Source organism: Misgurnus anguillicaudatus, unplaced genomic scaffold (genome assembly GCF_027580225.2).
Source record: "Misgurnus anguillicaudatus unplaced genomic scaffold, ASM2758022v2 HiC_scaffold_29, whole genome shotgun sequence".
NCBI classification, from domain to species: domain Eukaryota; kingdom Metazoa; phylum Chordata; class Actinopteri; order Cypriniformes; family Cobitidae; genus Misgurnus; species Misgurnus anguillicaudatus.
Window position 1 is genome coordinate 10,487,970 of NW_027395279.1, and position 72,089 is coordinate 10,560,058.

Consider the following 72,089-nt stretch of genomic DNA (forward strand, 5'->3'; position numbering starts at 1 on the left):
CACAATACCACGATAGCAGGTAGTTAAAGTATTTTATTATGTAAGATAATTGTTCCCTATTTTTTGTGTGCTTGTCAATGTAGATTGCAAAATCAAAAGGAAGGTGGATGTAAACGTTACAGCCTACAACAGGCTGTCCTGTCCGCTCGTTGCACTTGTGGTCTGCTGCTTTTGGTGCTGTTAAAATATTTCAGTTAAAATCATTCTGACTATTCCTCAGAAATGACAAACATGTTAACCAAAGTCAAAATGCCAAATGTATAGTGCTCATATAGAGACCATCAAACCGTCAAATCATACCAGTTTATTTGTGAAAGCTATTAAAATGTTATCTTGATGTTATTTTAATTATTGTTTATTTAATTTTTCGCATTGTATCAGGATCAGCGTTTAGCCAGGGGCGGATCTACGGGTGGATTGACAGCTTGCCCACCCAATCAGATTAATGGAAATACATTGTTTTTTTCATTCAAACCGTAACTCTTCAACCATTTGAACTATCAAAAAATTTGAATTGCTCCTAAAGAAGACAAATTGCGCTTTTTGGCAATATATGTTTTATTACAATAATTTCTTGCTTTCCGTCCACCAATCGCTGCTGTTATAGAGCAGAAGAGGCGGGTTTGAAGAGAGTGTGGTAGGTTAGATTGCACTGAGTAGCAGATTCCTGTGAATGCGTGGATCACTGCGGTAAAGAAAAGACTCCTAAATAAAAACGGTGTACACCAGCAACACTAAAGTTAACTCGCTCTTGGTGGCTCGGGACTCGACGGCCCGACTGGACGGTTAAGTTGATTTTCAATAAAGCAGTGTTGAATTTTTTGCTTCTGGGTCCTCTATGTTTCAGAACCAGTGCTTAGGTAAGCCACGGGCGGTTAGCTAAATAAATGCTTAATGCTTAAATAGTTCAACGTAAATCGTTGTAATATGCTTATGACTTGCGAATGTAATGCTTATTTAACTTAAATAAACCAGGCTTAATGACATATGCAGCCTGCATATCCGACCTCTGGAGGATGCAACCTTCTGTTTGAGAGACCGCCGATCGTAATACAGTTAGATTGAATAACATAATTCCATCTTAAAATGTACAAAACTGACAGAAAAAAACAGTCATTTTATCCTCCCAATTAACGCAAGTTAAAAAAAATTATGTGAATTTTTCTGGCCCGCAGATATATGGATGCCCACACATCAAAAACACTTTCTGCCTCCGCCACTGGGTAACTTATATCTGCAGCAAACTTAGATGCGTATCTACTCATAAACTAATATAGTTCATGATTTGTTATGGTATGATTAGGTCATGACTTTACTTGAGGGGGCACATCATTACTAACTCATCGTTAACTACTAATAAACTAACATAAATTCATGATTTGTTATAATATGATTAGGTCATGACTTTACTTGAGGGGGCACATCATTAGTAACTCATCGTTAACTACTCATAAACTAACATAAATTCATGATTTGTTATTGTATGATTGGGTCATGACTTTACTTGAGGGGGCACATCATTACTAACTCATCGTTAACTACTCATAAACTAACATAAATTCATGATTTGTTAATGTATGATTAGGTCATGACTTTACTTAAGGGGGTACATCATTACTAACTTATCATAATCTAACATAAATTAATGACTTATTATAGTGTAGGAGTTTTCCTGGAGGGGGGTACACTGTTAAAAAGTTATCAATTACACATTCTATACAAATTCAGCTCATCAAAATCCTAATTTTTGGTGGTTTTAAAGGAGAGGAGCAAATGTGAAAATTGGTCAGACATTTGTAAGGGGTAATAATGGCTTAAAAGAAGAACAAGACAGATACTGTATGTGCATTTTGATAATAAGACGAGCCAGTTCACACAATAACCATCGTCTGTAGGCTAACACTGATTTAAATTTAGAAAGAATAGCGTCTGTCACTCTTAATGGCAGCAGTGGAACTAATTTTAATTATTAATGCATAATTGTACATTTAATGATTAAGGTTAACGGTAAATGTTGCAAGAAATCCAGTGTCATTCAATATTTTTAGCTCAGCTGCAGGAGCAAATGTATAAATAGTTTTGCATTACAAACCTAAACATTTTGCATAAACAAAAGTTATTTTGTTCTTCTAGAGAGCATGTTTGATATGGGGTTAAATATTTATAATCGAAACATTTCTTAAAATAAAGTGTTGTTAAATGATCAGAAAGCCTGTGATGAGAATAAGTACTGTATGTTGGATATCATGTGATGAGAATAGTGAGAGACTATGGTTAACAAGAAGATAAACATACAGGTTCAGCATGACACATTGACTAAAAAGGAAGGAAAAGGTTTTTGAGGTGTATTTTTTTCTTTCAAAAAATACCTTTTAGTCATTTTAACATCTGTTTTAAACCTAGTTATTCGAAAGTATTATATGGGCTTAGAATTGTTTCATTATTCTGAATAAATATACTATGATCCACAAATAAATATAAAGAGTTTCACAAATAATTTTTAAATCAACAAATACACAATAAGCAAACCGTAAATATATGTTACAGATTTCACAAAAAGAAATGATATTCACAAATAAATAAAATGGTATTTGCAAATAAATTTTTTTTTTTACAAATATTTATTTAATTGTATTTATTTGTGAATGGCTTCCTGCTCATTTGTGAATCACGTTCTGTGCACTTGTGAATCACTGCACGCATTTGTGGGTTGCGTTCTGTGCATTTGTGGATTTGAAACATTTCTAACGTCAAGACGTGCACAAGAATCCACAAATAGGTGGACTCCGCCCACCGTCTACTCCAACCAATCGGACAACGATCTCGTGGCGCTGACCAATCGTGGCACGGTCTACCTCCAACCAATCACGTTCTGATTTACTCGCTCTTCACACTCCATCACAGTAGGTGGCGGTATGCACCCATCAAGTTGGATCGCAACCCGCCATAAAACCTAAAGAAGAAGAAGAACTCCGATTCCTCACCATAGATACATATCTCACATGCACGATTACCATGGCGGATCGGGAGGACACCCGACAGGTGAGTGGTGTTAATCGTTGAACACATAATCAGATCAGCGTATAAAATACAACATTACTGGTTGTGATATTAAAAGCATATCTCGAAAAGATAAATATGCTGTGCCTCAAGATATGCGAACTGTTTAATATAATGTAGAATCGCCCCAACAACAGACATCAAAAACGACAACATTCACTTAACAGCAGATTTTGTCCTGGAATCAATTCTATAGTGGTATTTGAGAAGTAAATATTTTACTGTATCTTATTTTTCTATAAAGAACCAAAATTATAACTTGCTTTTCTTTGCTGTGGTTGGCAACACTATGTGTGATGTATACATCAACGTGTCGTCCTAATTAATAAGACAATTATAAAAGCATTGAGTAAAAAAAAACTCAAGAATCTCTTAACATAAGTTATTATATTTTTAAAATATGTCTAATTTCATATCTTTGTGTGTATGCTAATTTTGTTATGTTTACCAGTTGTTCATATTTTGTCATTTAATAACTGTCATGTGTTTGTGTGAATGCACTGTAGGACTCTGTGAGACAACAAGTTCTTCAAAGACTACTTTCTAGAGTGACTTATGCCTTGGAACATCCACCTCTGGACGTTGAATATTTGCAATTTGTTTGTCGTCAAGAAATGACTTTGATTACTGCCATGTCAGCAAACATTGGAATTTCAGAGGACTTGGTCAGAGGTTTGATGGACTTGGATTCTCTTATTCAGCAGCACAAAGAATCCCAGCAGATGGCAACTGTGGTGGAGATTGAAAGACCAGAAGGATGTGGACGTCCAAGAATGCACATATCAGAGGACAAATTAATGTACTTTATGAAGCTTGGATTGTCACAGCAAAGCATTAGTAAAATTTTAGGTGTGTCTCGTACAACTCTCTATCGTCGGATGAGAGAATGTAACATCTCAGTTTCATCCCTCTACAGTAATTGCACTGATGAAGAGCTTGATTTCCTGGTATCTGAAATCAAAAGTACTATGCCAAACATAGGGTACAGGGTTGTCAGGGGGGCCCTCTTTGCCAAAGGCTACAGAGTGCAGTGGGACAGAATATACGCCTCCATGCGTCGTGTTGATGGTCTTGGTGTTCTCTCACGAATGTCCCAACTTGGTTGTGTTGCCCGGAGAACTTATTCTGTTCCATATCCCAAGTATCTTTATCATATTGATACAAACCATAAGCTCATAAGGTAATGTTAGCTTTAACTCCGAATTTAATTTTCATGTAAAATTCTAATTGTTTTGTAATATGCTCTAATTTGTTCTCCCTTAATTAGATACAACATGGTTGTCTCTGGGGGTGTGGATGGATATTCAAGAAAGGTAAGACATCCAAACTGCAGAGTAAATGTGTTTTATAAAATTTGTGCTAGGAGCACTGTCAGAAAAAATGTTACAAAAGCTGTCACTGGGGTGGTACTCTTTAATAATAATAATATACTATTTATGTACATATATACAATTGGTACAAATGAAACGTTACACACTCTCATCCGACAATAGAGAGTTGCACGAGACACACCGAAAATTTTACTAATGCTTTCCTGAGATAATCCAAGCTTCATAAAGTAGATTAACGTGTCCTCTGAAATGTGCATTCTTGGACATCCACATCCTTCTGGTCTTTCAACCTCCACCACAGTTGCCATCTGCTGGGATTCTTTGTGCTGCTGAATAAGAGAATCCAAGTCCATCAAACCTTTAAACAAGTCCTCTGAAATTCCAATGTTTGCTGACATGGTAGTAATCAAAGTCATTTCTTGGACTCTTTAGGTGCAAAGGTGTACTTTTTAAAACAGTACCCCCCCCCCCATGACAGCTTTTGTACCTTTTCTGACTGTAAAAATAACGTATCTTGGAATTTTTCAGATCATGTTTTTACGGATAGCAGACAACAATCGCTCTGAAACAATGCTTCGGTTTTTCAAAGAGGCAGTTGAAGAGTTTGGTTTTCCCCTGAGGTAAGGTTTTATATAATCAACAAATTTCACAGGCAGTTTCCCGGAAAGGGTTTAGGTTAATCAAGGACTAGGCCTTAATATTAGGACATTTAAGTAGTTTTTACAAACAAACCTTACAAAAAACAATACTGGTGTGCATCATGAGACAAAACTATGGCACTTATATATAAGTGCAAGATGTTTTCAAATTAAGGCAGCTGAAACATGCATATTTGTCTGGGATTAGGATAAACCCTGTCTGGGAAACTGCCCCTAAATTTTATACATAATCTACCATTTTGCCTCTTCAAACCAGTAAGGTTTTTGATGCTTATAACAAACACAAATCATAATATAAAGAGCTTGAGGAATGTCACTATTGTGTGTTGGAGAATAGATGGTAGGGCCAGAGTATGAGTTTTTTTGGCATCAAGATTCATACAGTTTCTTTTATTATTCACAGAGTACGAGGAGATCACGGGGGAGAAAATGTAGGAGTGGCGCGACTGATGTTTACAACACGGGGAACAGAGAATGCCAGCTTCATTGCTGGAAAGAGTGTGCACAATCAGAGGTAAATTAATCATTGCTACTCACCATACAGTTCCTAGGCACTACAATTTCACCTATTTTAGAGATTCTGAATATGTTATGTCAGTAATTTATTATTTGTATACTGTGTTTTACCAGGGTTGAGCGCCTTTGGCGGGATGTTCGAATGTGTGCCACTGGAGTGTATTATGACATTCTACATCATCTTGAGGACTGTGGATATCTTGATATAAGCAACTACACCCACCTCTTTTGCTGTCATTATGTTTTTTTACCACGCATACAGGCCAGCCTGGATACTTTCAGAGATGCTTGGGATAACCATTCCCTGAGGACAGAGAACAACCTGACCCCAAATCAGCTATGGGAGGTCGGGCAGTATCAGAATCCAATAAGTGATCCTGAGGTAATTAAATGCATTACTACATATTTCTGGTTTTATTTTTTATTTTCCCAACTGTAGTTAGGGGACACCATTCAGTTGTCAATGTAACTAACTAATTGAATTTTTATGGTTTAAGAATGTTAATATTACTAACTTTTGTTCACACATAGACACAGCTTTCAGACTCTGCTGCAGTTGAACAAGAAAGTGGAGACTCTGAAGAGGACCACTTCGGAGTCAATGTGCCTGCAATGCATATGTTGCAACTCACAAATGAGCAAATTGAGCAGCTTACATCACAGATTGACCCACTCCAGGAGTCTAATTTATTTGGAGTAGACATATACCTTCAGACTCTCACATTTGTACAGAATTTGGTTGAAGGTTAGCTAGAACATGTGATATATACATGTATATCAAACACTTGAACAAAACAATGTTTTACTTTATTTGAACAACATTGCAATTAAAGTGCTTATTTTGAATTTTATGTACCTTAAACAGTACAGTAACAGATCGTTTCTGTATGCGTGTTCTTTAAACATTAAAGCTCACTGCATCTATTATTTGAACATGTTAAAGATGTGCAATAAAAGTCAGTGGTTTTGCAACAGCAAGCAATGTGAACTATTTCTTTTGAAATAACACTCAATTATTTAGTAGTATAACATCAGAACCTTTCTAAAAGTTTTAAACCAGTCCAAATCCAGTAGATGATGTGTTTGCACAAGCTTGCAAAGTAGAAGAAAACTCATCCATTGTTAGTATGTCAGCAGGAAGCATTAGGGTCCTGCTGCAGGTGGAGGCCTTGAAGAATCTTCCCTTGCATACTTTAACCTGCAGGCTGTTGGATGGAACCTCCCATCCAGTCCAAAATGACATGAGCTTCTGCAGCTGGTCGAAGGAGGCTGTGTACATAATTACAAAATGCATATAAACACACCTCTGTAACTTAACACATTAAACCATACTGTTGTAAGTTTTAAAGTCATACAATCAACAGTGTTAATTACTTTACAGCACTTAATACAAAAAATATTAACTGACTGTAGCCAACTTGATTTGGAAAGTAATTTAAAAGCTATAAAAAAAATGGAGAAAGGCCCTTTTACCCATTTGAATATATTCACGAAGAAATGCAATTTGACGAGCGACAATCTCAGGACGGAAACCGTCATTGTCGTCATCTTCGTCATCAGAATTGGCAACAGGCCAAGTAATGTGTTGAAGAATGACCTACAAAACAAATGTAACAATTAAACTCACTGCATGAGAGATAGAACCTATGTCTAATCAGGTAAAGTATATACCTCTGAGCCATACTGAACTTCACTTGCCCTTGGGAAGACAGTTTTAATTGCATCTTCTCGCGCTGTAATCAATGACCAAATCTTAGTTTCTTTGATTCCACGTCTCAGCTGCTTTACTTGACATTTAGTCCTATCCAAAACCTACAGGAAAGTACACTTACATATCTCAAATCTTTACACATATCTGGGATTTAGTGAATCTGACTTAGGAACAGCAATGTGTCTAATGTCAATGAACAGTCCAAACAAAAGTAAAAGGTAAGAAATAAAATGGATATTATTAAAAGATTAAGACACTTACAGCATGTTGCAGTAACCTATTGAACAGCCATTTCCGGTGTTGTTCAGAAAACCCAGGAAGGTCCCATGACACAGCGAGTCTGGTGACTTCCTCCTTTTCCTCTTCAGAAAGGTTACGATTACCTTGCAGCTAATAAAAACATCTTACATTTAACAACATTTAGAAAGTGTACAATTATGATTCTTTACTTTTTGTTAATCACAAAACCTCAATATCAGATAATTATCATCTATTCAGTGTACTGTAAATAAGAAAAACAATAATTGAATCTCTTTTTAAAGTCTACACACACACACATATTACAGTAATCAAATAAATGTTAAATTTAGCACATACCAATTGGATAGTACGCCTCTGATCAAAATCTGGACAATCCTCTAGTTTAATCTCTGCAGTCTCAATGGAGCCACCCATCAACACATGAATTATGGCTGAACTAATTCCAGATAGCAAAGGGCCACCGTGAAGAAATGAGTGGCCAATCATGCGCCCAGCAACGACAAATAAGTCACTATCAAGCAGAGTTTGACTGCAGCATGGAACAAGGTGATCTTGTTCACCCTCAAACAGGAGTGTTACATCTGCTATACCTGAAAAAGATTTTAATTGTATTGTGAATTTTTTTACCTTTTATCATAGATTTAGACTTTGAAATTAAAAACAATTCAAATAACATCATGAATACCGAAATTAAGAGAAAACCCAGTCCTCAACTTCTCAATAGCCATACTCAGGAGATGTCTATTGACCCCATCCCCAATGGCAGCATCTCCTATAAAATATATGTTAAGAGAATTTATGCAAGAACATATTACTAAAGAATATATGAAAAAACATTCAAACAAATGTAAAACAGAAAAACCACAGAGAAATGACCAAATCTATGAATCTGCTAATATACCTTGTAATATACACTTTAGTGGAGCAGCCCAGTTGACTCCCTTGGCCTTATAGAAAGATAATATGGCTCTGTCTTGGTCTTCAGGACTCTCTTTCAAATCCAAATAAAAACGCAGTGGCTTTTCATTGCTATGCTGCCTCCGCAAATTCCTGCAGAACACCACAGATGCCATGCATGGATCTAAAATCCTCATCCATTCTGCTAACAAAAAAAAATAATAATAAAATAAAATAATCAGATTAGCAATTCTCTCATGAACATGAATAGCTATGCCCCTTTTCATTTACATGCAAGCATAGAATGATAATTGTCACCCTTTTCAAAGGTTACCTGGCGAACTAGTTCTCGCCTCTTCAGAGTTGTAGCTCTCCAAGGATCCAAATGATGCCACTGCTGATGATGGTCCAGGAAGCTCCTCAGTCTGAGAGGGTCCGCCATTTGTGTCATCTCTTGAACTAATTATTTTTTTCAAAAACAAAGTGACTCTCAGTTATTAAGTTTTTGATTATTCTATGGTTTGGAACAAATGCTAGTATTACAACCTGTCAATGCATAAATTCACATGGGTCTGGAGTAAATCATTCAGAATCGCTGTCTGGCAAATGGGGCAAGTCTAGAAAACAAATGTAACCATTTAGGAAAAGGTAATGCACTCAACATGTTTATCGGGAAATGTAAAATAATAATTACCCCAAGTGACTCTTCAGCATCTGTGACCTGAACATCTTCTTCAGGAAGAGCATCATCTTCAAAAATCTCAGACTCAGATTTCTATTTCATAAATTGGATTCATTATTTATAATGCTTTTTGATTGCATGAAAAAAACAGTAAATGCAAGAACATTTTAAATTCAGTATAAAATAACTTACAGAACATTCCTCTGCGTGTAAGGCCAACATCTGAAGGGGCATTTTTTGGCCACAAGACACACAGTTGGCTTGGGGCATTTTACAGAATTCTGGAGCATCATAGGGCAGAGGATCCGTGGAAAGTGCTTCCTGGATTGGAACCACGTAAAGCACATTTTTTCCATTGTTGGAGGCAGATTTTAGTGCCCGCATTGTGTAGCCCTCCGTATCTGTCAGAATCATGGAGAGTTTTCGGCGTCCGCTTCCACCTTTTTGAACAGGAATATGAATTAAATATGAATAACAGGCAACCAGCATTAAAAGTTGTATTATTCAGAAAATTGTTTCCCAATCCGGTACTTTGTTGCACCACTGCCAGGATGTTAATGTGTTTATTAGAGAGACATCTTAACATTCTGGGAGGCAGCTGATGAACTAAATAAGGTTTATCATAGAAGTAGAGATCTAAAACATCATTGGGAGGGGTGCCACATAGGGCAGGATTGGGAAACACTGATTTAGATAATTATCTTATCTTGTAAATCATTCACAATGTAAATAAAATCAGTACCAGTGGCTTTGTAAAACATCCAGCTTCTCTTCAGACTTTTTAACTTTGGAAACTCATTCTCCAACTGATCAAAAATCTAATAAACAAAATAAATATTGTACAGTTAGTGGTTTTCACCTTTTCTGTAAATGACTAGTGGGTATTAATAAATATTTAGCTTACTCAAAAGATTTGTTCAATTACACTGAATTATTTAATAACAAAACATTACTATTGCTTGTTGAAATGTTCATGTCAGAGGCAAAGTGTGTTTGGAGCACATCATATCCCAAGCTAAATCCAAAACACTGTTCATGTGACATTGCTTTATTAACGATGGATGTATTTTTTTATTAATGTAATGATTAATTGTAATGTCTAGTCTAGATAAGGTTATTTAAAATGTATAGCATAGCCTTATTACAAATCTAAAACGTTTAGACTACTATTAAAATTGTATTCTTATATATGCCATTAGAAACAAAAACTATAGCAAGTGTATGCATCTTTTCTTGCCTACTTAGCAAAATAAAAACACAGATCAACTGTTTAAGATAGGTTACGTCATCTTACCTCATCATGTTTGTCAGAATCTTTAAATGAGACAAGCCTCTTGCCAAGTCCAGCATGTGCCAGCACAAGCTCTTCTGAACCATTTGGTGTGTATTTGGGCATGTTTGAAGCAGCAGGTTCAGATAAAACATAAATTTGTAGTTCCGTTGTTTTGATCCGTGGAACCGTGTGTGTTGGCTGTGAAACAAACCGTCTTTTTCCTTTCCCTCTTGACTGGTCACCATTGGAAGTAAACATTGCAGGAAACTGCCTAAATATATAAGCCAAAACAACAATTAGTAGGTTATAAGTTTGTGAGGGTCGGTGAAAGCTGTTTAGGTGGGAAATGCACTTAATACAAGAAAAGTGTTGTCCTATGTATGGGCCAAACCTTTTCAGAGCCTGATTCACTCTAGCATCTGAAGGGAGGTTGGATAAGGGCAAAGAAACAGAGGGAGAGGGCATATGTGCCTGTGGGGGATTGGATGTGGGGCGGCCCGGAGTTAGATCCCTTGCAATTATCTGCACTAAAGCCCGAGCCGCGCTTTCCACTTGTGCAGAAAGGTCCTGCACAAACAGTCATACAATCTTTATACAGTACTGCACGAACTGTAAGCTACTGTCACAATCAACATTACTTTTACACATTTACGTGAACAACTAGTAGTAATTACCAGGCTTTTAAAAATGTACACACACTGAATATAACAAACACGAACATAGCATCAACCTTGTTTAATTTTGTTTAACCAACAAACTTAGCTTGTCAAAACGATTAACACCACTCACCTGTCGGGTGTCCTCCCGATCCGCCATGGTAATCGTGCATGTGCATGTGAGGAATCGGAGTTCTTCTTCTTCTTTAGGTTTTATGGCGGGTTGCGATCCAACTTGATGGGTGCATACCGCCACCTACTGTGATGGAGTGTGGAGAGCGAGTAAATCAGAACGTGATTGGTTGGAGGTAGACCGTGCCACGATTGGTCAGCGCCACGAGATCGTTGTCCGATTGGTTGGAGTAGACGGTGGGCGGAGTCCACCTATTTGTGGATTCTTGTGCACGTCTTGACGTCAGAAATGTTTCAAATCCACAAATGCACAGAACGCAACCCACAAATGCGTGCAGTGATTCACAAATGCACAGAACGCGATTCACAAATGAGCAGGAAGCCATTCACAAATAAATACAATTAAATATATATTTGTAAAAAAAAATTTTATTTGCAAATACCATTTTATTTATTTGTGAATATCATTTCTTTTTGTGAAATCTGTAACATATATTTACGGTTTGCTTATTGTGTATTTGTTGATTTAAAAATTATTTGTGAAACTCTTTATATTTATTTGTGGATCATAGTATATTTATTCAGAATAATGAAACAATTCTAAGCCCATAGTATTACACTAAAGTATATATATTCCAGTACCTTATTAATAAAAGTTTGCCAGTTACTGCAAGGGTCATCGTAGTTTTCTGGTTATCATGGTTGTGTTAACCCTTTATAACAGATATTTTCTGTGGTGCTTTAAAACATCTATCATTGTGCCCATACCAAAGCAAGCTAATATCACATGCTTAAATCAATGACCGGCGCCTGATTTTTCACCCATCCTCAGTGTTTTGAGAGGCTGATCAGACACCATATAATGTAATGCCTGATTCATAAGATCCTCTACAGTTTACCACAAGATAATGAACAAGCAACAGTTTTTGTTTGTGGTTTGACAGCTTTGTCTTAGGCTGTTAGGGGCTGGACACACCAAAACTTTTAAACGCGGCTGAAAACGCCTTGAGGACGGCGAATACCAGCTGTTTTTCAGCTGAGTGCCAGCTTTCTTCAGCTGAGCGCTTTGGTAGCTGTGATACTTCAGCTGTGAGCCGGTTGGTTGCTGTGGTAATGTCCCGCCCTTCTTCCACTGTAATTGGGCTGCCATGTGAGAACTGACATTGACGAGCGGAGCTTTTCTCCCAAAGTTGAATTTCTTTCAACTCTGGACGCTCAGCGCCGGGCGCGGAAAAAATGGCGAGCGCCGGTTTTCAGCGTGGAAAAAACCCGCTAGCTGCTGGCTTATTTGAAAAACGCAGAGCTTCCATTGGACACAATTGAAAACATGCGCCGCCGCGGGCGTAAAAGCGTTGGTGTGCACGCCCCCTTAGACTGTCAAAAGACGCTTTTTAATCTACAGAACAGTGTTGTAATTACACTAAAACAGCATGTGATTGTTGTTACAATTAACAATGATAAATTATTAAAGATTGATGATAAGAATGCAACACGTAAAAATAACATTTCGTTTAAACCGTTTGCGTGGATGATGCTCATTTTAGGTCAATAGAGAGATGAATGTCTGCCTCTGTCTGTCTGTCTATCTAACTTATCTATCTATTCTTTATTCTCTTTCCGTGTATAATGTTTGCTGTATTATAACTGTCTTTGTAAAGTGTCCTTAAGCAAGGGAAAGGTGCTATAGAAATGAAATGTCACGGATTTGCCAGGTCCTTCCACACACACCCCTCATCATCACAGATCACAATCACCAGAGTACTAATCAGCTGCACCTGTCACCTCTCATCAAGCCTTCCCTTTATATACCACTCACAAACACACAGTCATCGTCCGGTCTCGTCACAAGAACATTACTGTCTATGTGATTACCAGACTATCTAACTTCTATATCTTTACAGAACTTCTCCTGAACATCATCATCGTCATCATCATCATCTTACGGATTATCTCTTCCCCAGTGTGTCTGTGTGTCTGTGATTCCCCTCTGAAGACCAACAACATTCATCTCTACATCTGCATATTCTATTATTCAATAAACTCTGTTACATTTTATATATATCTGTCTCCGTAGTCTTCTGTTAGTGACAGAAGACCGGACCACAACCAACTAACACCATGTCTCAACAGGATACTTTCCAGAACCTGGTGGATACATTACGCAACGAACTACTACAGACACAACAGACCACTGTTACTCCTCAGGCTACCGCTAATACAGTTCCCATGGCCCATCCAAGCCCATATTCTGGTGAAGCGAGTGAGTGCAAAGGATTTTTATTACAATGTGAGCTTATCTTTGAGATGCAACCTAACCGTTTCCCTACAGATAGCAGTAAGATCGCTTTCATCATGTCTCTACTTACCGGAAAAGCGTTACACTGGGCAGTCTCAATCCGAGAACAAAATGGCTCCGTTCTCCAATCCTATCGAGCCTTTAGTGAACACTTTCGGGAAGTCTTTGGATTTCCAGTAGGTGACAACTCCATTTGTGATGAACTGTACAATATAAAACAAGGTAACGATTCGGCAGCAGAGTTTTCATTGCGTTTTCGCACACTAGCGGCAGCTAGTGGTTGGGATGAACGAGCCCTCATCACTACTTTTCGTAATGGATTAAAAGCTAATCTTCGACTACAACTGGCTGCGTTTGATGACAATATTGGTCTTGAACGATTTATTCAAAGAGCGATCAGAACTGAAAATCGCATGCTTGCCTGTAATCCATCTCAATTTGCACTCTACCGCTCACCAGAACCGTCCCCTCCAGGACCAGAACCCATGCAGTTGGATTCCACCCGCATCCCACTGTCAGAGAGACAACGTCGGATTAAAGAGGGGTTATGCTTATACTGTGCCAGTAAAGGACATCTCATCGCTGATTGTCCCATCCGTCCACCCCGGGCGTTGGTGAGTACTGTCCAACCAGAAAAGCATATTTATACACCTCTTACCACAAAGGTGAAATTATCCTACCGTAACGTCTCCATTATAGTATCTGCACTCCTCGATTCAGGGTCGGCCGGGAACTTCATCTCTTCCCAGTTATGTAGACAGTACCACATCAAGAAGGAATCCATCGAGCAAAAGTTAAAGGTGCAGTCAATCACCGGAAAACCCCTCAACCGCTCCGATATCCGTCAACGATCTGGAGAAATCACTCTGACAGTGGGAATCTTACATCAGGAGAGGATAAAATTTCTGGTCCTGGAGAATTCCACCGCGGATGTGATTCTTGGACGCCCATGGTTAATGGAACATCATCCGGAGCTCTCTTGGGACACAGGAGAAATTAAACGCTGGAGCAGTCAATGTTTTCCAAGATGTTTCCCAAATCTTCCAAAACCTCTTCCTCCAAGTGAAAAACTTCAGGTATGCAGCACCTCTATTGAAAGTCCTAACGAAAATGTTTCTGTATCCATCCCTTCAGAATACAAGGAATTTGAAGATGTCTTTTGTCCCAAGAGAACTTCCAAACTACCACCTCACCGGCCATGGGACTGTGCGATTGACCTCCTCCCGGGTGAACCAGTACCAAAAGGTAAAATTTATTCATTATCCATACCAGAACAGGAAGCCATGGAAAAATACATTACAGAGGCCTTAGAACAAGGGTACATACAACCGTCCAATTCCCCTGCTGCTTCTCCATTTTTCTTTGTCACCAAGAAGGACGGCGGTCTCCGACCCTGTATTGATTACCGTGGCCTGAACAACATCACTCGGAAGTTTCGCTACCCTCTTCCTCTCGTCCCTACGGCACTGGAACAGCTCAGAGGCGCAACCATTTTCACCAAACTTGATCTCAGAAGTGCCTACAATCTGATAAGAATCCGAGCCGGTGATGAATGGAAGACCGCTTTTGTGACCCCTACTGGTCACTGGGAATATTTAGTGATGCCATATGGCCTAGTAAACGCTCCTTCAGTATTTCAAGACTTCATGCATACCATTTTCAGAGATATTCTTCATCGGTTCGTGATTGTCTATATCGATGATATTCTTATCTATTCCAGTGACCTCAAAACTCATGTACAACATGTCAAGGAGGTACTACAGAGACTTCGACAACACTCACTCTTCATCAAAGCAGAAAAATGCGAATTCCATCAACCACAGATACGATTCCTGGGATATGATGTCTCATCTAACGGAGTGAGTATGGACGAAGAAAAGGTAGCAGCCATTAAAAACTGGCCTCAACCCAAGACGGTAAAAGAATTGCAAAGATTTCTGGGCTTTGCAAACTTTTACCGGAGATTTATAAAGAACTTCAGCCAGATTGTGACTCCTCTGACATCTGCCTTAAAAGGTAAACCAAAATTTCTGTCTTGGAATGAAGATACTGCTAACGCTTTCCAATTTCTGAAGAAAACCTTTTGTGAAGCACCCGTTCTAGTACACCCAAATCCTAACAAACCTTTCATTGTAGAGGTAGATGCATCCTCAACAGGAGTCGGAGCCGTCTTGTCTCAGCAGCAGGGGAAAACATCTGACGTTCGTCCTTGTGCTTACTATTCTCACAAGTTCAGCCCGGCGGAGAAGAATTATGACATTGGTGATCGGGAACTGTTGGCCATCAAGCTGGCGTTAGAGGAGTGGCGTCATTGGCTGGAAGGTGCACGTCATCCATTTACAGTGCTGACAGATCACAAAAATCTTCAATATCTTCGTGAGGCTAAAAGACTGAATCCAAGACAAGCAAGGTGGGCTCTCTTCTTCACTCGTTTCCATTTCATCATTTCCTATCGTCCAGGAACAAAAAATTGTAAAGCCGATGCTTTGTCAAGGATGTTTATTGCGGATGAAGATCTCTCTCCCCCAGAAACCATTCTTCCTGAGAAAATCTTTGTGTGTCCCATCGATTGGAGCCAGGAAGATGAGATTCCCGAAACCACCAATGTTCCGCCGGGTTGTCCTCCAGGAATAAAGTATGTACCCTTGCAACATCGGACATCTCTCATCACCAAAGCTCACAACTCTGTAGGTACTGGTCATCTGGGCGCCCAACAAACCCTCTCGCTGCTAAAACATCGCTTCTGGTGGTCTAATATGGCAGAAGACATCAGAAGGTTCGTGAGGGGGTGTAAGGAATGTGCTATGGCCAAAACCCCAAGGCATCTACCCCATGGTAAACTACGTCCTCTTCCTGTTCCTCGTCGACCATGGTCACATGTAGGTGTGGATTTCGCCACCAATCTTCCTCCTTCTCAAGGTAACACCTGTATTTTCGTGGTGGTAGATCGATTTTCAAAGATGCTACGACTAATACCTCTCAAGGGTTTACCAACAGCAATGGAATCTGCAGAACTCCTTTTCCAGCATGTGTTCAGATATTTTGGCCTCCCAGAAGACATCGTCTCAGACAGAGGACCTCAATTTATATCTCGAGTCTGGAAAGAATTCTTCAAGCTGTTAGAGGTAACTGTGAGTCTCTCTTCAGGTTATCACCCCCAAACGAATGGTCAAACGGAACGTAAGATCCAAGAAGTGGGTCGCTTCCTCCGAACCTTCTGCCATAACCACCAGGACTCTTGGAGCCAGTTTCTACCCTGGGCCGAGTATGCACAAAATTCCCTACACCAGCATGCTACGGGTCTTACACCATTCCAGTGTGTACTCGGTTACCAACCACCCATGTTCCCCTGGACTGGAGAACCCTGCGACGTACCATCACTGCAGCACTGGTTCCAAGAGAGCGAGAGGGTCTGGGACTCAGCTCATCATCACCTCCAATCCGCCATCCGCCGTCATCAACAGCATGCAGATACCAGAAGGTTCCCTACCCCGAACTTTCAAGTTGGTGATAAGGTTTGGTTATCCACGCAAAACATCCGTCTCAGATTACCTTGCAAAAAGCTGAGTCCCAGGTACATTGGTCCCTTTACCATCATCAAGGAGGTCAATCCGGTAGCCTTTCAACTTCGTCTTCCAGCACATTACCGGATTCACCCCGTATTCCACGTATCACAATTGAAACCATTTTACTCACCTGTCACTTCTGTTCCTCCCACAGGACCTGGTGAAGAAGCCCCCCCTCTTGATGAAGAAGAAACCATCTACACCGTCAGGCAGCTCCTGGACTCCAGACGACGAGGTGGGCGGCTTGAATACCTGGTGGACTGGGAGGGATATGGACCAGAGGAAAGATCCTGGGTTCCTCGTGATGACATTCTTGACCCAGAACTCCTCAGTGATTACCATCAAGCACATCCAGACAAACCTGCTCCCAGACCCAGAGGCCGTCCTCCTCGGCGTCCTAGAGCTCAAGGGTCCTCAGGAGCGGACCCTCAGGGGGGGGGGTACTGTCACGGATTTGCCAGGTCCTTCCACACACACCCCTCATCATCACAGATCACAATCACCAGAGTACTAATCAGCTGCACCTGTCACCTCTCATCAAGCCTTCCCTTTATATACCACTCACAAACACACAGTCATCGTCCGGTCTCGTCACAAGAACATTACTGTCTATGTGATTACCAGACTATCTAACTTCTATATCTTTACAGAACTTCTCCTGAACATCATCATCGTCATCATCATCATCTTACGGATTATCTCTTCCCCAGTGTGTCTGTGTGTCTGTGATTCCCCTCTGAAGACCAACAACATTCATCTCTACATCTGCATATTCTATTATTCAATAAACTCTGTTACATTTTATATATATCTGTCTCCGTAGTCTTCTGTTAGTGACATGAAACATATGATTATCATTATTATTATTATTATTTATATATCTTATAGCATTTGCGGGGCATCTACATTTAGAATGTGAAATTTGAACGTGCAATAGGACATGAATGGCCCTTTATTATAAAACAGATGCAAAATAAAATTGGATTGAAACATTTATCATTTTAGTGTATGAATAGCCTGGGTTTCCCCATGCTGCCTTGCATGCAAATTTAATCACGCTACAAATCTAGCATGGAAACTATGGACCTTTTTTGCCCCTGAAATAGGGGAACCAATCATAGAACGGGGAGGGGCAGCAAGACGATGATGACATCTATGCGACAAACTGAAGCAGTTTTGTTTTTTACAACACGGCAGCAGACGCAAAGTTATTTTTCAATGCAGCCTTAGATAGTTTTTGAAGTAGTTTTGAATGCAAGTTTATTATAAGAAAAGAGCAACTTTTGGTGTTAACCAAGTTTTATATCCAAGAAGGATGTTTGAATATGGCAAGACATGATAACCATGGAGTTTTATAGGACCAACCTGCTAGGCATCGTCGTTGACGAAATACAATTAACTAATAAATGGTAAGTGGTATTTATTAATATCATATTGTCATTATGCCTGTATTGTAGTTGTCACAGTGCCACTAAGTTGTGTTGCTTTTTAATACAATATACAACCATCACTTTAGTTGCATAGCTTTCAGATGTGTGCACACAAACCGAAAAGTCGTTTACGTTTGAATTGATGTCGCTCTACATACGTCATCTGGTATAATTGAAACGATTGGCTATGAGCTCCATTCAGACGCATTTGATAGACATTCGTAGCGCCCAATAAACGGCTCTGGGCATTAAACCACGCCTCAAATACGAAAAAATTAGCATATGGTTCCCAGACCATGTTTCATTCTCTATGAGACTGGTCTGGTGTTAGCCAGGCTAGTGTATGAATCATTTTTGCTGAGAAATGGCTGCCCACCCAAAAGTCATGACTGCCCCCCCCAGTCCAGCAAACCTAGTACCAGGCCTGGCATCCAGTAGGATGTTACTTAGTTTCCTAAAGACAGGTATTTTTAATTTACTTATTACATGATTATATTTATATGATAATGAAGTGAATGACGGCTTGCCACATGATTAGTTATAAAAAATTGGACATATTGAAATATTGATTTGACATATTTTATTAGCTCATATTAGCTTATTAGCTAACAAGTTCAAACATGGCATGAGTGATATATTGAACATACTGTATACAGTAAGTTACACAAACAATGTTAGCAATGCTCTGTTGCAATAAACACCTCTGACCGGTTCTCAAAAACAATGAACAAGTAAAACACTTTACTTATTTTTAAGCAGTTAGAGTCTACACAACTAAACCTAGAACTGAGTTTTATAGGAATTGTGCAATAATGTTAACTATTTTTTTTTCAAACCAGTTCCCACAAGGTAATTGTAAGCCTATGGCCAGCATCGGAGCTACTGTAAAAGTCATATTTTCTGATACAAAACTTTGTTGCACACACTTTGTACTGATCTATGATAGATCCCATGTTCATAACAGCCCCAAAGTAACCACATCACTGTTGTGAGCTAACTGTTAAAATATGCTCATGTAAATTGTGAGAATAAATTTTTAATTCATGGTCAGGATTTCCTGCATGCTATGTGTGGGGCTCAATAAGAAGTGAAAGTTATATTTAATATAAAAAAGAGAAATGAATTAAGATGTAAAAGCTAGTCAGCCACAGCGACAGACATCTGGGATATATCTGGGACTCGGCTGATGCCACTGCACAGTTTAAGTCACTTCTAAATCCAGAGCTCTTCAACACAAACACAGTATTACACCACTCATACTTCTTGATAGCAGTGACTTTAAATGTCTCATATGGGGGAATCAGCACCTCTTTCTCATCAGAATACTCAGAGTAAATTTCCACAGCAGCACCATGACAAGTCTCAATTTCAAAACAAGATTCACTTCCAAATACGACTGCTTCTTCAATCAAAAGAGAGGAGGACGCAAAAAAGCCAAAACGAATCTCTTTGTGCAGAACAGTCTCATTAAATTGAACACTGGTACCACGATAAGTTAATTTACATCCCTCTTGTGTTTTCTTTAAAATCTGTATTGCTTCTGTCAATAAAAAGTGAAGTGAATACCATGCGTATTTCAGGTTTTTGTATTTTAGTTTACCACTTCTAACATCCTGATTGAATCGATTGTATACGCTACGACCAGTGTACACGGAATGGCAATTAAATGGTTTCTATTTAAGTTTTCTTCTGGTTCAGGGATCTTTCCTTTACTGGTCATCCAAGCAGTTCCAAAGCCTGATATGTTAGCAGTGATTTCTTCAGATAGATATTTTGTCTTCACCAGGTCTGCCATCTTCTCTTTACAACCATAATACCGGTCATCAACTGAACTCTCTGACATATTTAATAGATATATTGGTGATTGGGATGTAACAGCCTGTCTGTAATCCTATAGCAATAAAATGAAAATAATAATACATTAATATCTGTCGCTATTATGATGAACGTACAGTAATATATCAATTAACAATTCAGTCTTACCCATCCTAGGACAACTTTACTGGCGACAATGAGAATAAGAGCTCCAGTGGTCAACATCCTGATTTAGTCTGAATTCTTAGATGCACGGCAAATGGAAATAAAGTATGGATATAAGTGAAAAATGTGCAAGACAAAAATTGTGTTAAATAACCATTTTTACATACATAACAATCATACAGTATTTTTTCAACTCAAACATAGCAAGGCATCTTTTGCAAGACAAAAACATTTACAGTAACAAACCTTTTTCAAATGTTGGGACCTTCAGGTGATTTTTGTTCCAGTGTTTGATGAATGGAGAAACAAGTTTCAAAGTATCCAAGTTATGGTTCAGTAAAGAAATTATGGGGAAATGGTTGGAAATAATGTTGAGATCACATCTGCAGAGTGCCAATGAGGAACAGACTAAGAGGGTTTTTTATTTGAAAGTAGAAGGCGGGTCAAAGGTTCCTAAAAAACGGAATACATCTGAATATTAAATGGACTTTCCTTTGGCATTATTAACATCTAAGAATCCTGTCACACAGTTTGTCATGTATGCGATGCACAGATTGATCTGTTTAAGCTTGACACCATAAGTAGCCTACATGTGCTTTTATTATGCCACAGGTGTCAAAGGCTGCATTTACACTTCAAATCTTAATGCACAGATCCGATCTTTTGACCATATCCGATTTTTTGTCCTGCCTGTTTACACACACCTCATATATCCGATGTCCGTGTTTACATTAGGCAGCGCAACGCGGCATTAATTCATTTACTGAGATACAAAAAAAGTCATTTAAGGATTGCTTTTAGCATTAAATGACAATCTTTTGTCAGAAGAGGAGTTTTTACTATTGTATGATGTAAATAAGTCTAAAACCTAGATTTACCATGTAAGCAATACAAATTTCAATACTTAAAAATCGTTACAATCAGCTTAAATTTATTTTGCTATCTAACGTTGATATTACCTTTTTTCCAACTAATGACTGATGTAACAATTTAGAAACAATTATATATCGCTACCATTAACATAATCACACATTTAAAGTAAAGGCCATTGTTGATTAACTTACCTTCGGCCACATGATCATCATCATCATCATTCTCTTTTTCTGTCATCACATCTTGTTCTTCAAAACTGTCGAGAACTTCGGGGGGCCTGCAGCTAGGCTTATCGCCCAAAATTTGTTCCAGCTGGTCGTAAAATGGGCAAGTCAGTCTATCCTGGCCACTTCGATTGTTGTGATCTTTTATTTCTTTATATTTGCCTTTAACACTCTTAATTTTACGCTGGCATTGCAGCCAGGTTCAGTTGTAGCCATTATCATGCATGGCCCTCGATATCTCCTCATATACAACCCGATTTCAGTATGATCCATTCAATTTTGCCTGGGTTGATGCCTCTCCCCACAAACTTATAAGGCGTGAAACCTCCTCCTGGCTCCACTGACTTCCATCCATTACCTCCTGAAATGTTTTCGGAAAACCGCGCGTCTGTCTTCTTCTGTAACTACACACTCTCTTTCTGGTTTTATTGGCGGAGCGCAACCAACTTGTTCAGTTGCATACCGCCACCTACTGTACCGGGGTGTGTAACTCCTCCTTACTTCAGGTGCGAAATGATGACGGTCGTCGCAAAAAGTCGTGCGACACTGACGTCATCATCAAGCTGAATCGGATATGTGTGTTTAGACGCAGTTCGGATGTCTGGATATCGGATATATATCCAATAAAAATCCACATTTGGAAGTGGCTCAGATCGGATATGAAAAAATCGGATCTCTGTAAGTTTTCTGTGTTTACACATGTGCAGCAATATCCGATCTGTGTCAGATGTGAGCACCAAATCCGATTTTTTGTGACAGTGTAAATGCGGCAAAAGAGCACAGACACAAAACTATGCTACTACCTTATTTCATTTCTCATACACCAGATCTAATAATAATTTTCACCACAAAAAAAAAAACATTTTAAATCGCCTTTATTCATTACAGCGAGATGGTCTTCTGCTGGGCCTTAGGCCTGTCGCACCTCCTACGGTGCCTGGAGGACTATGCATGGCAGGGGCGTCCTCTTCCCTGAGGCAGGCCTAAACCTGGCCGCATACCACATGGCTTTGCTGCAGGGTCTTCAGCTGGGGACCACCACTCATTAATGTTTCGCCCCTTGACCCAGATTAAATCTTATTTAAAGTTTCTTTAATAATTGTATTTGGGGTGAAATGCATGCAAATAACTAGGTGATATTGTGTTTTTAAATACGATTTAAAAAGCACCCAAGAGGGCAAACATCGAAACATACAAAAGTCCATTTCAACAATTTACTGTAGTTTTCTTCATTTAATGGTCATATTGTTTAACACCCATAGACAGCTGTAAAGATAACAGTGATCCAAGTACAGCTAAAATAGTGAAAGACTCATTGAAATTAGAAATAAAGTCAAAAGCAATTGTATTTGGTGTGCAACAGTGTAAATAAAAAGGTGATAATGTGTTATAGGCTTAATTTTGAATTGTGCAGAATGGACATGTATATGATTTGTATCAAACATAATTTTATCAGAACTGTATTTTAATAAAACCTTGCTTATTTGTCAACGTAGAGGATGAAACGGGTGCAATGCACAGCTATACATGATGAGGAAGGGAAACTACTTGTGAAATTGGTGTTAAATCGGGCGTTTATTCTGAGAAAACACATGCTGAGTATCATGTGATGAGAAGTTTGCTTTAATAAAGTGATCATTAGAGTTCGCCAAAGACTACAATCATTGGTGAAACAGTCATGCATTTAACTCTTTCACCGCCAGCATTTTTTAAAAAAGTTGCCAGCCAGCGCCAACGTTTTTCATGATTTTCACCAAAGTTTAATGCCTTCCAGAAAATGTTCTTCTTCAGATATATAAACATACAATATACCAAATGAAAGAACAGACCCTCTGCTTTCAAACAAAAAAAACCGTTTCATCCTACCTTGAGTAGTTCTTTTGTAATCAGCTTTTGAATATGGGTAGGTTTCTGCAAAAACACCACATTTTGAGCAAAAAGCAGAGATAATTCCATTTTTGTGACGGACTTTTCATAGAGTTCCCATTCAGAGCGATCTTTAAAACAGACACGGACATGCAGCAGCTTGTCAGAGGGCAATACTTCCGGGTTGTATAAGTTGCGGAAGTGCGCCACCTGGTGGATAAAAGCGGTATTGCGGAAAGACGGAATATCTCGTCATTGGCGGGGAAGCGTTTTCTCTTAATTGACGAGATATCTCGTCAATGGCGGGGAAAGAGTTAATGGTTAACTTGAAATTGACATTGTCCATGTGCATTATTGTTGCATTGCACCTAATACACATAACATTAATTCAAAGTAAATTATTTAAAAGTAATGCATTTCTCCATCCAGTGGTTAGACTACATTAAACAAGGTTAGAACTAGGTGTAGTACATTATTTAACTGGGATAAACTTGGTCACAGTATATCCCTTATGTTTAAAATGGCCCGTATTGATGCATAGTCACGACCCTTACATCAACATCAAGATCAGATTCCAGTGAGTCAACATGAACTGTTGTGTATAAGAAGCTAACACTTTTCAGATCAAGACAGTATGATAATAATCCTTTATTCTTCAGGTTATGTTATTATGTGATATAAATATGACCCGTCAAACAATTAAACATCAAGTCAGCATTCATTCCAACAGTATTACATCATTAATCTGAATAAAGCAGGCGAGAGACAAGCAGAAAATCAACACAATGAAATTAAATTCTTCAGGAAGGAGAACTGATTCCCGTCACACATTTCAACACACTGAAGTTTACTGAAACAGAAGCAGCGTTCAGAAATAAACTTGCTGTTGCATCTGTGCCCTTGTAGGGAAGCCTTGAAAAGTTATATATTAAACTTTATAAATTATATATTAAGTGGGGAACTGACATCATCTTTGATGTGATATTAAGCAGTCAGTCCTATTTCAGTGCACTGATAAAATAAAGGCATAATGCCTATTGCTATATAGAAAATCTTAGAATTATGAGCATTAAATATTATGAAGTATTAGTACATTTATTGATTCAATCTTTTCTCTAAAAAAAAGATGCCACTATAAACTCACATATTGGTTTTTTTCTTCATTTAAATCAAAGTATTAAAAATACTGTACAAGCTTTACATATGATTAATAATTCAATCTAAAAAGTCATTTAAAGTTTTTACGGACAGCCTATAATACATTTAAAATATTAAAAAATTTATTTTTATTCTCGAATACTGATTGTTGCTTGTAGTTGCTGTTTTTATGTTTGATAGTTTTAAATTATAATGTTAGGTTTATTATTTTGGTTTATCTCACCTTTCGCCCTTTCTTTAGTTCTGAGTACACAGTGTCATCACTTTTTTGAAATAAATATAAGGTATAGCGAAACTTCATTAGAAACAAAACCTGACATTCCTAGTTTTTTTTTCTATTATCTACAGAGTGTCTATAACTGTAGGTTGCTATCTGTGAGTGTTAACCAAGAGGACCACCAACTGAAGCAAACTACTTGCTTTATATGTATTTTTGGTTAGGTATGTATCAGGGTCAGAAACCACATTTGTCCCCTGGAATTAATTTTTTGGGGCTATTTATTGTTTTTATATTTTTTCTAACCATATAAATAAAAAATAGGGTAACACTTTATTTTACGGTGTCTTTGTTACACATGTTACATGTAATTATTAAAGTAATAACAGTTAATTATGCATAATTACATGCAACTAACCCTAAACCAAACCCTATTTCCTAACCCCAACCCTACATTAAGTACATGTTGTTGTTGATGATTATTACTTGGTACTTAAATATATAATTACAATGTAACAGTGACGCCTTAAAATAAATAGTTTAATATAAATGGGTGACAATTATTTGTATTCATTCTCATCACAAATGTATTAACAAAGAAACCACTTCTATAACATTTAATAAGTGGATTTATTGTTTGTGGTCATTAAATGACAAATATAAATATTGGTACAAAATCAACCATTTAATGTATGAACGATGGCTAGATATTGAGCTGTTATTAGTATTAGCCAATAATTATATTTACATGCATGTTCAATTCTAAAAAAAACCACGCAATTAAATCTGTGACATCATTTTTATGACACTTTGCCTTTATAAGACACTTATCACTACTTCTGATTTTCTATTCGTTGTTCATCTGAGGATTCAGACTAAATCAGAATGTTGACCACTGCAGCTCTTATTCTCATCGTCACCCAGTGAAAATGCAGGAGGTTATGTTTTAAAAACATAAAAAATAGGGTCCATATGGTAAAAGGAATTGCATGTTCATGCATACCTACAGTAAAGTAAATTAATGTTAAAATTTAATAAAAATATACATAGTATTCATCATGCACATAGTTTCACACACATACAGTAGTCCTTCACTTGGATTCAAAAAACCTGATGTGACCCTGGAATCTAAAGGTTTGCCCACCCGTGCTTCACATCTTTATTCATTTGTCTTTGTGTTGCTTTCTGTATTAACATCTGAGGAATTTATCCTGATGCTTTTGTTAAATCTTCAATCAGGTAAAGTACAATCTGTAACTATTCTTGGTTAAAAATAAACAATTATTGAGATTAGCCTGTATATTCTTTTTATTACATATTAAAGGAATAGTCTACCCATTTTCAATATTAAAATATGTTATTACCTTAACTAAGAATTGTTGATACATCCCTCTGTCATCTGTGTGTGTGCACGTAAGCACTGGAGCGCGCTGCAACGCTACGATAGCATTTAGCTTAGCCCCATTCATTCAGTGGTATCAAACAGAGATAAAGTTAGAAGTGACCAAACACATCAACGTTTTTCCTATTTAAGACGAGTAGTTATACAAGCAAGTTTGGTGGTACAAAATAAAACACAGCGCTTTTCTAAGCGGATTTAAAAGAGTAACTATATTTTATAGCGTAATAGTACTTTTGGGAGTACTTCGACTCGCCTGAAAAGTCTGCTCCCCTTCTCACTCTCATAATGGGAGAGGGAGGGTGTTACTGCGCCGAGTCGAAGTACTCCCAAAAGTGCTATTACGCCATAAAATATAGTTACTCTTTTAAATCCGCTTAGAAAAGCGCTACGTTTTATTTTGTACCACCAAACTTGCTCGTATAACTACTCGTCTTAAATAGGAAAAACGTTGATGTGTTTGGTCACTTCTAACTTTATCTCTAAATGGTACCATTGAATGAATGGGGCTAAGCTAAATGCTATCGTAGCGTCGCAGCGCGCTCCAGTGCTTACGTGCACACACACAGATGACAGAGGGATGATTCAACAGTTCTTAGTTAAGGTAATAACATATTTTAATATTGAAAATGAGTAGACTATTCCTTTAACTTCAGCTCACTTATTATTTACCAATCTACTTTTATTAATGTTTAATAAAATGTTGAATGCTGTACTGTCTTCACAAGTACAGATAAGGGAATGCCTTAATACCAAAGTTTTCATTGGACAATATTGTGAATTTTGCACCAATAATATGCTGTTATACTTCAGATAACTCAATGTACAAACCAGAAATTAAGCTTTGTATTTGCACAGGCCTACTAAAGGGTTAATGGTGCCACATGGTGATCAACAGTAAAAATGACAAATTTTACCTTTTTGCAAAAGGATAAACCACCAACATTTATCAGTCTATATATGGGGAACTCAGATGGAAAAGCCGCTAAATGTTATCTTCTTCAAAAATGAGATACATTTTAGCTGAATGCTCTCAAATGATATGCAAATGCACAAACCCCAAAGTAAACGATGAGGTGAGTTATCATCTCCAACGTAAATCTCTTTTCTTGGACTTAAATAAACACACGAGTTGTAGGAAACAGTTTACTTCCAGTTAACTCCTGTCAGCATTCCATTGTGAGTTAATCTTACAAACATGATAAGGAGCATCACATTTCTGGCTTACGTCAGAGGTTTTCAGGCCAATCACAACGTATAGATTAGCTGGACAATCAGGGACACAGTTTTGTACAAAATCTGTGTTTTTTAAACATAACCCACGCAAACACATTTTATTAAACCAAATACACAAAATAATGTTGTTTTTAGCAAGAAAATTGTTGCACTTTAAATGCACACTATGTAAAAAGTTGCATGTAAAGGGTTAAAAGAGAAATAGAGGTTAATAGAAAAAAATATGAAGAGCTCAGTTTCTTTGTAAATGAGAATTTTTAATCAGACTCTTGATGTTTTCTGCCAACAAAACAGTATTTCTGAATAGCCTGAGGCTGGGATTAAGTGGATTTGAAACGAAAGTATTTGATGAACGTATACGTGCAGAGAGCATTTGGTTAATATTTTTAAAGGAGCATCTGAGCTCAATATTGATAATATTAAGCATAAGTTACTGTATTGCTACCTTCTCTCCTCTAGCCTTTTATTTAATTTAAGCATAAGTCACATCAACAGATCCAGAAATAACATCTGAAAAAAATAATGCAGAAGACAAAAATGAATACTGAATAAAGATACTAAGTGATGTGTATAAGTGTGTTTTCATTTTGTTTTTTATATTTTAGTTTATCTCACCTTGACCTCCTCATTTCTTACACAATGTTCCCACCTTCACTGTTATTTCCTAAAAATGACAAGAATTGGAAAACTTCATTATAAACAACTGAACATTATATATGAACTGTTTATAAATCTATTCAATAAAGCAACAGAAAGCCACATCTGTGATTCAGCATGTTATTGAAGCATTAAATTACTTTAAGCAACCTGTTGATCATGAGGTTTTGTTTTACCTTTCTTTTATTTCTTTCTTTTTCTTTCTTTCTTTCTGAGGTTTCAATTCAATATCGGCATAGGTGTGATCAGCTGCTTCACTTTCATTGTCTACAATGAAGAATAAAAAAATAATTAATAGTCTTCTCCTCTCAGTCTTTAGTTTTACTCTTCTTGTTGTTTCTATCTTTGCTCTTGAGTTTCTTTTTCTTGAAGTTGACCTGTGAATACATGACATCACTGAGGCCGACCTGAGTCACTGAAAAAGGAAAACTATTCGCTCCTTAAAAATTATTTTAATTTTATGAGATGAACAACATTAAATGACATCAATACGTTACCTGCACTTGTGTCTTTATTGTTTGCTGTATTAAGAGAGTCATAAAGATGAGAATCTCCTGTAATGAATAAAATAAGAAATACAGTTTTGAAAGACAATGTGTGAAAGCTTTTTGTCTTGTGAAGCCTTCATAGAAAGTGTTTAAGCATATAAATGCATGTGGTCTTTCCCGTGCCAAACACTCCAGTACCATGCTAAGCTGTTCTGGGTGGTTGCTAGGTTGTTGCTATGAGTGTTTCTAGCATGTTGCTATGCAGTTACTAGGGTGTTCTGGGTGTATGTTTGGATGCCTCAGCTAATATAAAAGCAGATTTCTGGCACTGATTATTAGGGATGTGCCCGAAGCAAAATACGTTATTCGGAAGGGCACGGATGATGGCTTCAAAACAAATAACAAATTCTTCCAAATAACAAAAAATATTTGGCACGTGTTTGCTGGAAAAGCGCTAAATTATAAGCCCACGAATAATATGCGTGTGAAGCAGAGGTGGGAGTAAGTCACACATGTGCAAGTCACAAGTAAGTCTCAAGTCTTAACCTTCAAGTCTCAAGCAAGTCCGAGTCATTTTTTGTGAGAGTCAAATCAAGTCAAGTCAAGCCATTGCTTTATGTCAAGCAATTCAAGTCAAGTCGTAGCTTGAGTCAAGCAAGTCACTGGCAAGTCACACAGATGTTTGATGATTTAAAGCAACACTATGTAGTTTCCATGTAAAAGTGACTTACAGCTCCACCATGTGGTTGAAAAGTGCAACAGTGCCTGGTATCAGACATTCTTCTGCAGGCAGGGGGAGGGGCGGGGCTGTGCTTGTAGCAGCTAGGAGGCTGCTCAGGTTGCAGCAACAGTACAATTTGTCCAGTTAAAAGTTGTTCTATCACTGAAATAATTTTAGAGACATTATTTAAAGGTAAAAAAAACTACATAGTGTTGCTTTAACTAAATGTATATATTAAACAAATATACAGTACACTGTAAAAAATTTCCGGGATTTCACAAGATGTAACTGTGATATTTCACAGTAAATTACATTATTAGCATGTCACAGGCTTTAGCTGTGACATTTCACAATATAGTACAGTATTCAGACTTTTATTGTGAAAATAATGCCATCGGCGAAATCACAGGGAACGGCTGTAAGTTCCGACGCGCGCTATCTTTGGGTTCTCTCATCTCTGCGGTCTCATCCAACGGATTCTGTGGTAAGTGTTAAAATGTCAAATTTTGTCAAATAAATGATTGATTTATTTTCAAAATATATGTCATAGTGCATGGAGTATTATCCAAATGTCGTTATTTGTAGGTTTCGCGTGGGTTGAACCGCTGAATTTAAAAATAAAGCAATGAACAGATGTTGGTAGTGTTACTGTGAGACCTTTTAGGAGCTTTATTAAAAATAAAACATTATTTGTTAACTTGAGCTTTTCTTAGTGCTAAGCTAACAGCTTTCTCTCTTTTTCTTCCTTCACAGCATCTTTCTGCGGTATCCACTGGGGAGTAAAGTTATGAGGTAAACTGTGGCTTATACGAACATTATGGCCGTTATTATCAGATAGAAAAATTATTGATTTATATGCCCGGTTTCAGTGAAACCAGGTCATGGTGTCGTGGATTAGGGCAGACGGTAAATTTCATTTCAAAATATAACTTAACGTTAACATAGAGGTGTGTGAGAGAGATACGGAGCAGCGGTTATCTGCCGCGTTACCTTAAAAATAAACTAAGTGCGTATGTCAATGTTTTAAGACATTTTAAGGGGTGATTCATATCGCGTCTTTTGCGCGCTCAAGTTCGTTATTTCAAATATAGGCGAAGCGACGCATGATAGCAAAAAATATCCGCATGGCTGCTTTATGCCGCCAGCCCCAAGCTGTCGGCTATAGGTGCGTTCCGCTGGCGGGGATGAAACTTTTGCCGCCGAATACGTCACTCTCATTTGTTGCGAGATGCCGCCAGCATGCAGCCGGCGGACCGACTGCTTAATTTATGCAAAAGCGGCTGCCGCGGCGGTTCGCCGTCAGACCTGTTTGCGATTACGCCCTTTATGACGCTTACTGCCGCCAGAGCACCGCCGGTGGTCCGCCGACTCATTGCTATCTGCTCGTTTTTTCCGGCGCGTCCGCACCGCATTGATTTAAAAACATTTCAACTTTTCAGAGTCATCTGTGTTTTTGCAAGTAACTTACACGAACGTTAATGTGATTTCCAGCTGTAGGTAATTCATACGTTTTAATCATTATCTTGTGATGGTGTTTTTATTTATGAGCAGAACTGACTACATGGTGGTGAGATTTCTAACTACACACACAGTTCATTTTAAGGTTGACACCCTAGTTGTCCTGCCCTATAGTTTCACATTTTAACTTATCTGTATATATTGTTCAGTAGTGCTTAGTAACTTTCATGTGTGTGAACCTGCATTAATGTATACAACATGAAAAGTGAAGCCTTCTTCATTGTTTCCAGGTATTTTTTCCACACTTCACAAGGATGGGGACATCACTCAGAAGAGTGAAGTTTCGAGAAGCCCTGGATAACAACTACAATAACATTCTGAAGTTCGTCCAAGGAGTCAACTATCATCAACGGGGTAAAGATGTTTTGTCTAGGCTGCATTCATTCTTCTCTTTCTGATGGCAAACTTCAACGAGCCCAATGATACCATTGTGCTTAATGTTAAAGGAACATGCACACATTTTGGGAATTTAGCTTATTCACCGTATCCCCCAGAGTTAGAGAAGTCCATACATACCTTTCTCTTCTCCGTGCGTGCTGTAACTCTGTCTAACGCAGCCCCCGCTCACTGCATGAAAAGAGCAGTATACGGACAAATACGGGATGGGAAATCCCTGCTAAACTTTAGGTTTGCCAGATTTTTGAGGCAGAGTGCTTGGAAAGGTAATACACCAAAGTAAACTTGTGAAACATCCAGAAACTTTACGTTTGTGGATGTATATAGGAACTGGTGGAAGTTTCCAGGAATCCTTACAGCTGGTTGTGAGGAGAGGTGGGTGTGAGGTGTGAAGGGCTTTTTATATGTTAATGACCCACAGGTAGGGGTGTCTTCTTTGTTTTCAGAGCTGAGTGGGGTGGGGGGTTAACCATGTCTCTTTAAGACAGCACATCCAGTATTGTGGTACATAAAAACTGTTTTCTAAATACGTTTATTATTAATAGAATTTAATTAGTCTATTTAAGAAACTTAGCATCATTCAAAATAACTAAAATTCAATGGACACAATTACAATTTGAATGTGTGACAATTATGTCTCTGACTCAAGAGAAATGCAACAAATGTTATTTCAGAATATATATTTCCAACACTTTGAAAACATGTCTCCAACTGCCCTAGGTCAGAATATTGTGCACGTTTCTCTCAATGCTGCATACATCGTTTAAAAGAAGCCGTTCAAATGACATCATGTAACACATTTTTGCTAGCTAGGATGTTGATAAATTAGTCAGTGAAATGTAAAGCTGCTTGATTTTGCTGATGTCTCATGATTTGAAGTTCACTGTTTCTATTGTTATTATATTCTACCCTGACATTTCATTAAATCTTTTAAAATAGAAACAAAAATATCAATAGACAGGTCCATAATCTAAAAAACAGTCTTTCACATGTGAATGCAAAACATGTTCGGTGATACTGACTGACAAACTTGGGTAAACATATCTGCAGATACCTGTCAGCTACTGTACTTCTAATCCAGAGGTGCCCAAAGTTGGCCCACAATAGATCTTTAATTTGGCCCATCATGCCACGTGAGATAAGGAAAAAGAATAAAAGTCATTGACGCAGATGTTCATATTTTTAATTAAACATTTTCTAAAATGTATCATTTTTTTGTTGTATTTTTACATTACAAAAATGTAAATTAATATTAAATGCAAGGGATTAAAGTGATTTTTTTATGTTTCATGCATACTTGAAGGTGTATAGAATGCACCACAAAACTTAATGAACTCGGGTACTACAGGCTAAAAATGAAGAGGTTTTGGCAGTGGCACACAGAGAAAAGGAACTTTAAAATTGATTGGCAAAATGATTTCTTTTTTTTTTACAAAAGCATTGGAAAATAAAACTGCATTAGTTATGCATAAACAGAGTAATGTTTGCTTATTTATTTTTAAAATATTAGAAAATTATAAATTAGGGGTTATCAGAGCAACTTTAATTTTAATATAACACAACACCATTTACTTTTGGCCCACGGCCCACGGCCCTCAGTCAGGTTTGGCCCTTGTAAGGAAAATGTTCGGGCACCAATCATGTGTAGTCTATCTGAGGAGGTAACTGTTAGCATATGATAATGCATGCTTGTACAAAGTCAGACCACATATTATCATGTTTGTCTTCAATCAATCAATCAATTTAAATAAAAGAGATGGGGACTTTATAATATAATAAGTCCGAACTGTCCATATATCACAGTGATAAAAGACATACATGTATTTTTACTTTAACATGAACTAATGCTGAGTTAAGGCATATACTATCATAAAGTAATGAAGAGTCATCATTAACATGACATGTTTTTCATTGTTAGTTAATGCATTCATTTACAATAAATTAATTTGAGTTCATGTTGTAATTAAGTAAGTTCAGTAAGTTACATGTCTTAACTCAGCATTAGTTTATATTTACTTATATTTAAGTAAGAATTCATTTAGGTATACGTTCAATGTTTCCAATGATGAGCAGTTAATCCACTAAACCCAGAGATAATTCCTGAGGCATGTTTAAAGAGTTTTGTATTTCATCAAGTAAGTCCTGATTCACAAAGATTTTATATTTAAGAAAATCTGAGCATCATTCAAAATAACTGTTAACATGTTTGTCAACTAAACATGTTTTGTCAACGTTTTTAACTTTATAGAAATATTTTTTATTAATGTCCAAGTATAAGAACAATGCATAGTTTGAAAACGCGGATTATATAAAAGTATATAATAAAGTGCGAGCAGAGGATCAATCAAACTTGGGCTGGAATGATTGTAGTGCATCTTGGAACTCGTAGTTTACATCTACAGCAGCATATGCGATAGCAGTGACAACGCCAAAGAAAAGGACTACATTTCCCAGAATGCACCTGCACCCACTCATCTGCCCTCACCCTTCAGGTGCGACTGCTTGACCTATGGGCTTGACGGGAAAATTCAAAATCGCGAACCGTTACAGCCTGGACTACTCGCTGTCTTTGTTTGTTTGTTCATCAACAGTAAGGTAAGTTTGATTTAATAAGTTTGTCTGCATCGCGCTGATCGAATGCCTATTTGTTCATATTATGTTATTTATGATTCGTTTTTGTCTTTATACTAGAACTTTTGAATTTAAAACACAAACAGTAAAACATTAAGGGTATACATGGTACACAGCGGTAAACATGAGGTTAAAAATACGCGAAGTAACATTCAAACCGGGCTGTTAAAAGAATCAATTCGATGTTTAAGTTTTTTAAAAACAAAGCTTTAAAGAAGCCAAGATGAGACGTTCTTTGCTTAAAACAAACAAAACAGTAACTTGTGTGTTGGAAATGTTAGCAGCTAGCAAGTGTGTCTCTGCTATTTTAAATGATACACAGACGATCTTTTGTTGTTTAAAAGCTCATTGCTTTAGTTCGGGTAGATGTTGCTTATTTTTCAAGACGGTTTTAATAGCTTTTTATTGATTTGTAACAAAGCCAGCTTCACTTTGAGAGAACCTACATGCTAATTGTAAAGAAGCTTGGATTCATAATATATTTTAACGTAATATGTTTGCTGTTCTTCATCTTTTTAAATATGAAGTCTATCCATGTTTGTGTTTACAGAGGTCATGTACACTGTGGTCAACTTTGTGGACGCTGAAGAGGTTTCTGGGTAAAGATGATGTAAGTTTTTTCATTCAATTTTAAAAATCAAACAGGTTAAATAGTAAACAGATGTGTTATGATGTATGTGATTTTAATTTTTAATTCTGTGTTTGACAGAGAAATATAATGAAGTAACAGTGGAAGCTAAAACATCAGACTGATCCAGACACTGAAGAAATTGATGTCACTGCAATCTGGCCAAAATGATGTAAGTTTAATAATGAAATTATTAAATCAAAGAGGTTAAATAGTAAATAGATGTGTTATGATGTATGTGATTCTATTTTTATTCTGTGTTTGATAGACAACTATATTGAAGTAGCCTACTGTAATGAAGCTGCAGAACAACACAGAGACTCTGAGGACATCAACACAGAAAATCAAGTTATGAAGACATTATGAAGTTCTTTGATAATATATTGTTGTATCTTTGTACAGTTAAAGTAAACTTTCTAAAATGTACAACTTTGTCATTTGATTTGTCGTGTGTGTGTGTATCTGTATATGTGTATTAGTATTATGCCAAATACTTATGTACTTTTATATTTCCAAAGGGCTCCAAAGAGATGTCTGTCCAGATGAGGGTGCATCAACGTTACCTTTGCTGACAAGTATATGCTTTTAGCAGTTAACTTAACTCAAACCATTTAAGGAAATCGGTTGCCTTAAACTTTTAAGTTTTAAAAAAACATACATTTGAGTAATGTGAACTTAAGTCTTGTGCAATTATGCACTTATATTTAGGTAGTGTGAACTTAAACAAATTGAGTCACATGCAGTTAAGCACTTATATTTAAGTTCACAATACTCAAATCTATGTGTTTTAAAACTTGAATGGTTTAATGCAACCGGTTTTCTTAAATGTGAGAAATTACAGTGTTACAGTGAGAAATGTTTGAATAATTCCAAGACGGAGCTCTGTGATTAATTCTACACTGCAAAAAAATCACTTTCTAACACTTTTTATCTTGTTTTCAGTAGAAAAACTAAAAATTCTTAAATCAAGATGTATTTTCTTAATGAGCAAAATTACCTTAGAAAATATGTCTAGTTTTTAGACAAAAATATACAATTTAAGATAATTTGTGCCTAAACAGGAAAAAATATCTAACAATGGGGTGAGAAAATTGTGTTTTAACTAAGTTTTTAAGGTAAAAGAAAACGTAAGATTTTTTTCTCACACTATTGGAAGATATTTTTGCTTGTTTTAAGCACACATTCACTTAATGTATGTGTATTTTATTTATTTTGTCTAAAACTAGACTTATTTTCTTGGGTCATTTTGTTCCTCAAGAACAAGCATTTTAATTTAAATAATATTTGTACTGAAAACAAGACAAAAATACTAGGTAAGAGTCATTTTTTGCAGTGTAGGACTGATTTCTTAAGAGCAAGATCAATATAGTTGTTGTTCATTTTATTTAGATATTTACTACATTAAAGTGGCAGCTGGTGACTTCTTTTTTTTTGTGAGCACTCGATGCGAAGTTTGTCACAACATGTATATAGCCCGTCATTTGTGTGGTTCCCAATTTCAAAATATGTGTTCTGCGTGTATGTGTTTAGTCAAAACACGTGATGCACATACACGCAGAACACATATTTTGAAATTGCAACCCTCGGATGAGCAGTCACGAGCCGCCACTGCTACATTACATTGTACTGCTTTGAATGTAGTTTTCATTGTTGCTTTTATTTTGTTTTATTTTACTCTAATATTGCTTTCTCTGTCTGTATATTTATGAGTTTAAATAGTGTTGTTTATGTATGCAACTTTTAATATTTGTGTATTATATTATTTTGTGATTGTGACAATTGTGGATTGTTCAGGTTTTTTTTAAATAAACGTTTCAAACTCAATTCAAGTTTTTATTTTTTTAAGGGTTTTGGGGATGTATAGTAATATATAGTGGGGGGGGGGGGTTTGTAGTCTATCTGCATAGCAGGCAAATAACCAATCAAGTCACTAAGCTATGAGGGCTTGGGTTGGGCTTAAAACAAAGTGTAACCAATCAAATCATCTCAACTGGAAAGTTTCAAAGTTGTGTCCCAATAGTTGTCAGAGTTTTGGGAGGGGGTTTTAAAAGCAACCAATCAGTGTTGAGATTAAACACCAATGGGGACACTAGTATTGTGCAAAGGTGTGAAATTCCAGTACCTCTGTAGGTGTGAAAGTGGCCCCTGCCAAAATCTTCAATGGGATTACTTGCCATGGCAACAAATGGCTGCTTATTCCACGGGGATATCCCCTCAGCAAGATACATCCGAATTGGTATCATTACGGGAGTTTCCTAACTTGGTGGAATTAGTAGTTTACCCTCAGTGGAACTAGTAGATACTTCCGAAAATCAGTGGTGTTTACAGGAGTTTCCTAGTACGGATACACCTCTTTTCATGCAGTGGCTAGCTTAGCTTAGCACAAAGACTGGAAGTGAATGGCCCCAGCTAGCAAACTGCTCCCTATAATTGACAAAGTAAGTTAACGTGAACAATTTCCTATTTATTTGTATAAGCACACCGTGTACAATTAACAAGGTCATATGAGACACAGCGATCTTTTAACAGTATACATACTGGGAACTATATTCTCAGAAGGCGAAGCACTGCTACTTGGGCGGAGTGATTTGCACGACTCTGACCAAACTCTCTGCTCCTCACCAGGGGGCTTCTCAGGTGCTGCGAGCAAATCACTCCGCCCAAGTAGCAGTGCTTTGCCTTCTGAGAATATAGTTCCCAGTATGTATACTGTTAAAAGGTGGCTGTGTCTCATATGACCTTGTTATTTGTACACGGTGTTACTATACAAATCACAACATATAAATAGGAAAATGTTCTCGTTATTTTGTCACTTATTGGGAGCAGTTTGCTAGCTGGAGCCATTTACTTCCAGTCTTTGTGCTAAGCTAGCGGGGGCTGCGTCAGGCATAGTTACAGCACGCACGGAGATGGGAAAGATATGTATGGACTTATCTAACTCTGGCCCAGGTGAAAAAGTAGTACACTTTCATAATATACTTAAAGTGCTCTATTTTCGCACACTAATTTTGTACCTACTAAAAGTTCGTTTTTAGTACTTTTTAAGATGTTCTTAAGAGTATCTAAGTGTACTTCACTGTGCTATTTTGAGACACCATGAATTTAAACTAAAATGCACTTTTAACATACTGTCTCTGTATTAAAAATGAATTTATTTAAAGGGCCATTTCACCGATAGGAACATTAATCTTTATGGAAAGTGAGTCATATTTGTAGTCAAAATGTAACATAAATGTAGAATTTTGTGCCTATTTGACAGAGAAAAGACAAAATGTGACTTTAGAGCACATTTGTATGAAAAACTACAACTGCCACTATGCACCACAATGCACAGCTCTGCAAGCCACTCCCATTAATCGGAACACGGCTCAGACATGCTATTATGTACATAAATGCCACGTTAGTAAAACAAAGAAAATAGCCACCACCACTGTGTCTGACAGACACCAATCATGATTTACTTTTAAACGTGATGTTACATTGTGGTACACACAATAACACTCTGGCCTGGTGTGTAGCAAAGTCTTATTCAAACAGTAACGTGCACTTTCAGATCCGCAGTACAAATGTCTTTCCAAGTACTTAAAAAAAGGGTATGCATTTTAAATGTTTATTTAGTTTTACCAATTTTCTTTTTGTCTCTTGTTTACTGTAATTACATTTGTGTTATTATTGGCCTCACTGCTCTCACAATATAGACATATAAAACACAGCTCAGATATGCTATTGTGTACATAAATGCCACGTTAGTATAACAAAGAAAATATAAACACTCACTTTAGTCAGACATCCGTTTATCCCTGCATCCTCCACACAAACGCGTCCCCTGCATAATATCTCCACAGACGCGCTGCCTCAGCTCTTGGAGCTTGTGCTCGTAAACCGAAACACGTCTTTGAAATAAGCACGCGACCAGAAACATTCACAAAACAAACGTTCATATCCTTATCTGATCCAGAAATGTTACACCGAAAGCAAACGGCGCGAGTCCGTCCAAGCTTATATACTCCGCAGCGCGTCTGCTCGTAAACCGAAACATGTCCGTGAAATAAACGTTCCAAACGCGCGCAAAGTTCCTCTCTTGCATAGAAACCTTCACCAAACAAACGCCCATATCCTTATCTGATGCAGAAATGTAATAAAGCAAGCACACAGCGAGAATACAGGCAGTAGTCTGTACAAGCTTCTCTACGCAGCAGAGGCCGATGGTTGCTGCGTCTTCACCGGGCTCCTCTACCCAGCCGACACCCAGGCTCCGGCTTCTCCTCAGGCTTCTGTTCCTACATCTGCCTCAGCTCTTTGCAGTATTGTGGCTCATAAAGGTGCAATGTACAGCGGATTAGAGCATCACGCTTGAAAAATTACCCTCTTCCATGTAATATTGATTAACTTCCACTGTTATTGTAACATGAATTCGGCTCGCTCCACAACTTCTGTTTAGCTTAGCTTAGCATAAAGATGGCGGCTGATCGTTTTTTTCGGTCTGTGTTCGTATATTTTCGTAAGTCCCACCCACTTATCTGTAATTGGTCTGAAGCGCGAGTGGGTCCCACCCATAGCCCCCACCTTGGAAAAATGAGGAATGAGTGTCTGTAGTCTTTCACACTCAATAGAGATACAGGATTTCCTTCTTTCAATGACGCAAAATGACGATTTTTACATCATTGAAAGAAGGAAGTGCCTCACTGAAATCAGTATTTCTCCCCTCTCAGGGGAAACTGAGGGAATGGTGCACGACCATTCAAAAACATGACTGGGGTTCTAACGGTACAAAGCTTAATGCAAATGGGTGAAGTTTCCCTTTAACACCTGTATTAAACTTGAACCCAACTTTCATACAAAGATCTGTTGAAGTTTACTACAAGTGGTACCTAAATACATTTTTAAAATACATTTTAGTTCATATTTATGGTGTCTCAAAATAGCACAGTGAAGTACACTTATGGCGCTTTTCCATTGCATAGTACCCCACGGTTTGGTTTAGTTTGGGTCGGGTCAGCTTACTTTTGGGAGCTTTTCCATTAAGTGCACAAAATGGTACCCGATACTTTTTTCGTACCACCTCGGTTGGGGTTCCAAGCGACCCGAGCTGATACCAAATGTGACGCGAAAACACTGTAGATCACTGATTGGTCTGACAGAATCGTCACTACAGCGTCATCACTATATGTAAAGTATAGCTTTACCTCAGTGTGCTAGCTTGCGCTGTCTCGAGCAAACATGTTGTCTTCTGTGCTCTGCTAAGTTTCCAAACTCCCTTTTAGCGATAAAAACATCCACAGAATCAGGGACACCATAACAGTTTTTTCCATTCTTGCAGTTTGTGGCGGACCATTCGCGACGCGCACGTTCGCATAGATGCTTAAATGCAACTATATGAGGCTCAGCGGAGCACCGTCGGCTGACGCCACTGGTGTTTGAACAGAAACTGTCATATGAGACAGAGGTAGTGATAAACGCGATGTGCAAACATCTATTTGTGGTTGCCAATTTTAATTTTGTGGCGGACTGAGAAATAAATGATGTATGGGAATGTACAACAACGCTCTTACTTGTATGATGTCACAGCAGTATGCAGCGCAAATATAACGACACGCCTCCCACTGCGAAGTGATACTAAACTCGATGGAAAAGCTAACCATGCCAAAGTGAGGTGAGCTGACCCGACCCAAACTAAACTAAACCGTGGGGTACTATGCAATGGAAAAGCGCAATAAGATGTTCTTAAGATTATCTTAAGTACTAGAGAAATTTTTTTAGTATATTAAGTACAAAATTAGTGCACGAAAATAGAGCACTTTAAGTACACTATGGAAGTGTACTTCTTTTTCACCTGGGGGATACAGTAAATAAGCTAAATTCCCAAAATGTGAGCATGTTCCTTTAATGTAAATATATATTTTACCCTTAAATTAGCATTAAGTCTATTATTTTTGGGTAAATGCACTGTACTTGTATATTGCCTTTCTAGTCTTCTGGGTCCGGTTGCACCAGCTAGACGTAAAATATAAGAGTGTAATAGTTGTGCGTAAAGGGTTCATTATAGTTGTGTGTAGGTCCTACAGCTTAGCCGCATTGGTGTAGGTAACATGTCGGTTTTCGTATGCACTTCTGCGTAGTCGCCTGCGTCAACATGCAAATCCACATGCAGACCGCTGGTAGTCAGTATCCACGCGTGTAACCACAGTAGAAGCTCAACCGCCAAAGAAGAAGCAGCTTGCCCAGTTAACCCACAAACGAAGAAGAACAGCAACTTGTGTATGTTTTGAGAAGACCAGCAATGATGGAAGTAAATAAACACTCCTCAACTTGGCCCATCTTTGTTCTCACTGGCGCTAACAGAAATACCTATGACACAGTTTTTTTTACCAGACAGGAAAGGTTCTAGTTGACCAGTCACAGTGCTTGCTGTCCGTGTAGAACTGACGCGCTGTTAAAGGAATAGTCTACTCATTTTCAATATTAAAATATGTTATTACCTTAAATAAGAATTGTTGATACATCCCTCTATCATCTGTGTGCGTGCACGTAAGCGCTGGAGCGCGCTGCGACGCTTCGATAGCATTTAGCTTAGCTCCATTCATTCAATGGTACCATTTAGAGATAAAGTTAGAAGTGACCAAACACATCAACGTTTTTCCTATTTAAGACGAGTAGTTATACGAGCAAGTTTGGTGGTACAAAATAAAACGTAGCGCTTTTCTAAGCGGATTTAAAAGAGGAGCTACATTTTATGGCGTAATAGCACTTTTGGGAGTACTTCGACTCGCCTCAGTAACACCCTCCCTCTCCCATTATGAGAGGGAGAAGGGGAGCGGACTTTTCAGGGGAGTCGAAGTACTCCCAAAAGTGCTATTACGCCATAAAATATAGTTCCTCTTTTAAATCTGCTTAGAAAAGCGCTACGTTTTATTTTGTACCACCAAACTTGCTCGTATAACTACTCGTCTTAAATAGGAAAAACGTTGATGTGTTTGGTCACTTCAAACTCTATCTCTAAATGGTACCATTGAGTGAATGGGGCTAAGCTAAATGCTATCGAAGCGTCGCAGCGCGCTCCAGCGCTTACGTGCACGCACACAGATGATAGAGGGATGTATCAACAATTCTTAGTTAAGGTAATAACATATTTTAATATTGAAAATGAGTAGACTATTCCTTTAATAATTTGGCGAGGGCACGTCAGGCTACCCAAAGCTATGCTCAGGCTACGGATAACCTACAGCATAGCTATAACATGGGCTTAAATGGATAGTTCATCTTAAAATAAAATTTTTGTTTATAAGCATACCCCCAGGCCATCCAAGATGTAGGTGACTTTGTTTTTTCAGTAGAACACAAATATAGATTTTTAACTCCAATCGTTTCAGTCTGTAAGTTGTATAATGCGAGTGGATGGTAACAAAATCTGAGAGAAAAAAAACATACACAGACAAATCCAAATTAAACTCTACGGCTCATGCAGACACATTGATGTCCTAAGACACGAAATGATTGGTTTGTGCGAGAAACCGAACACTATTTATATAATTTTTTACCTCTAATACAACACTATACCCAAAGCAATACGTGCGTACACATCACTGTCTGATTCCTGTAATGTTTAATGGCGGGTTGCGAAACAACTTCATAGGTGCATACCCCCACCTACTGTATCGGGAGCCCCGTATAGTGTATATGGGCCCTCATGCCGTGCACCCAATACAGTAGGTGGCGGTATGCACCTATGAAGTTGTTTCGCATCCCACCATTAAACATTACAAGAATCAGACGGTGATATGTATGTGCATATTGCTTTGGGTATAGTGTTGTATTAGAGGTAAAAATTTAGGGCTGCACGATATACCGCATGCGATTATGAATGTAATATTGTCAACTTTTCAGTGAACTACGGCTCTATGTAGTTAATGTCACTCCATCTAAAAGCAGCTAATAGTGATTTACTACTAATCAAGGAACCGGCTTCACTGAACAGAGGCGCGTGACAATCACATGCGATTTATCGTGCAGCCCTATAAAAAATGATATAAATACTGTTCGGTTTCTCCCACAAACATATTGTTTCGTGTCTTAGGACATTGAAGTGTCGTCACGAGCCGCAGGGTTTAATTTGGATCTCTGTGCATTTTTTCTCTCTCAGATTGTTTTACCATCCACTTGCATTATACGACTGACAGATTAAAAAGGTTGTAGTTACAAATCTACATTTGTGTTCTACTGAAAAAACAAAGTCACCTAAATCTTAGATGGCCTGGGGGTAAGCTGACAAACATTAAAAATTAATTTTAAGATGAACTATCCCTTAAAGGGACTACACCGTAGCTAGGCCGTAGGTAATCCGTAGCCTGTGCGTAGCTTTGCATAGAAATTTTAATTATAAAATTGCCAAAATTTTAACAGCGCGTGACGCGTCAGATCTACAAGGTCCACAAGCGCTGTGATTGGTCCACTAGAATCCTTCCCGTCAGCTAAAAAAAATCCTGCGTCATAGGTATAGACGGTTTCATCGGATGCACAAAATACGCGTCTGGATCCGACCTTTACTTCCGGTTTCGTTTTTTTAATGGTCTGACTAGTTGCTAAACTGATCTCTTGAACAAATGCCTCGTCGAAAATGACAAATGTTTTGGTTTCCTATGTAATCTATGTGTTGTTGTTTTTTTGCTTGTTATATAAATAAACTAAGTTTAAAGAACTTTGTTGTTATTTGTTCTTAGCGGAGTTTACCGGAAGTTACGTGCGGACCACGACAGCCGCTTGTTTATGTTGTTACTGCTGAAACATTCTATATCCGTTTGCGATGGTGAGAACAAAGAAGGGTCAATTTGAGGAGTGATTTAACTCAAACTGCAAAAAAAGTCACTGGCTTTTTATTTCCATCACTGCTAGTCTTCTCAAAACATACACAACAAGCTGCTGTTTCTTCTTCATTTGTGGGTTAACTGAGCAAGCTGCTACTTCTTTGGCACGCAAAAGTACATATGAAAACTGACGCGTAGCCTACGCTCGTCAGATCGCATAACATTATAACAGGAATAGGTACGTAAAGAAACGATGGTGTTGTAGAAATGTAGTAAAGTAAAAGTACAGATAATTTGTTGCAAAATGTAACAAAGTAAAAGTCAAAAGTATGTACTATAGATTATACTTAAAGGAATAGTCTAGTCATTTTCAATATTAAAATATGTTATTACCTTAACTAAGAAGAGTTGATACATCCCTCTATCATCTTAGTGCGTGCACATAAGCGCTGGAGCGCGCTGCTACACTTCGATAGCATTTAGCTTAGCCCCATTCATTCAATGGTACCACTCAGAGATAAAGTTAGAAGTGACCAAACACATCAACGTTTTTCCTATTTAAGACGAGTAGTTATACGAAAAAGTTTGGTGGTACAAAATAAAACGTAGCGCTTTTCTAAGCGGATTTAAAAGAGGAACTATATTGTATGGTGTAATAGCACTTTTGGGAGTACTTCAACTCGCCTGAAAAATCTGCTCCCCTTCTCCCTCTCATAGGGGCTGTTTACACTTGGTATTAAGATGTGTTTTCATCGATCGGATCACAAGTGGACGAGAGAGACACATTACGTTTACACCTGGTATTTAAATCCGTCTCTTTTGTCTACTTTTGACCGCTTCTGTGCTGAATACTATGAGGGGGTGGTCTGTCAGACGGTGGGCGATCTCTCTGCTGTCATTCAAACCCGAGCGGGAGTAATTATGAGTTTAAATGGACGCAAACTAGTATTATGTCGGAGTGCAGTGCTTATTTAGCAAGTAAACATGCTGCACAGTGTTTTGTACATGAGTATGTAAGAGCTTTCTTTGAATTTTCAGCGCAATTGATAAAATAGGATCGCGCAACTTTCACATGCTTTCAAAACGAAACTACGGAGATCAGCCGCTTAGTTTTATCAGTGAAAGGCTAAAAATAGCGCTATTCACCGAATGTTCACGCCAGAAGTCAAAAAAGACGTAAAACTTGTGTTTAATACCTCAGATTAGATAAATGGGCAGAGAGAAGGCGGTCGCGTGTGGCTGTTCGAACGCATTCAACCACATGTGCGTTCCGCAACTCCAAAGCGATCCGATCGAAAGTGGTTTCGACCACCTCTGGATGTGGTTGAAAGTGGTCGAAAGTGGACGAGCTCAAAACGTTTTGAACACCATTTACACCTGGCATTAACGTCGCCCACTTGTGATCTGATCGACGAAAACACATGTTAATGCCAAGTGTAAACAACCTCATAATGGGAGAGGGAGAGTGTTACTGCGCCGAGTCGAAGTACTCCCAAAAGTGCTATTACGCCATACAATTTAGTTCCTCTTTTAAATCCGCTTAGAAAAGCGCTACGTTTTATTTTGTACCACCAAACTTTTTTGTATAACTACTCGTCTTAAATAGGAAAAACGTTGATGTGTTTGGTCACTTCTAACTTTATCTCTGAGTGGTAGCATTGAATGAATGGGGCTAAGCTAAATGCTATCGAAGTTAAGCAGCGCGTTCCAGCGCTTACGTGCACGCACTAAGATGATAGAGGGATGTATGAACTGTTCTTAGTTAAGGTAATAACATATTGTAATATTGAAAATGAGTAGACTATTACTTTAAGTAAAGTACAAATACATGGAAAATTTACTTAAAATAAAATACTTCATTAACTTAGGCCGGTGACACACTGGAAGCGTGGCATAAGCGTCTCAGCTGCGTGGCGTGTCCGTTTTTAATTCGGCTCCCATGTTAACAGGTTAGAGCTTGCAGAGTGCCTGCTTGAGATGTGCGTCTCAGGCGCGGCTCGAGCTGTGCGGAAAACGAGTGCATGCTAGAAATAGAACCGACGCCTTTTTTCATGTGACACGCAAGCCTGTTGGAAGCGTTTCCAGGCAAAATAGAATAGGAAAATATGTTTAAATTTAATTTTGTACACAAATACATAATAATTAATGACATTTTGATGTTTGAAAGTCTATAGATTGACATAAATTCAGATATAAGTGTAATTTAAATTTATATATATATATCGATTTTCAAATATTGCACCTGTTAACTGTGTCCTTTATCAGTAGGCATTATATTTATGCCTGGTCTGTCGGCGACATCCCTCTATGTCACCTACTGCAGCTGTAGCGCGCCAGTGTGTCAGCGGCCTTATTTTACCACTGCCTAACAGGATGTTATATACCTAACATAACTGCACCAGAAGTGGACATGCACAAAGTTGACAAGTCCCGCCCAAAAAACACGGAAGCATGATAATCCCCTATTACTTGACGTTGTGAAGACCACCCACCGATTGAAAAATAAATTGGCTATTAACACATATGTTTGTTAAGAAACGTATATCTGATCCTCATTTACATTTTTATATTAAAAGCCTATATTATATATAAGCCTATATTTATCAATGCGCGTGTGGACAAACATACAAACATTCTATAACCACCGCACCGCAGTAAATTGGTGCATTACCATCGCGGTGGTTAAATACTGTCACCGTTAACAGCTGTAATATACTGTATATATACATACATACATACACACTACTGTGCAAAAGTCTTTGACCAGCTTTGTTGGACCACCTTGTCCAAACTGAGCTAACTTTAGTTTGCTCTGTACTGCATCCCACTTGAAAAAAACTAACAGCTTTTCTCTCTTCCTTTTTGTTTATAGGTGCTTCTTGGGCATTAATTCGGAGACAGACAGGCAGAAAGGACAGAAACAACAAGCTGCAAGTCTGTACACTGATTAGAAAACTTATGACTTGAATGGATGTCAGTCTAGTGTGTCACAAATACTAGTTCTTTGTTTAGCTAGAGGCGATTGTACACTTTGTACTCTTACAATGTTCTATATCAGGAGTCTCCAACGTGGTGCCCATGGGCAGCAGGTAGCCCGCACAGAGTCTGTGAGGTGCCCACCAAATCACATTCTATTAATAGTCTCAATTGTAATATTTGTTGATTACATATTTTTTATATTGACTTGGCTTGGTTTACATATGTTACAATTTTAAACAATACAAAAACATATCAAAAAGTACAATGAAATAAAATCAACAAGTAAAACAAAAAAAGTTTTGAGTAGACTATATCAAAAGTTAGCCCTCCAGAATGTTTTATCCATTGTGGTAGTCCTTGCTCACAAAAAGGTTGGAGACCCCTGTTCTATATTGTGTCTGTTACATAAAGATACATGAAGAAATTAGTGAATGTCAGTCTACATTGTAAAAATAAAATATTTGTTGCACTTATTTTTTAAGTTTAATTAACTCTAAATTACAATTTATTTCAACTTTCTTGACTAGTGAGGAGTTGCTATTAATTATAAAAAATAAAGTTGAAATAACTTAAGCTAACTACTTTAATTTTATAATTTATAGCAACTCTTCATTAGTCAAAAAAGTTAAATGAATTATAAATTCAAGTTGATTAAATTGAAAAATGTAAGTTCCGTTTTTTACAGTGTAGAGCGGGGTGGGCATTCCTGGTCTTTGAGGGCCACTGTCCTGCAAAGTTTAGCTCCAACCCTAATCAAACACACCTCAATGTCATTTCCAAGTCATACTGAAGCCTTTGATTGAGATTTTCAGGTGTGTTTGATTAGGGTTGGAGCTAAACTTTGCAGGACAGTGGCCTTCAAGGACCTGGAATGACCACCCCTGCTGTAGAGTGTAAGCAGTGTTCCAATGCACGAAAGGAAATATTATTCTGTGTAGTTATTATTCTGATGTTATTTATACTATCTGAGATAGTCAATGAATAATATGTAATAATAATATGTAATAATATGTTATGTACAAAATAAAAGTATGAAATCGATTGTTTTTGTGTTTATTTGAATTTAACATCTTTTTAATTTTAATATATTGATATAGCCAGTAACATTACAGTGAACACTGTAATTCTACAGCAGACTACTGCTAAATAGCAGTCCATGAACTGTAACTTAATGACTAAATACATTTATTCTATGGGATAATGCTGCTATATCACAGTAATCTAAAATACATTACTTGTAATTTCACAGTAAAATAACGTAATATTACAGTAACATACTGCTAAATCACAGTAATATGGAGGACTAACTACTGTAAGATCACGGTATACAGCTGTCATTTCACAAGTATTTACTGTAAAAATGACACAGTAACATACTGTGAAAGTACAGTACCTGCATGACAGTAATTTACTGTGAAGTTACATACTGTACCTTCCTGTGAAAGTAATGCAACTGGTTGCCAGTAATTTACTGTGAATTTACAGTCAATCTTTTTACAGTGTAGTTATGGACTATGAGAGTTTTATTTGCAACAAAAAAAATATTAAAAGGTGCCCACATACAGGTGAGTTGTAAATACACAAAAAAATCTAAAAATGAATAACAATCAAAACTACAAAGCCTAAAATGTAAATGTAACTGAAATAAGGCCAACATAAAAGCATGAAAAGTTTCAATATGCCTCAAACATGCTTAGAATGAAGCCTCAAAATGCGTACTTATTTCTCCGCACTGTTAAGGATAGAACGAATGTATCCTTAACAGCCAAAGCTATCCCAAGATTCATTGCACGCCTGCAACGACTGTATAATGGCTGAATATTCTAAAATAAGCAATAAAAACCTTTATTAAATAAAAGTGTGTATTTGGCAGAAACATTTTTCTTGTCACTGTTTTAGTATTATAAGTTATGTTTTATGTTAATATTATTCTGTTTATGCTGCGTATATTTCTAAGGTTGATTAATTTGATATACTGTTGAATAGTTTAATCTACATCAATGTGTCATATTAATTAATTAATATTTTTCTTATTCCATATTTATGCTAATAAGTCAGAAACGTCTCCGCTGTGTCCTGCTGACAGGCGCGGTGGGCGCGTGCAGCAGGTGACGCCAATTATGGGTCATCGAAGGTAAAACCGTCTCATTTCAGTTCTCTTCTCTTCGCGAACTTCTGAGGCTGCCACCTGGGAAGACCGAGTGCTCACCTTTCAAGGTCTAATGCTTAGAAGGTTGCAGCCCTTGAATTGGGACACAGCTACTGTTACATATGCGTTTTCCCTTTTAGCGGTTTACTTTCTCTTAAGCCCTAAATGGCCATATTTATGAGGATACTTGCAAAGGCTGGAATTTTGATGCATATGTGTATATAGGGCCAATAAGCGCCAAAAAATACTTGCGAGCTTAATGAGCAGCGGATGCGCCTTCCATGTTTCGTCACAACTGTTAAGGTTGCATGCTCTCCCTTTGCTTGCCTGCTGCGTCACATGGTTAGATTACGCTCTTGGGGGCGTTCAAAAACAGATTTTTTGTAAAAAAAAAAACAAGTCATTTCGAGTCATTTAACTCAAGTCCGAGTCAAGTCTCGGGTCATAAATGTCAAGTCAAAGTCAAGTCAAGTCTTTTTTTATATTTGTCAAGCAAGTCTCAAGTCTTAAATTTGCGACTTAAGTCTGACTCGAGTCAAGTCATATGACTCGAGTCCCCCATCTCTGGTGTGAAGTGAATGAGTGTAATCTATGAAATTACATGAATGACATTTTCAGCGTGTTTCTTATTCCCTGATATCTGCCTCCTCTTCATCATATCTGTAAATTATTTAGAATACTTATTAATCGGATACTAATCAGTGATTGCAGTAAATTCTTCATGCTTAAGAAATAAGCTTGTTTCTCAGTGTTAAGATCACAAGTAAAACAATTACTTTTTGCCATAGTCCTGAAATATAACTGTGCTTTCTTGTGAGAAAGCACTTCTTATCATAATGTTTTTATTACACTTTCCAAACAACCAGTGCTCTGAGGAAGGCTGGACTAAAGGTGGTATGAACTGTCGCCTTCACAGGTCATTCTGTGCCTAAACTTGGACTTCTAGCTGTCATACTGTTACTTAAACTAGATGTGCTCAGGACTGGATGTTAATGTGTGGAAGTTCTCTACATTTATCTATAGCTGAAGTTTGACATAATGACAGTATTTTTATCTCTGTTAGAGTACTTCTGTATTGTAACGTGTGAGCAGAGCGGCTTAGGAACTCCTTGCTGAGTGTGTGGTTGACTTCTGTTAAGTGAACTACAAGTTCTCTTCAGTAAAATTTCTTCTATTAATTTCATCTCTGACTTCTGGTCTTCATTTCATAAATCAATAAATATCTGATTATTTATATTTATTTGGATGAAGATTGATGAGGAAGTTTTTTTTAAAACATCTTGTTATGTTTGTGCAATGCTGTATGGATAGGCTATAAATAATAATGAGCTTAGCAAGTTTGTTGGAAACTTGTTGTGAATTCTTGTCAAAACAGATGTTTTTGAACTATTCTGTGTATATGTGTATATATCACTACGTGCACTTGCGCGTCTGTGCATTTCGGATCTGTAAGTCAGCGCGAGTCTTGTCGATCTTAATAACTTTTTAACATAAATCAGGTCCCGAACTTTATCTCTCTTAATAACTCTTTAAACATCTGTGCTGCATTTTATTTGCAAATTCCTGCATGTTTTTAAACCTAAACCAAAATGTCAGACACGCATGTGGATGGACACGCATTGTGTAGTATTAGGTTAATCATGTAGGACTGTGCACCTCTCAGAAAACTTACAATTAACGATCATTTTAGATGTTTAAATACTAGAGTATTGGCCAAGAATGCATTTAACTCTTTCACCGCCAGCGTTTTTTAAAAAAGTTGCCAGCCAGCGCCAGCATTTTTCATGATTTTCACAAAAGTTTAATGCCTTCCAGAAAATGTTCTTCTTCAAATATATAAACATACAATATATCAAATGAAAGAACAGACCCTCTGCTTTCAAACAAAACAAAACAAAACGTTTCATCCTACCTTGAGTAGTTCTTTTGTAATCAGCTTTTGAATATGGGTAGGTTTCTGCAAAAACACCACATTTTGAGCAAAAAGCAGAGATAATTCCATTTTTGTGACGGACTTTTCATAGAGATCCCATTCAGAGCGATCTTTAAAACAAACACGGACATGCAGCCGCTTGCCATAGGGCAATACTTCCGGGTTTAAAAAGTTGCGGAAGGCGGTATTGCGGAAAGACGGAAAATCTCGTCATTGGCGGGGAAGCGTTTTCTCTTAATTGACGAGATATCTTGTCAATGGCGGGGAAAGAGTTAAAATGCTTTTTTCATGTAATTTGACAAACGTCCAGTTTAAGACCCACCCACTCTCAGTTCCATTCGAATACAAATACAGATACAAATTATTTTGAGATTGTTACAGATACAGATACAAATAATGACTCTGATGCACACCCCTACTGATCATACTGTGTGAATGTACTGTAAACTGACCAAACTGCAGTGGAGTGTAAACATCTTCAGTCTGTTTCTGATCTGATGTCTGACTGATGTTCTGCTGTTGACTGACAGCTGAGAGACACTGAGAGACTTTTTTGTTTTTGTAGCACCACAGCAGGACCAAGAAAAAGATCAAAAACATGACGCTCAGTCCAAGACACAGACCAACAATAAGACCAAGAGATGAAGATCCTGCGGCTGGAAAAGCAGAGATAAATTCTTATATAACTATATATATGCATATGCAAAAATATTTTAACACTGGTTATAGAAGAGAGAGATCACCTCTGACTGAGATCCAGCTCTTTGGAGATTCTCCTCTCTCTGGGTGTTTACAGTAATAGAAACCCTCATGTGACTTTGAGACTGTAGGGATGATCATCATGTCTCCTGTAGTCTGATTCTGCACCACTGATCCATCTTTATAAAATTCAGCTCTCAGGTTAGAGGGGTTTTTATCTCTATATAAACAGCGTAGAGTCAGATTATCTCCTTCAGCCACAGGATGAACAGGACTGTCCAGAATCACATCAACATCTACACATCAGAAGAAATGACTGATGATTATAAAATATAAAATATAACGGATTGATTTTTACAATATTCTATCACAGGGCCGTGCACAGGGGGTGGCCCAGTGGCTAAAGCCACTGCCCGTCTGCCCTAATCGGCTGAGGTGCCCCTCTCACCAACCGCCAACCCCGGTCAAAGTGTTCTGTTAGCGCTCGTCTAAAAGATCCGCTGTTTCTGGTAATCCACTTCGTGATTTCATGCCCAAGTAACTCCATATACGTTTCTACTTTAAACATGCTGTAACGGCAACTCATATGCATCAGCAGTCCACTTCAAAATAATCGAAATATTATGGACACGAAATTACATTATGACATTTGGATTATCATGTCAGGATAAAGAGAAAAGAACTTTTGTGATCACGAGAAAACAAGCAGCAAGCAACAATAAACATATGGATGACCTCTCTCGGCTTCTGTATGTTTTTAGTATTTCTGTCGGTAATGATTTGCTGTCTCTCTGTCTTGTAAAAGTGCTAACAACTTAGCAAGTAAATAACAAAATATCCACATTCTTACAGTGAATGTCTAATCAAAGTAATGCACACAATGAGATCTAATAGAAATAACACCAAATTTGCTGTTGTCAGCACACTTTGTAGAAAAAAAATGTTTTCACAAAATAGAAGACAGAGTTGAAAGGGAGGCTGCAAAGGCTGTTCAACATTGCAAACATGGATTCAAAGCTTCAGCACATCAATCATATTTGTCACATTTAATTTTTTGTTATAAGTACATTTTCCATTATAATCACTTCTCTTATTTGATAATTATCTATAATACATTATATTTATATTTTGTAAAAACCATATAAATTGTGTCCCCCAGTGCCCCCTTTTTGGTTTGGGCCACTGCCCCTCAAAATATATGTGCACGGCCCTGATCTATCAGCTTGCTATATTTGGCAGATGATAAAATAAAAATATAATAGAGACTCTAACAACACCTTAGCAACCAGTAAGACAACCCTTGAAACCTTATACAGTAGCAACGGTCTAAAAATCACTTGGACATCTTTGCAGTCGAAAGGCAACATCCTGGGAACTATTTGCATTTACCCTGTGTTGTTAGTCAGTTTTAAAACTTTTCAGATAACTAAACACATTATAAATGTTAAAATTGTATTGAACACATTACAAAGACTGTGAATTGTGTTATACTGAATTGTGGAGTTACAACATTAAACAGTTTTCAGGATAAATTAGGGTGGGTAATGCACTGGACTAACAGATCCATGACGTCATGCCTGACACAATCACAAGCATTTAGATGTAGCGGTATTTGAAAAGTTAAGAGGGGCAGCTTTCTATGAGTGGGCATGGTTTCATTGCTGACAGCGGACACCCCCCCCCCAGTGTTTGAGAGCAGATCATTTAATAATCCTGGCTTTTTTCCAAAATTTTCAGGAACTTATTTTATTAATTTTGCTTTTTAATGATTCATATTTGCCTGGGTGGTTTATCACATTTTTCTCTGATCAGGGGTGCAAACTCATCAGGGGTAAAAAAGGTGACAAGACACAAGCGCTCTTATATAAGCGGATACGCGGCTTGGACGCTCCTCTTAAACAGAAACAGGTATATAGCGCATATAGCACTGTTGTCAACGGCTTAAAATCACTTAACTTAAAACTGCGGTGCGTGAAAAAATTTTAAGCTTTATGACCACGCACACAGCAACGTGACGTGGGCACGTAACCTCAAATGAGAAAATACTACGAGTTAAGTATGTGCAATCAATCTGCAGACTGGTTAAACTTCGGCAGCAAACGAGGTGGCTATAAATTGTAAAACATAACCCGCCAAACTGGCTAGTAATTTGACATCGTTACCACAATAGCTGGACATGATTTTCATAATTTCATTTACTGCTACCATGTCACAGACCCCCCCACCCCTCAATTTCAAAAATTCATCGGATCTAGACGAATCACAAGAATGACCTATTTTGTATCAAAAACGGCGAATTTTGCCGAAAGGTGACAAGTTTGCACCCCTGCTGGTGTTACAAACTGAGAGCACATTTAATATCGAACTTTACAGGGACTTTAAGTTCTGCAGAAGTGAGTTTATGCATTTATATATGTAAAAAAATGATTTAAAGTAGACATTTCACAAGACTTTTTTAATATGTCAAATAAATCTTTGGTGTCCTAAGAGTACATACAGTCTTGTTCAAAATAATAGCAGTACAATGTGACTAACCAGAATAATCAAGGTTTTTAGTATATTTTGTATTGCTACGTGGCAAACAAGTTACCAGTAGGTTCAGTAGATTCTCAGAAAACAAACAAGACCCAGCATTCATGATATGCACGCTCTTAAGGCTGTGCAATTGGGCAAGTAGTTGAATTAGTTGAAAGGGGTGTGTTCAAAAAAATAGCAGTGTGGCATTCAATCACTGAGGTCATCAATTTTGTGAAGAAACAGGTGTGAATCAGGTGGCCCCTATTTAAGGATGAAGCCAACACTTGTTGAACATGCATTTGAAAGCTGAGGAAAATGGGTCGTTCAAGACATTGTTCAGAAGAACAGCGTACTTTGATTAAAAAGTTGATTGGAGAGGGGAAAACCTATAAAGAGGTGCAAAAAATGATAGGCTGTTCAGCTAAAATGATCTTCAATGCCTTAAGATAGAGAGCAAAACCAGAGAGACGTGGAAGAAAACGGAAGACAACCATCAAAATGGATAGAAGAATAACCAGAATGGCAAAGGCTCAGCCAATGATCACCTCCAGGATGATCAAAGACAGTCTGGAGTTACCTGTAAGTACTGTGACAGTTAGAAGACGTCTGTGTGAAGCTAATCTATTTTCAAGAATCCCCCGCAAAGTCCCTCTGTTAAAAAAAAGGCATGTGCAGAAGAGGTTACAATTTGCCAAAGAACACATCAACTGGCCTAAAGAGAAATGGAGGAACATTTTGTGGACTGATGAGAGTAAAATTGTTCTTTTTGGGTCCAAGGGCCACAGGCAGTTTGTGAGACGACCCCCAAACTCTGAATTCAAGCCACAGTACACAGTGAAGACAGTGAAGCATGGAGCATGATATGGGCATGTTTCTCCTACTATGGTGTTGGGTCTATTTATCGCAAACCAGGGATCATGGATCAGTTTGCATATGTTAAAATACTTGAAGAGGTCATGTTGCCCTATGCTGAAGAGGACATGCCCTTGAAATGGTTGTTTCAACAAGACAATGACCCAAAACACACTAATAAACGGGCAAAGTCTTGGTTCCAAACCAACAAAATTAATGTTATGGAGTGGCCAGCCCAATCTCCAGACCTTAATCCAATTGAGAACTTGTGGGGTGATATCAAAAATGCTGTTTCTGAAGCAAAACCAAGAAATGTGAATGAATTGTGGAATGTTGTTAAAGAATCATGGAGTGGAATAACAGCTGAGAGGTGCCACAAGTTGGCTGACTCCATGCCACACAGATGTCAAGCAGTTTTAAAAAACTGTGGTCATACAACTAAATATTAGTTTAGTGATTCACAGGATTGCTAAATCCCAGAAAAAAAATGTTTGTACAAAATAGTTTTGAGTTTGTACAGTCAAAGGTAGATAGACACTGCTATTTTTTTAAACACACCCCTTTCAACTAATACCCCAATTGCACAGCCTTAAGAGCGTGCATATCATGAATGCTGGGTCTTGTTTGTTTTCTGAGAATCTACTGAACCTACTGGTAACTTGTTTGCCACGTAGCAATAAAAAATATACTAAAAACCTTGATTATTCTGGTTAGTCACATTGTACTGCTATTATTTTGAACAAGACTGTATGTGAAGTTTTAGTTCAAAATACCATACAGGTAATTTATTGTGGCATGTTAAAATAGGCACTTTATGGGTCTGAGCAAAAATGCACCGTTTTTGTGTGTAGCTGCTCAGGTGGGCGGAGGCTCATGCGCTTGCGCTGTAGACTCGAGTAGAGCATCAAGAGGGAGATTCTCTCACGAAAGAAGTTAGTAAGCGATGTTCAGCATTATATATTTGTACAAGTTTAAAAAGTCAATCATCTGTTTTATGCATACTAAATACATGTTTATCAGCAGATGGGGAACATTGTGGAATAAAAATAAAGACTTTTAGGTCTCATGCTGCAGTGTTTTAAACAGGCACAATTATTTTCAGCATGTTATAATAAATTACACGTCTACAAACACTCATAAGTTTACTTTTTGACCAAACCACACGAGCACATTTAAAAGATCTGTAATAAAACGAATACACGTTGTTCTCTCTGTCTCGTGCAGTGCATTAATCCCCGTGTTCATTCATATAAACTTCAGAGAAACATATTAAACAACATACTTGTATTGATGAAAGTGAACCGTTGCATTGCTCTCTCTCTCTCTCTCGTTTGTTCGCTCTCTCTCTCTCTCTCTCACTCACTCTCTCTCTCTCACTCGCCCTCTCTCTCTTGCACTAAGATAACGTTAATCCTCATCTTCAACCTTTATAAAGACCATTAAAACTACAAGTTATAAGAGTGTAGGCTACTGTTTGTGTTTGAGGGAATACAAACGTGTTGTGCTGTCAGTCATTCTTTCTCTCTGTCTCTTGCACTCGTGAGGCCGCGTCGGTTGGATAGCCCAGATGAAGGGGCGGTATCATTATAATAAGATCCCCTTACTACGTCATGGGGGGAGCGAAATCCGAATGACTTATATATTCACATGCTTGCAGAGAGAGCCTTACCAAAACAAAGTTACAGAGTTACTATTTTTCATGTTTTCTGGGTTGGTAGAAGCACTGGGGACCCGATTATAGAACTTAAACATGGAAAAAGTCTGATTTTCATGGAATGTCCCCTTAAATAGCTACTGATTATTGAAATGATTGAATTGTGTTTATAAATGAATTCCTCATGAACTGATTGTAAAAATGTACAGCCTCTAAAAAATAAATACCAACTATATACAAACTCACTGTGTACTGAGATATTAACAGGATGAAGTGTCTCTCCAGATTCAGACTGACACCAGTACACTCCAGTATCAGATGTGATGAGAGATCTGATTGTACATGTAGATGTTGTTCCTGTAGATCTCCAGTCTGATGATGAACAATTTTTCAGGCTGTCTGTGTATCTTCTCACTGTCCATCCAGTAGAGTTACTGTGATCCTCACAGCTCAGAGAGAGAGATTCAGATGAGAAGTGTTGAGATCTGTTGGGTCTGATGATCAGAGAGACTGAAGGAGAAACACCTGAGAAGAAAATGACAGAAAATCATCTTTATAAGACATAAATTAATGATATAACACACAGTGTGTAAGAGATTGTTGTTGTTTAGTTGTGTGTGATGACCTCACCAGTGATCCACAGTGTTTGTGTGTTACTGTACTCTGTGTGATAGACTGGATCTCCTCTCTCTGCTCTGCACATATAAACTCCTGTGTGCTTCACAGTCACTGAACTCACTGTGTAGATGCCTTTAGATCCTCCACTGCTGACTGACACCAGCTCATAATCATCTTTATTCACTGTAGAGTCAAAATGTCATTTAACCGTTAACATGTACTGAATAATACCAGTTGATGTATTTGTTATGAGATGAATGAGGTATTACCTGAGTAAAGACTCTGTACAGTGAACCAGCTGAATGTCCAGCCTGTAGATGAACTTCTAACCTCACACATCAGAGTCACTGAATCTCCTTCAGTCAACCACTGCTGTGGAGAAACACTTAAAACTGTCGGTCGTTTATCTGAAAGTGATCAATCTCTCATGAATAACATGTTATACTTCATCTCTTCACACTAATAATGATGAACAAACATATAAACTCACCTGATGATACAGTCAGTGTAACAGCATCACTAATCTCAGTGTTTTGTTCACGTATCTTTCCTCTACAGGTGTATTTACCACTGTTAGTCTGTTGAATGTTGTTGATTTTACACTCTTGTGTGTTGCATTGTGTGATTATATTTCTGTTATTTGTCTTCTCTACAGTCCAGCTGTATGTCCACTCAGTGTCTCTTGTATCCTGTATGTCACATCTCAGAGTAACAGTTTCTCCTCTGAACAGCTGTTTGTCAGGATCAACACTCACTACAGGTTTAAGATTCTCTATACAAACACAATTCATTTTTATAATTAATTCATCATTATATCATCATGTAAAATACTCAACAAAACACATGTTCACACCATTACATATAGTGTAGTTGAACACTTAATTTGATTTATACAAATAATAAAAGACCTTAGTCGGGGAAGCAGCAAACATTTCTCAAATGACAAAAAACTTTGTTTGAAAATTTAGACCATCATGTTTGTTTCAAACCGAGGCACTATTAAATATATATACATATTTGTTTGCTTAATAAAAGTGAATAAGGAGCCTGTCAACCTCCAAGATGACATAAAAGCAGGTACAGGTACATAGAAGAGAAAGTTATAAAGATTTGTAATAACAGAGGAGAGCAAATGATGACAAAAATATTTTTGGCATTTGTCATTTCTAACAACCCATAACAAACTGTCAGATTAAATTGAGTCTACAGTGAGTGAGATCAATGGCATCAGAAAATTCATGTCATCTCCAGTGTTCGAATTGAAGGGGGTCTGGGGGGGTCCCGGACCTCCTATAAGCCTTAAGGGACCCCCCATAAAGCACAAAAATATAAATTGGGGGGTCCCCTGGTTTTTATTAAAATTAAAATACTACATGAATTTAAATTTCTCATGTTGCGTGTCACATATTTGTCCCAATTTCGCAATAAACTAATTCAAATGACTTATGTCTGAAATAAATAAACTCGCAAGTGCGCCTCATGCTGTTTTTTAGAGGAATTGACAGACAAACAGTGGCAAAGCTATCCTCTCAGTCTGACGGCTGGTCCACACACAAAATATTTTATTGAAATCACGCTTAAATGATAATAAATGATAGTCTCTTTAATCAGGGCACAAAAACCGCGCTTGAGCTTGCTTGTGACCAACCCTCATTGAGGACAAGCACACATACAGTACATTGACAAGTACATAAACCCTGTGCGTGTTTGCTGTGATTGTTTTTAATGATAGAGAGAGATTAAATAAAACTTATCGCCGAGTTAAGAAGATCTTACTTGTAATTGTCATCTATGTGACGCGACAGTCAGCACTCAGCAACACATCATCATTTCAAATGTGTTTACAAGACGACTGCTCTTGTTATGTTAAATATTAAGTTTACATTGCGTTGTTAAAATGAAGAAATTATCTTCATACGTGCTTAATTCATAATGAGAACGTATTAATACAATTTTATTTTTATTCTGCTATATAACAATATTTAAAAAAATAAACAATAATATATGTTATTTTATATACAAACTATAATTCTATTTTGACATGCACATTATCTGCTTCATGTTGGTCCGGTTTAATTCATAGGACTCATTGCTTTGGTGTATTAATTTTCATTGTAAGCCTTGTATCCTTTAAAAGTAATTATTTTAGATGCAATTTTGTAATATTTATAGTTTACATTATCTAATATAATTTTTAAAACATTTAAAATCATTCCCCAGAATTCCGCAGATTTTTCTAAAACATTTGCAGAGATAAAGCAAAGAAAGTCCACAGATTTCGTCTGGCCCTGTTTATCGCTCAAATACGCATCATTCAGAAATAAATAATAGAAAGTATCTTTTGCATGTGTTTTTTAAACCTTGCAAATGTTAACATGCAAGCGATTTTAAACAATTTGAGCGCAAGATGTAACAGTGAGCTGTTTTATGTGCGCAAGGACAATGACACACACACATACTTAAATGGACGCAACACTCATAAGCCGACGCATGGAGATGCGCGTTTCCTAAAGCATGCAAATAAAAATTATCTCGAAATACCACAGTCTTGGCACCTATTCTCATAAAAACATTCAGTTATGTTTAAATTGAGTGCAAACAGTCAGAAAGAAATCAGATGTTTGTGTTGGTCTGAAAGTAGCAGTTCTTATCTGCTTGTGTTTCTGTCATTTATATTAATTAAACAACAGAAAACAAAGGAAAATCATTTCTGTAATATCTAAAAAAGATGAATTATATTTCATTTATACGATGAAGAATACAGTGTTATTATTCATTTGATTCAATTTATGTACCTAAATATATCTTACATTATTTGTAACTTTGTTCTTTTTTATTTTTTTATGCTCATAGTTTCTTAATTTGTTCTTATGTTATTTTCCCACCCCCAGTTTTGCTGATCTGAAAAGTATTCGATCTATGACTCAAAAAAACGCAATGTAATACATTTAACCACTACTATTATGTTATTTAAGAATGAGGTCCACCCTATTTCACCCCTATTCTGTGTAAAATTTCTGGCCTTGCAGTTTGCACACTAATTAATTTGAGGGGAATTTTTTTTTAGAGTTTTTAATTAAGGGTAATTTGGGGTTTATTTGATTAAAACCAAGATCAGATGATTGTTGATCAAGGACGATCACATCTTTGTCAAATCACAGCGACCCTATGATGAGGGGGTGGGGCTTGGCCAGGGGGTGGGGCTTAGCTAGGGGACCCCCCATAAGCTTTGACATAATTCGAACACTGGTCATCTCTCACCTGTAACATTTATCCACAGTCCATCACTGTAGTCTGTGTAATAGTCTGGTTGTCCTCTTCCAGCTCTACACCAGTACTGACCTCCATCTGAAACTCGAACACTGTGGATTGTGTAAGAGTTTGTTTCTGTTGTCGTCTTCTCAGTGTTTTGTGTGTTTTTGTACCAGTAAAACTTCCATCCAGTAGACTGATCAATGTGACACTTCAGAGTCACTGTGCTACCTGTCAGTACAGATCCTTCACTATCTGATCTAAGTTCAGGTTTTGGTTTTGATCCTGCAGGAGAATAAAACACAGAGTCTCTGTTTACAGTGCAATGCTCAGAGTTAAACACTTCAGTTGTGTCTTTATACCACAGATATCTTCAGTTTCTGTACTGATCGTCTATCTCACACTTCAGTCTCTCTAGTCTCTTGATGTTTCTTTTTGCATTGAAAAAGTTAAAGGCAGCTTTTGGTATATTTAACGGTCAATACAGTTGCCTTATAAAATATTTATATTTTATTTCATAATAATAAGATTTTGTTGTATATGTGATATAGGTCAGGTCCCTCTTGTAGAAGTTATTTTAATCCTGAGTATGTAAACTACAGGTTGAAAAACGATAGGTTTGTCATGATGAGTTAAATATGACTGTATGTTGTGGATGATCATCGCACCACTGATCTACTGGCTGTCCTTCAACGTGATGCCTAGCCGATGCACGACCAACGACCACCGGCTGAACCAGTTTAATCCGCTTACCCGCTTCCTATCCCTACCGTATCTACATGTATACATATATTAATTCCTCCCAAGGGTTTTTGTCCTTCTAGGAGTTTTTCCCACCGGGTTTTTTCCTAGGGGGTTTTTAGTCCCAGGGAGAATCAGCCAACTTTGGCTTAGCTTAGCACGTTACTGTATATGTAACATTATAAATACGCTTGCTTGTACGGTTTAACCTTAGCCGCTATGTTCTACTGCTTATATTATCTATTGATTTTCTGTGTTCTCCTTTACATCTTCTCATGTAAAGCTGCTTTGCAACAATTAACACTTGTGAAAAGCGCTATATAAATAAAATTGAATTAAATTGAATGATACAGATAAACAGACTCACGTGATACTGTCAGTGTAACTTCATCACTGATGTGTGAGTATCTTGATCCACTGGTCTCTGTTCCTCTACAGGTGTATTTACCTGCGTCAGACTCAGTAACAGATCTGATTGTGTAATACTGAAGTTTATTCTGCTGGATGTCTGAATCATCTTTATTCCAGCTGTACTGCCAGCTGCTGACTCCTCCTCCATTGATGACACATCTGAGATTGACAGTTTCTCCTCTGTATACATGATCAGCAGGCAAAACAGACACTTGAGGTGTTGGTCTTTCTGTACAATGACAACAATTCACATTGAAAATAATGTCAAATAAACACTTGATTGCAAACGGTGTTGGGTGTAACTAGTTACTTAGTAATAAGCTATTGTAATTTAATTAACTAGGTAAGGGATTACTCTTATTTTTCCAGTAATTAATTACAGTTAATTCTGATGTAATTCATGGACTGTAGAACAATTATATATTATACAATAGTGGATTTAACATCAAAATGTAAGGTCTAATGTTGAAAGGCATGTTTTTATGAATTCTTCTGTCAGGATCTTTCCTTGTCTTAGTTTCTAGATCATTGTGACATTGTTCTGACAGTATGTTTTGTGTGAAGGCACGTGACCTTGGCTGCGTACAGCCCCTACAAAACATTCCAACTTGAACCCATTGAGCGAGCTGTCTCTTTACGACGTTGTGCAACGGTGTGAGATTGAACGTGCCCCACGTTTACTAGGCCATGTGCTTTCCCTGTCTCGTCTATGACCCTGCCCCCTTGTCTCCTTATTAATTATCCTTGTTATTGTTTGATCCTTATCACCTGTTCCCCTCTTGATTTGCTTCCTTATTTAATGCCCTTGTGTTTACTGTCCTGTGCTCATTCGTTTCGTATTTGCCTACATGTAGTCAGGCTAAATCTAGTCTAGTGGTCAAGTGTAATGTTTAGTCAAGTGTAGTTTAGTGTTAAGTCTGTCCAGTGTCTTAGTATCTTGTTTAATGTGGTTTCCCTGCTGAAAAAAACAGCATACCAGCAAGACCAGCATATGTTGTGTTTTGGTGCTTGTTTGCTAGTGAACACCAGCTAAACCAGCATCAGCACCAGCATTAGCACCAGCTAAACCAGCAACAAACCAGCATTAGCACCAGCTAAACCAGCATTAGCACCAGCATCCCATGCTGGTCATACCAGCATATGTTGTGTTTTGGTGCTGGTATGCTGTGACCACCAGCTAAACCAGCATAGACCAGCATAATTCCCATGCTGGTCCATGCTGGTTTGATGCTGTTTTTTTAGCAGGGTTGCCCCCTCATGGGTTTTGTTTTCTTATTTTGTCTTGTGAAATAAAGTGTTTGTAATCCCCAAATCATCTGCGCTTGGGTTTAGTGATGCAAAGTCTGATTTATTTCCGCGAACCGGCTCTTTTCGGACAGTTCGGCTCATTGAACCGGTTCAAAAAGCAGATTCACCAGTTCCTGACGTCATCAAGAAATTACATCAATATGCATTTATTTTCTAACTACTTGTATCAATGAAATAAAGTCGTTTGTGTCAACACATCAAAACATTCAAATAAAAAGTTGTTTTTCTGAAGGCATAGCTGATTTATTGCCGTTCATTCACAAGTTAGTAATGTTTGTGGTCACAGTTTCAATCGTGGATCGTAAATGGCAGATACAACTGACCAGTTTTGACTAGGCTGCAACTTGGATAAGTTTCCTAAAAGACACTGATGCACAATTGTGGATGTATTCTACATATCCTAAGTACAAAGAATAAATAAACTTGTCTTTTAAACTCATTGGTTTTCCATAAAGAACTAAAATATGATTTCCATGCACAATAAATCATACTAAAACTAAAGCTTTTTAATAAAACAAGCATATCAAGAAACGAATAAAACAAGAAACGTTGCACATCATGCTTGTTGAAATCCTCTGTGATACACACGCAGTGTCAGCAACTCATTCGTCAGAATCGTCAGCAATCCTCGCCTCGCGATTTGTGATCTGACTCGATCGGTTACTTCATGAGAACCGTCTCAAAAGAACGATTCGTTCAAGAACCTAACATCGCTACTTGGGTTCTGCCTCATATTCCTGACACCTTCTCACTTTAAATATTTTGGTAAGTTAATAAGAATAAAGGTAATAGTTTACAATTCTCACTGGTTGGTTATTAGCATTAATATTACTAAGATGTTGGCTGTTTATTATACGGTGGCCGTATAAATACCGTATAAATAGCACAAATTAATGACTTATTCTGCAAAACCTTATTCTACATCCTTAACCCTCTCAATTTCTACCAATACTTAAAATTAAAACTACTTTAATAAGCCATATTTGGAGTATATTTAGGCAAAAGTAATTAATAGTGAGAATTGGACCCTAAAGTGGGACTGGAATAATTTATGTACGTTTATATGATTTATTCGAGCCATTTCAAGCCTTTCTTTCTATCATTTACTTTATAGTATTTATAATGTAATTAGTAATAAATAATCAAATACTTTTTGGAGAGAGTAATTTGTACAATCTAATTACATGATTGAAGATATAATTAGTAACTAAGGGTGTCACGATTTCGATTTTAAATCGAAATCGATCGAAATTAAGTTACAACCTCGAACTTCGAATAAAAAAATGGGATCGTCGATGCTGCCACGCCCCATGTCACGTCCGGTAGGCTTGCCTAGCGGGGGAAAATAAACCTCTCAGAAGTGCCTTTAAAAACATTTATCCAGCGGAACGCGATTTATATTTTAAACACGAGGGATATATTGCTACAACTCATTGAAATGCATATTATAAACAGGATTACTACCTAGTGATCTGCCTTCGGACAGAGCGCAGCCCTCTGCACGTGCACAAGAGAGCCGCCAAGATGCAGCCGGTTATATTTTAAGCAAAAGGGATAGTTTGCTTCAGCTCGCATGAAACACAGAAAACAGAACAAATAGGTAAGGATTACTACTTTATGTTTAGACTTTGGACAGATGCAAAAGCGTGTATACGTGAGACAGAGAGAAGCGCAGCTGCTTATGACGCGCTGGATTTATTTCATATGCTAGGAGTCCAAGACGCACGCATTAAGTCCATGTGCGTGCAAGAAGGAATCCTCTCTCTACTCGCGTAAAGTGAAGCCCACAAACCCCATGCGAGGAAAAGCACGCAATGTGCATGTTAATGTGAAACTATAATAATAATAATAATAATAATAATAATAATAATAATAATAATAATGGCATATAATTTTTTGTCTTAAAAAAACATTTAAAAATCGAGAATCGAATTGAATCGTGACATCAGAATCGAAAATGTAATCGAATCGAGGATTTGGAGAATCGTGACACCCCTATTAGTAACTAGTAGTTAATTACTTTTTTGAGTAACTTACCCAACACTGCTTCCAAAACAAATATGCTGTATCATATTATACTGTAGTTTTTTCTCTGTAACTGTTATTTCCACTCATACAATGTCTTAGGAAATAATGTTATCATGCTATTAAAACAAAGTGTATTATGTGAGTATAAATACTTACCCTGTACTGTCACTGTTATTGGTTCACTGTATTGTGTGTAAACCTGAGGGTTTTCTTGTCTTCTGGCTATGCACTTGTACTCTCCTCCATCAGAGACTTGCACAGATCTGATTGTTTTAGTTCCTGTAGTTTCAGTGGATTCAGTGTTTGAAGGGTTTATGAAGATAAACTTCCATCCAGTGGACTGATGAATCTCACAGATCAAAGTAACTGTGTCTCCAATGAACACAGACCTTTGAGGCTGCACAGTCAGAGTTGGTGTTATATCTGTCAATATAAAATCGATTAGACTTTTCAGATTTATTTTAACAAGATTTTGTTACTGTAACTGTTAAATCATCATTAGTGCATTTATATTTTACAGATAAAACCCACAGACAATCCACATTGGGGAATTTTATATTTAAAGATGTAATTATAATAAAATATTAAAGGTGTTAAAGAATCCATTATTACAATATGTTACATTGTTCTCTGATATCTAAATAGAATGTATGCGACTTTATTACTCTAGGTGCAAATATTATTTTTCATGTCCATTTACAACCCTAGGATTTGTCCCCAAAATCAAATGGTCTATTATTTCCTTATTTGAAAAGGCCATGAATAATAATGTTGAGCTGTGTGTGTAAACAGACCTTATGTTTGAGCCTATCAGACGCAGATAAAGATTTTGAGGAATAATACATTATTCGGAGATGGGAAATGGATGTTTCTGAGTGGTAAGTTTGTATTTTTTTCAGTTTGGATGTGCAAAACATAACTGTAATGTCAATAGTAGAACTTCAGCATAATTAACTAGCATATAGCGCTAACTCAGCAGTCACAACTTTTTTTAGCATTGTAACAACATTGTAATTAATTTAATGTATAATTTAATGTTGTCTTATTAACTTCTGCATCAGACAATGATTGTTCACGAATGCACCTTGTTTATATTTGTATTGGATCTTGATTATGCATAGGAGAGCGCAACCCCAAGAATTTAAAAGCAATGGGTTACACTTTATTTTAAGGCGTCACTGTTACATTGTAATTATATATTTAAGTACCAAGTAATATTCATCAACAACATGTACTTACTATAGGGTTGGGGTTAGGAATAGGGTTTGGTTTAGGATTAGTTGCATGTAATTATGCATAATTAATTGTTATTACTATAATAATTACATGTAACATGTGTAAAAAAGACACCGTAAAATAAAGTGTTACCAAGCAATGCTCTAACATGAAGTCCTGGAACATTATATGCATTATGTGTGTTCAATTTTATGTGGCGTGGGGAGAAATGAGATGAGGAAATAACATCAAAGTACTGTTAGAGACATTCAAAGCATACAGAGCAACATTAACCTATAGAGACAAAGAGATTATTGAGACACAGAGCTATTGTCATATCCTACCCAGTCCCACAAAATTATGTTTCTATAGTCACTCATTTTTTGATTCTTTTTCGTGAGACTGTCACGAATTTCCGTTTTTTTTTTTTGTGTGTAGTCGTATCATGGTTTGATTTGGTGTTTGCATGAAGCCCGATTTATAGTCGTGCGTAATTTCTATGCCGTAGGCTATCCGTAGCCTGTGCATAGCACTGTGTAGCCTGACGTGAACCTTGATTTTTAATAGCGCGTCAGGTCTACACGGACCGCAAGCACTGTGATTGGTCCACCAGAACCCCTCTCATCAGGTAAAAAAACTGTGTCATAGGTATTTCCGTTTGCGACTGTGAAAAGAAAGAATGTCCTAGTTGAGGAGTGATTTAACTCAAACTGCAACAAAAGACGCTGTTTATTTACTTCCATCATTGCTGGTCTTCTTAAATCATACACAAGAAGTTGCTGTCTCTTTTTCGTTTGTGGGTTAACTTGCCAAGCTTCTTCTTCTTTGACGGTCGCGCTGCTACTGGGGTTGTATGCGTGGATACTGCCTACCAGCGGTCTGCGCGCATGTTTGCACGTCGACGTGGACGACGACGCAAAAGTATAAATGAAAACTGACGCGAAACCTACGCCGTAGGACCTACGGACAACTATAACGAGCCCTTTAGGATGTCACTTTAAGTATTGTCTTATTTTTTCAGATTTAAACCATTGCTGTCTGGCGTCAGGGTTAGAGTTGGGTTTGGGTAAGGATGTCATTTTATGTAAATCTAACCCTAAATCGAGGCGAAAATGGTAAGAAAATAGGACAAAACAGTTGAGTAACCAATACGTGACAATGACACATAAACAGAAATTCGTGATACGATCATGAAAAAGAGTCAAAAAATTACACGCTATGACAATGACAACAATAAATGTTAGTTACTAAAAACGCAGATGTTCAAAAATGGAATCAAATGGAATCAAAAATAACAATTCTTATTTTATTCTGGAATATTGCAGTGTTTGTTATAAAAAATTTATCTGTGCTGGTCATTATTTGTTTAAATTCAGCCTGAGGGTGGGGTCATAATGATTGGCAGCACTGCAGTCACTTATGCTTAACTGCTAAATAGTTACGTAATTTAGGTAGTTTTATCTGACTTCAAAAGATAAAATCTCGTTGTTTATAATATGAATCAGATTAAACATTACCTTTTAACTAGGGCCGGGACTTTAACGCGTTAATTAAGATTAATTAATTACACAAAAAATAACGCGTTAAACATTTTAACGCATTTTAATCGCACTTATTAATAGAGTCATTCGTAAATGCTGCAGACCCTGTTTTAGTTCGAGAACTCCGGGGTTGTGATGCAGTGTAAATAAAAGTAGACGGAACCTAAACGAACAGCTGATTTTAACGTGACAACGCATCAATTTCAAAGTAAAAATGATTTATTCTGGTAAATGGAGGTTTGCAACGGAGGTTTTGCCCAATAAACATCTACCAACAAACTACAGAATATTTTAACATGTATCCTAATGTCTGTTATATGTTAATGTTTGAGTATTGTTGGGTTTAAATATTGTTGTAATGTTGTTTTGTTTCAATTTAATTAGTTTATTACGAGTTTAATTTAAGTTTTGTTTGCTACTTTAAAACGAATTTCGTTTCAAATAATTTGTCTCGTAATTATAAACAATGTTTTGTGAATATAAATTAAAAAGAACATTAAAAGCAACACCGTGCATCTCATTGATGCATATGCTACCGAATGCCAAAACATGCAGTGAGTAGCCTATATCACTTACTTTTCAAAAAATCAGCCTGGCAGTGCCCAGAAGTTAAATTTACACGCGCATTTAGAGCATACTGTAGCAGCACGTTTGATTTGCGGCGTGCTTAAGACTTTTAAAAATCAACTTCATATTAATTTTAATAGGCTACTTTGACGGAGGACACGCACAGAGAACAGCGACGGCAGGTAAAGGAAAAAAGTTAAACGAATAGAGTCAGTTTGTAAGAACATTTTTAAATTGACTATAAGATCATCAATATGAACTCTGAACAATGAACTATTATAAACATAACAGCAAGAAAAGCTGAAGAGGAACTCGCAACATTAAAGCAATAAGCATTTATGTAGGCTAAAGCTATATATCACCTCTTATTTTTTTTTAATTTAGTTAAGTTTCAATGGTAACACTAAAGGCGCGTACATTATGCAGCGCTTTTCACATCCGAATCCCACTTAAGAAACCTATAAACGATGTGCAACTTAAAAAATATATTATGCACATTTTTATATATTTTAATTTTAATATAGGCTATATAGTATATTATGTTTTGTTGTTTTCATATGCGAGGTGGGGCATCCGCGCACATAGGTACCAGAACACAGACAGTCAAAACCTGAGAAGTCCCGAACCCAATATTAAACAAACTACTTTAAGAAATGCGGGCCAGGAAGCGGGTCGGCTATAATATATATATTTTTTTCGTTGCGGTCCGAGTTGCGGGCGGGTTGTTTATACATTGACCTGCGCATCACTGGTAAGCGTCGATAAGAGCATGGTTGTGTGTAAGATATGCAACAAGGAATTCACATATCACCGCAGCACATCGAGCCTCAAGTATAATCTCAATGCAAAACATACAGCAGCTAGCGTGGACATTAGCCCGACTCCGGGTACAACGACTTGGTTGAACAAAAATAAACAATATTTTGTTAAGCTTATGTATTCAGTCATTATTCATAAAAATCCATGTTAAAATACTTCTTAATGTTCTCAGGTCAAATATTTATATGAGATTAAAATGCGATTAATTTAGATTAATTAATTACAAAGCCTCTAATTAATTAGATTAATTTTTTTAATCGAGTCCCGGCCCTACTTTTAACACTTACAGAATGTGGATGATTGTTTGCTTATTCTGGTTTAGCTCTGGTATTACACTTGTTCATTCGGTTCTCATGGCAACACATGATTCTAGTATGGGCCTTATAATTAATATACTGAATTAATATAATTAAACTTATGCCAAGTGCTAGATGGATCTCTCAAATCCTCAGCTAATTCATTATGTACTACTTGGGATTTAGGCTGATTCTAGCCTGATTTCAGCCCTTACGGTAACTATAGATACATTGTTATTACTTGCAGTGTCAACATTTACCCAGCAACACAGAATAAAATCTAGGTACGTGACAATCTCGGCTGTCAAGGCTAACATTTTGGTTCCTCTCGACGAAACTTCGGATTACCTTAAGCGACGTGCGGATTACAAAACATTCTTGAAATTGTAACTTTGATTTAGTTTAATTGCTAAACTGCACGTGAACGAAATTTCAATGAATTTGAACAACGCGAAAGGGTTGTTTTACCACCTGCAAAATAGAAAAAAACAATGGGACAAAATAACATGATGATTTTCGAGTTTCAAATGGCCAGTATTTTGTTATTCTTGAACCCATAGACATGGTCTTGGTGTCATCGTAAAGTTTTTTTCAAGCTTTTTTCAAGCTCTGTCTAAACAACTTTTTGTCACATACCTATAAAATCAAACATAACAGTTTATTAAACAAGTAGGAAAAACATAATTCAGAAGCCAATTAACCATCCAATTTAAATACAAAACAATCAAAACGGAAAAAAATTGCATAGAGACAGAGCGCAGTTATGCAAATTTAAAAACCACGCCCACCGGGGGGGAAACAATCCAACCGTCTCCAATGACTTTGTATTGCGAGAGGCCGCCTCCTTGTCATTTCTGGCTTATAACAAAAAACAGAATAATGCCTAAAAGCTGCCGTGTGACAAAATATACAGCTAACAAGCCAAAAAACACAGACATTTTTAAAAAGCTTTTTATAAGCTGTCGAGCCGTAAAAGTCAGCCTTTAAGGAGCCTTTAAGTTTCCCCCTATTGGACGCAGTTCTACTAATAGGAGAACTATGAAAAGTTGCCTGTTTCCACTTTTGTGTCTTTAAACGCTCGTTTTTTGGCTTGTTAGCTGTACACCTTGTCACACAGCTTTTATGTATTATTCTGTTTTTAAATTTAATCTGTAAATAGGTTTTTATAAGCTGTAGACCCCCAAAAACGAGTGTTTAAAGACACAAAAGTGGAAACAGGCAACTTTTCATAGTACTCATATTAGTAGAACTGTGTCCACTAGAGGGAAATGTAGTCGGCGATCCACGTTTTTCTCCTTAAAGACTTAAAGAGTTTTACGGCTTGACAGCTTGTTAGCTGTACATCTAGTCACACGGCAGCTTTAAGGCATTATTCTGTTTTTGTTATAAGCCAGAAATGAAAAGGAGGCAGCCTCTCGCAATACAAAGTCAATGGAGAAGGTTGGATTGACCCCCCCCCCCCCGGTGGGCATGGTTTTGACGTGCTGCGCTCTGTCTCCCTGGTTGAAACAAAGACAAATCTTAAAAGCAATTAAAAGCCTTCTAATTTAACTTCCATGACTGAAAGAAAACGACTTTTAAAGGTTTAAATACCCAAAAATACAAATGAAAACAAGACAATTTTTTAATATCAATCTTAAACTGGTGGTCTTCTTGCTCCGCTTAGTTTTTCAGTTTCAATTCCACCATCTAAATAGGAAATCCGCATGTCACCAGCGCAACTGGCTTCTAAAGAGGATGAGAGCTGAGACTCTCATGATCTATAGCATACACCCATTACTCATAAGGCGAATAGGAACAACCCTTTTAGGCCATGCACTTACCATTTTTCCAGTCGTTAAATTAGCAAAAGTGGAATCGGACACACCCATTTAGACCATGCGCTTTAGACAATGCGCTTAGATCGTTAAAATAGGGCCCGATTTCACACGAGGAAAATAATGGGCGTGGGTTGTGTTTTCTAGTGTGAATTGATAGGAAATAGAAAAGTAGGCGTTTCTTTCAATAATGGAACTTGCACCAGACTGACAGATGGAGAATTCTCATCAGAGAATGATTAACACAAGAGAGCAGAAATTTTGAATTTTTTTTAGATTTTGATTAAAGTTTATGAAACAAAATGACCCACACTGACAAACTGTTTATAATTAACACTACAATATTCCATTAAAAAATAAGACGGTTTTGATTTCATGGGGACTTTAAGCATTTAAAGTATTTTAATTCTTTTTGTACAGCATAATACAAATCACATAACAAGCTAAATCAATCATACAAACACATTTTAAAATGAATGAAATTAATTTACCTTCTGTTTGTTGAGAGTGGATGTTTGAAATCAGCACTGTAAAAATGAAGAAGAAGAAGAGAAAAAGTTAGGGTTTAAACATGAAAACCACCTGAAAGTAAACTACTGTGTGTTTGTGTGTGTGTGTGTGTGTGTGTGTGTGTGTGTGTGTGTGTGTGTGTGTGTGTGTGTGTGTGTGTGTGTGTGTGTGTCTGGTAATTATCACATTGTGGGGACCACTTCAGCACCGTCATACGAATGTCTCCCTTCGCAAGCTTGGTAACTGCACCCTTAGCAGTACCTGGCTTCGAAGCCGGGAGCCGTTCCCTGAGAAATTACACCTGCCTCCACAAATTCGCCATGGTCATGCCCTCAAAGATGTAGCATAAGCCTTCACGAAACACTGCTTCAGCATGCTGGACCCCCAGACACATGACGCAAAAATCGTGGCCATCCTGGGGAACGATATACGCACCGCATCCAGAAACAGAGCATGTATGGGATGACATCCTGAAAAAGACACACGCAACCGTGACACGAACGAGTGGCTGTCTTTTACAACTTTGTCTTTGTACTTCCGCAGAGTAAAGTAGCTTCTCGTGAGCAGAGATCATGCTGGCTTTTGAAGCAAATAAAGCTCAATTGCTCAAAAGTGCAATTGTCTGGATTCACAGTGCTTGCCCACCTGTTGCTTTCTCTGATTACATTTAAACTTTCAAAAATCACATTTCTGCGAGCTATGAAGTGATCATACAGTCGGTTCTTTACTGTTTCATACTCATTCGCTTCATGAGCGCTTAAATGCATTGAAGTTATTATGTCCTCAGCTTCTTTACACATCATATAGTTTAGACCATTCACTTGATTTTCATCCGCCTGCATCTCCAAGCCTGATGCAATACAAAACCTATCAAAATACTTGATCAATTTCAGCCAGTCATCTGCTTTAAATGAGAATAT

The 72,089-nt window shown here is 37.4% G+C and overlaps 3 protein-coding genes, 2 long non-coding RNA genes and 1 pseudogene across 7 annotated transcripts; 3 read left to right on the top strand and 3 right to left on the bottom strand.

The window, feature by feature from the left end:
* The first annotated feature begins 2,444 nt into the window (after window positions 1-2,444).
* LOC129425952 (uncharacterized) lies at window positions 2,445-6,321 on the top strand. Its single transcript, XM_073865060.1, has 7 exons — window positions 2,445-3,042; window positions 3,567-4,240; window positions 4,328-4,373; window positions 4,920-5,011; window positions 5,454-5,564; window positions 5,681-5,948; window positions 6,098-6,321. The coding sequence occupies exons 1-7, from the start codon at window positions 3,016-3,018 to the stop codon at window positions 6,314-6,316; spliced, it is 1,437 nt and encodes a 478-aa protein (XP_073721161.1). The 5' UTR covers window positions 2,445-3,015; the 3' UTR covers window positions 6,317-6,321.
* Window positions 6,322-6,536: 215 nt separating this feature from the next.
* LOC141362810 (uncharacterized) lies at window positions 6,537-8,894 on the bottom strand. The gene is made up of 8 exons (XM_073865061.1): window positions 8,770-8,894; window positions 8,440-8,640; window positions 8,224-8,310; window positions 7,875-8,128; window positions 7,539-7,667; window positions 7,238-7,378; window positions 7,040-7,163; window positions 6,537-6,835 (listed from the first exon to the last, which is right to left on the bottom strand). Exons 2-8 carry the CDS (start codon window positions 8,630-8,632, stop codon window positions 6,618-6,620), a joined length of 1,146 nt encoding a protein of 381 aa, XP_073721162.1. The 5' UTR covers window positions 8,633-8,640; window positions 8,770-8,894; the 3' UTR covers window positions 6,537-6,617.
* A 23-nt stretch (window positions 8,895-8,917) lies between these two features.
* On the bottom strand, window positions 8,918-11,777 carry LOC141362811 (uncharacterized). The gene is made up of 7 exons (XM_073865062.1): window positions 11,180-11,777; window positions 10,782-10,957; window positions 10,412-10,661; window positions 9,860-9,935; window positions 9,310-9,557; window positions 9,130-9,210; window positions 8,918-9,052 (listed from the first exon to the last, which is right to left on the bottom strand). Exons 1-7 carry the CDS (start codon window positions 11,204-11,206, stop codon window positions 8,975-8,977), a joined length of 936 nt encoding a protein of 311 aa, XP_073721163.1. The 5' UTR covers window positions 11,207-11,777; the 3' UTR covers window positions 8,918-8,974.
* Window positions 11,778-19,123: 7,346 nt separating this feature from the next.
* Window positions 19,124-20,889, bottom strand: LOC141362812 (GPI-linked NAD(P)(+)--arginine ADP-ribosyltransferase 1-like; annotated as a pseudogene).
* An 8,654-nt stretch (window positions 20,890-29,543) lies between these two features.
* Window positions 29,544-47,283, top strand: LOC129418109 (uncharacterized). 2 transcript variants are annotated; one of them, XR_012368388.1, is made up of 4 exons: window positions 29,735-29,773; window positions 29,875-30,081; window positions 31,038-31,161; window positions 46,136-47,283. It is a non-coding gene; the product is annotated as an uncharacterized lncRNA (long non-coding RNA). The 2 variants fall into 2 exon arrangements; XR_012368387.1 differs by having other exon boundaries at window positions 29,544-30,081.
* Window positions 33,596-36,286, top strand: LOC129452539 (uncharacterized). Of its 2 annotated transcripts, none has more exons than XR_012368385.1 (5): window positions 33,596-33,798; window positions 34,385-34,444; window positions 34,544-34,634; window positions 34,731-34,810; window positions 34,981-36,286. It is a non-coding gene; the product is annotated as an uncharacterized lncRNA (long non-coding RNA). The 2 variants fall into 2 exon arrangements; XR_012368386.1 differs by lacking the exon at window positions 33,596-33,798 and adding an exon at window positions 33,940-33,963.
* Window positions 47,284-72,089: the final 24,806 nt, after the last annotated feature.

What these genes read in the sequence shown, in the direction of transcription:
- LOC141362811 (XM_073865062.1), bottom strand. Translation starts at nt 11,206, where the DNA reads ATGGCGGATCGGGAGGACACCCGACAG. An exon ending in GTGAATCAGGCTCTGAAAAG is followed by an intron (nt 10,662 to 10,781) that starts GTTTGGCCCATA and finishes TTATATATTTAG; the next exon opens with GCAGTTTCCTGCAATGTTTA. An exon ending in ATTCTGACAAACATGATGAG is followed by an intron (nt 9,936 to 10,411) that starts GTAAGATGACGT and finishes TTTGTTTATTAG; the next exon opens with ATTTTTGATCAGTTGGAGAA.
- LOC141362810 (XM_073865061.1), bottom strand. Translation starts at nt 8,632, where the DNA reads ATGAGGATTTTAGATCCATGCATGGCATCTGTGGTGTTCTGCAGGAAT. An exon ending in ATAGGTTACTGCAACATGCT is followed by an intron (nt 7,379 to 7,538) that starts GTAAGTGTCTTA and finishes ACTTTCCTGTAG; the next exon opens with GTTTTGGATAGGACTAAATG. An exon ending in AAGTTCAGTATGGCTCAGAG is followed by an intron (nt 7,164 to 7,237) that starts GTATATACTTTA and finishes TTTGTTTTGTAG; the next exon opens with GTCATTCTTCAACACATTAC.
- LOC129425952 (XM_073865060.1), top strand. Translation starts at nt 3,016, where the DNA reads ATGGCGGATCGGGAGGACACCCGACAG. An exon ending in GAGTTTGGTTTTCCCCTGAG is followed by an intron (nt 5,012 to 5,453) that starts GTAAGGTTTTAT and finishes TATTATTCACAG; the next exon opens with AGTACGAGGAGATCACGGGG. An exon ending in ATCCAATAAGTGATCCTGAG is followed by an intron (nt 5,949 to 6,097) that starts GTAATTAAATGC and finishes GTTCACACATAG; the next exon opens with ACACAGCTTTCAGACTCTGC.